This window comes from Malus domestica, chromosome 10 (assembly GCF_042453785.1).
Source record: "Malus domestica chromosome 10, GDT2T_hap1".
NCBI lineage: Eukaryota > Viridiplantae > Streptophyta > Magnoliopsida > Rosales > Rosaceae > Malus > Malus domestica.
Window position 1 is genome coordinate 12,486,830 of NC_091670.1, and position 72,089 is coordinate 12,558,918.

The 72,089-nt window shown below is 38.9% G+C and overlaps 2 protein-coding genes, 3 long non-coding RNA genes and 2 pseudogenes across 7 annotated transcripts in view; 6 read left to right on the forward strand and 1 right to left on the reverse strand.

The window, feature by feature from the left end:
* Positions 1–4,568: 4,568 nt before the first annotated feature.
* On the forward strand, positions 4,569–11,144 carry LOC139188956 (uncharacterized). Its single transcript, XR_011572392.1, has 2 exons — positions 4,569–4,785; positions 11,019–11,144. It is a non-coding gene; the product is annotated as an uncharacterized lncRNA (long non-coding RNA).
* A 233-nt stretch (positions 11,145–11,377) lies between these two features.
* LOC139188969 (uncharacterized) lies at positions 11,378–12,518 on the forward strand (annotated as a pseudogene).
* Positions 12,519–15,442: 2,924 nt separating this feature from the next.
* On the forward strand, positions 15,443–17,411 carry LOC139188966 (uncharacterized). Its single transcript, XR_011572413.1, has 2 exons — positions 15,443–15,576; positions 17,297–17,411. It is a non-coding gene; the product is annotated as an uncharacterized lncRNA (long non-coding RNA).
* Positions 17,412–26,894: 9,483 nt separating this feature from the next.
* LOC139189049 (uncharacterized) lies at positions 26,895–28,236 on the forward strand. The gene is made up of 3 exons (XR_011572529.1): positions 26,895–27,125; positions 27,556–27,770; positions 27,974–28,236. It is a non-coding gene; the product is annotated as an uncharacterized lncRNA (long non-coding RNA).
* Positions 28,237–32,244: 4,008 nt separating this feature from the next.
* On the reverse strand, positions 32,245–41,360 carry LOC103402275 (uncharacterized). Of its 3 annotated transcripts, XR_011572037.1 has the most exons (4): positions 40,937–41,360; positions 40,495–40,817; positions 33,168–33,237; positions 32,245–32,822 (listed from the first exon to the last, which is right to left on the reverse strand). XR_011572037.1 is itself a non-coding variant. In XM_070806523.1 (3 exons), exons 1-3 carry the CDS (start codon positions 41,194–41,196, stop codon positions 32,904–32,906), a joined length of 582 nt encoding a protein of 193 aa, XP_070662624.1. In that variant the 5' UTR covers positions 41,197–41,319; the 3' UTR covers positions 32,245–32,903. The 3 variants fall into 3 exon arrangements, 2 of the variants coding, with proteins under 2 accessions (XP_070662624.1, XP_008339235.2); XM_070806523.1 differs by lacking the exon at positions 33,168–33,237 and having other exon boundaries at positions 32,245–32,991; positions 40,584–40,817; positions 40,937–41,319; XM_008341013.4 differs by lacking the exon at positions 33,168–33,237 and having other exon boundaries at positions 40,584–40,817; positions 40,937–41,317.
* An 18,439-nt stretch (positions 41,361–59,799) lies between these two features.
* Positions 59,800–60,462, forward strand: LOC114827376 (OVARIAN TUMOR DOMAIN-containing deubiquitinating enzyme 3-like; annotated as a pseudogene).
* Positions 60,463–62,260: 1,798 nt separating this feature from the next.
* Positions 62,261–72,089, forward strand: part of LOC103425341 (protein DETOXIFICATION 19-like) — an 11,739-nt gene continuing 1,910 nt past the window's right edge. The window contains exon 1 of the mRNA XM_029109150.2: positions 62,261–62,681. Within this exon, the coding sequence (XP_028964983.1) occupies positions 62,361–62,681 (321 nt within the window). The 5' untranslated portion in view covers positions 62,261–62,360. The remainder of the gene's footprint in view (positions 62,682–72,089) is intronic.

Below are 72,089 nucleotides of genomic sequence, written 5' to 3' on the forward strand. Positions count from 1 at the left end.
TCACAAAGGTTGCTTAGGAGAAGTCTCAGCAGTCGGTAGAGCCCCAGAAAGAGAAGGCACCGGAGGGGGATCATTTGGAGCCTCAGTACTGGACAGAACCCTAGAAGGAGGAGGCATCAGAGGTTGATCATTTGGAGCTTCATTACGCGGTACAGCCCCAGAAGACGAAGGCAATAAATGCCTTTGGAACAAACCCACAAATCTCTGATGATCAAGTAAAACTTGACCATCAGTTTCCTTCATCTGGTCAAGCTTCCTCTTCATGTTTGTAGCATAGTCATGTGCGAGCCGGTGCAACTGTTTATTCTCATGCTTGAGCCCTCTAATCTCCTGTTTGAGACTCATCACTTCAGCCGCCAATGATTCAACTTGGCGGGTTCGAGCAAATAGGCGTTGGGCCATATTAGACACAGAACTTGCACACTGAACACTGAGAGCCAGCGAATCCTTAACAGCTAACTCATCAGACCGTTTGGAAAGTAGTCTGTTATCTTTGGGAGTGAGAAGGTTCCTGGCCACCACCGCAGCGGTCATATCATTCTTCATCACGGAATCACCAACGGTAAGAGGACCAGTAGGGGAGACGAAGGATGGGCGCCATATGTTGTCTGGAGAAGGCGGGGCTGCCTCTTCAACAAGGTTCAAGTCAAAACGACGGTCGGAGGGGCCAGACATTTTCAAAGGTGTTGAAGAGAGAAGAGGTCGGACAAATCAAGATCTTAGAAGTGCAAGAATGAAGCTTCTACTGGTGGAGATTCAAGTGTGCTTTGGAACTTAATGCCAGCCCTTATAAAAATCTGCACTCGACGGAGCCTCAGAAATCGAAGAGGCGCCTGCTCAGAAATCGAAGAGGCGTTTGCTTTCTCAAAAGCTGGGCTGCTTAGAGATCACGAGGGTTGATCTCAGAAATCGAAGAGGCGTTTGCTTTCTCAAAAGTTGGGCTGCTCAAAGACCACGAAGGCTGATCTCAGAAATCGAAGAGGCGCTCGCTTTCTCAAAAGCTGGGCTCCCTAGAGACCACGAGGGCCGATCTCAGAAATCGAAGAGGCACCTACTTTTCCAGCCTTGTCAGCACCTGTCACACGCACACTCAGCTTTGCAGAAATTATGGGCATTCTGTCGAAGACTTCTGGTGAAGTAGAAAGTACATGAATCTTACTGTTCAATCACCCACTTCCCACACGCAACAATAGCTCATGGGTACCGCAGATAACTTTGCCAAAGTTCTCTGCCAAAGTTGAGCACGTGAAGCTTGCAGCTCCCACTACATCGCTCTGACCAAGAAAGGTAAAAGAATAGCAAAGAAACAGCACTAACAAAGTTTAGACACATAAATTTTGAAGGTATTGCTACCATATTATTACCCACAAGGGTAAAGGAACAGTACCACTGCTGGATAATTGAAAAGTCCCTGTGTGTCAACCTCTGTGCTTCGTGGCAAGGTAGACTAGCAAACATGCCCAACCTTTACTCACATTTGAGAAAACACTCCCAACAAGATTGCTTGCTCCAAAATCGAAGAGGCACCGTCCTCCGAATCTCGAGAGCCAGACTCCCAACATGACTACTTTCTCAAAATCGAAGAGAGGGTAAAGGAACAGTACCATTGCTGGATAATTGGAAAGTCCCTGTGTGTCAACCTTTGTGCTTCGTGGCAAGGTAGACTAGCAAACATGCCCAACCTTTACTCACATTCGAGACAACACTCCCAACAAGATTGCTTGCTCCAAAATCGAAGAGGCACCGCCCTCCGAATCTCGAGAGCCAGACTCCCAACATGATTACTTCCTCAAAATCGAAGAGACACTGCTCTCCGAATCTCGAGAGCCAGACCCCCAGCATGATTGCTTTCTCAAAAATCGAAGAGGCATCGTTCTCCGAATCTCGAGAGCCAGATACCACAGACCACTTTTTCAAAGTGCTCTGACAGAGTTAAAACATGTGAAACTGGCAGCTCCCACTACCGTGCTATGACCAAGCAGGGTAAAGGAATAGCATTACTACTTGTTAGGGAGACTCCTATATATGTCGACCTCCATCCCCAACGGACAGGCAGACCTGCAAAAATGCTCAACCCTTCATCATATCTGAGAGGGCACTCCCAACGAAGCCTTTCGAAATATTCAGCTTTCTTTCCCCCCGATAATACCTCTGCAAACAAGCTATACTAGAGCAAGAATATCTCATATCATCAGGGTTAAAAGCAAGAGTATCCCATATCATGCTTTTTCCCTGTCTTTTCCTTTGGCCTTGTTTTTACCTGCAAGACAAGGAGAAAGAGAGCAATCAGTCAGCACTTGGAATCAAGCTTCCAGCCAGGAACTGACTGCCTGGAACCCCTTACCTGATTACTTACCTGGCATTGCTCTCGAGTACTCATCTTCAACATCTTATGTTTCCAGGGAAGATTCCGCATTTGCTTGAGGAACAGATAGGGCAAGTGCGAAGGATACAAGGAAGCATGTGGAGACAAGCGTAACAGCACACGTGCCGATACATCCATTACTCTGTCAAAAGCAAAAGTATCCCATATCAGCAGGGTGGAACGTACTCTAGATTTGATGGACTTGTTTTGACCCTCAAATTCTTCAGTCGGCCTTATACTCTGGAGGAAACCAGAAAACCCTCCAGCTCAGTTCAAGAATAAGCCTGTGGAAAGTTACTTCTTCAAAAGTAAAAGTATCTCATATCATCTCTTCTCATTTTTCTTCTCTTTATCCTTCATGCTGCTGCAAGATGGGGAGAAGGTGAACAATCAGTCGGAGCTCTGATTGCTTACCTTGTCTGTCACTTTTTTCAGCAGACCCCCTAGCTCGGCGACTTGGGGGACTCCTACTACATGGTTTGTATCGCGCTTGACCAAGCCTGAAACTACAAGTAAGCTTCAAGTGAAATTGATACATTACCTTGTGCATCTCCACCAGTTAAAGATACCACCCCTGGATGGAGGAATAGTACTTCCAGAGAAGATGCCACATCTACCTATGAGACAGATAAGGCAAGTCAAGACGACTCCACACTCTGATACTTAGAAGTTTCGTGATTACGAGATCATTCTCCCACAATATTTCCTAATGTCATTTGTACTAAATCATTCACTTGTACTCACTAAAGGAGAGCTTGAACCTATGTACTTGTGTAAACCCTTCACAATTAATGAGAACTCTTCTATTCCGTGGACGTAGCCAATATGGGTGAACCACGTACATCTTGTGTTTGCTTTCCTATCTCTATCCATTTATATACTTATCCACACTAATGACCGGAGCAATCTAGCGAAGATCACAAAAAGCGACCGTTTTCGCTACCTAGAATCTATCTTGCAAGAGAACGGAGAATTAGATGGAGATCTCAACCATAGAATACGAGCTGGATGGATGAAGTGTAAGAATGCATCCGGCATGTTGTGTGACCGTCGTAGGCCACTGAAGCTCAAGGGAAAATTTTATAGGACGGCAATAAGGCCAGCGATGTTGTATGGCACAGAATGTTGGGCGGTGAAGCATCAATACGTACACAAAATGGGTGTAGCGGAGATGAGGATGCTTCGTGGGATGTGTGGACACACGAGAAAGGATAAGATTGGGAATGAGGATATCCGAGGTAAAGTAGGAGTAGCCGAAATTGTAGGAAAGATGAGAGAAAATCGGCTCCGGTGATTTGGACATGTGCAAAGAAGGCCGAATGACGCTCCGGTTCGAAGATGTGACTACGAGACAGAGGTTCAGGGCCGAAGGGGTAGAGGAAGACCTAGGAAAACTTTGGAAGAGACTCTAAGAAAAGACTTAGAGTACTTGGATCTAACGGAGGACATGACACAAAACCGAGCGTAATGGCGTTATAGGATTCATATAGCCGACCCCACTTAGTGGGAAAAGGCTTTGTTGTTGTTGTTGTTGTTGTTAATAATGCTATTCTACAGTACTTCACCCCTCGTTTAAGAGTAATATTATTCATACCATATTTTTATACCACCTTAAGTGACATTTGATGTGGACAGCCACATCATTTGAAAAATTTGCAAAACCCAAGGAAAGAAAAGAGAAAGACTTCTCGTATACCACAATCATCATTTAATTAACTAGTTTTTCTTAATTATTAGTTTATTAAATAATGAACTAAATTTAAAAATATGATTAATTCAAATGATGTGGATGTCCACATAAAATGCCACCTAAGGTGGTATGAAAATGTGGTACAAAAACATGGTATGAATAACGTTACTCATCGTTTAAATACAAAGTTTACCCAACCCTAATTTTCAACCAACCTCTCTCACTCTCCCCTCCCTGCGCTGAACTCCTCGCCTTCTTGCTAACCCTAGCTCCCTAACCTTTCGATTGTAAAGCTTTCTGAACCCAGAAATTAAGGGGGTGTGGTCAAATTAGGATTTGGTAGGATTTTAATAGACTTTAAAATCTGAGTGTAGTCAATTAAAATTTTAAAAGGGGTTTTAAAGGACTTTGAAATCAGGATGTTGTCAAGTTAGGATTTAGCATGATCTTAAAGAATACATTCAAACCCATGGGTAGTCAATTACGTTTTAAAAAAGTCCATCCAAATCTAGGTGTAGTGAGAATAATAAAGATTTACTAAGATTTTAAGGAATGAAGGATTTTGATGGATTTGAAGGTGGGTAATATAAATACCAAATGCTATCAACAATACAATCTTCCCCCTTTGATTTCTTTCACGCCAGACAACAGAAGAGGAAGAGCCTCGCATACTGAAGATAGAGAAGGAGGGTGAAAGGGCATCTACATCATCCTGAATCCACACCTGCGAGTACGTTTTTCTTACCCATTTCTCATCTACTTGGATTATTCTTTGCATTCTGTTTGTTTGCCAAGAAAGTTCAGAAACCCATATAGATATTGAAATTTCAACAATAACAAGAAACCAATTGGAATTCAGCGCTAATAAAGCAAAAATTTCAATACCATGATCAAATTCAGTACCAAGGTATGTTAGCTTTCACTTCAGTTCACAAATTTTGGGGAGCTTTCGATTTCGGGTTGATGGATTTGCTGTTGCTGATAGGATCACTCTTCAGATATGGATGGGAGATAGTTTAGATAACTGGGAGGGGATCCGACCTCCAAATCGAACAGATAGACCCATTTAACCCTCCCAACTAATAACTCACAGTTGCTAGTTGGAGAATGAATGTGGGTTATGTAATTGGACTAATTGGGTATATTTTTTTTTCTCTTTGCATCGATTTTTTTTCGTTAACAAAATGATAATGTGAGTGAGATTTCGGGTAGTTTTCTGCTTGTGTAGTTACCGCTGTCTAATTACAAAAGTTTTGGTATTTGATTGCTCAAGACGTCCAAAGCGACGCTTCTATCATTTAGATTTGATTATTCATGACGAAGTTGGTATTGTAAAAAGCTGGAGAAAATGTGATTTGGGAATGCTATTGAATTGCTTTGTCTCGTAGAATATCAAACACTTTTTGTTCCTTCGTGAATATAGAGTATCAGTATTTATCAGTTCAGAATGAATTGTTTTCAATTAGAGGAACTTCTCGATGCTAAAACGGATAATGTATGTGTAGAAAATGTAGTGCAGAGATAAAGGAACTATTAGAGTTTGATTTCGGGTAGATTCAATGGAACAGTAAAATGCACACACAGAGAGCAGAGCTTTCTTCAAAGGTTTCAGTGTATTCGACTTGTTCACAAAACAAAGAGCTCAAAGAGCATGTTTTAACGTTGGAGGAGTGAGAAACAATTTCACCCTCTCACAACATTACAAATCCATCACAACCATTCATTTCAAAGTCATCATATAAGATGCTTGCACATGTCATGAGCTATGACTCATTCTAATCCAATCTAATCTAAATACCAATTGGAATATGATCCAAAGGTTTACATTAGATCCTACACTTTGTTTATAATGAAACTACCACAGCAAATACATTTATACTTCAATACTCCCTTCTAAATGTTTTGCTGATTTCACACCAAGAGCAGTTCTCAAGTATTCGAATCGATCCTTAGGAAGAGCCTTGGTAAAGATGTCTGCCAATTGCTCCTCTGTGCTGCAATAATGCAGTTCAATTGTCCCGTCTTGAATGGCATCTCTTATGAAATGATACCTCCGATTAATATGCCTGGTTTTATGATGAAACACTGGATTCTTAGACATGGCTATGGCAGAAGTGTTGTCACACAACAAAGGTGTAGCCTCCACTTGTTCTTCTCCAAAAATCAGATAAAACAAACCTCAACCACATTGCTTGTGTTGTAGCTTCTGCAGCACTTACATACTCGGCCTCTGCAGTAGATAAAGCCACACTGCATTGTTTAACAGAAGCCCAAGAAAACACTCCTGAACCTAAACTGAATGCATAGCCTGAGGTGCTCTTCATGTCATCCAAGCTTCCTGCCCAATCACTATCACAGTAGCCTATCAACACAGCAGCTTTTCCTTTCACATATTCGATTCCAAAATCCAATGTACCTTGCACATATCTCAAGACTCTTTTAGCTGTCCCCATGTGCTTTCTAGTAGGTTTGTGCATGAACCTTGCTAGCAAACATGATGCATACATTAGATCAGGTCTAGTAGCTGTCAAGTATAACAAACTACCAACCACTGTCCTGTACAAACTTTCATCAGCATCCTCACTTCCATCTTCCTTAGATAACTTGTCATCAACTGCAAGTGGTGTTTTTACTGCTTTGCATTCTTTCAATCCAAATTTCTCAAGTAGTGACTTGGCATATTTCTTCTGATGAATAAATATACTCTTATATGTTTGAACTATGCCTAGACCAAGGAAGTGATGTAACAATCCCAGATCTGACATCTCATATTGCTTCATCATATCCTTCTTAAATTCTTGAATCATTTCATCAGAATTCCCTGTGTAGATAATGTCATCTACATACAGAGATACAATAAGCACACCTGCATCACTGAACTTTGTATACAGAGTAGCTTCACTTTGGCTTTTCTCAAAACCAGATCGATTGAAATAATTGTCTATCTCATCATACCAAGCTCTAGGAGCTTGTTTCAGACCGTATAAAGCCTTTTTCAACTTGTAGACCTTATCTTCCTGTCCTTGAACTTCAAATCCCTGTGGTTGATCCACATATATTTCCTCATGCAGTGTACCATTTAGGAATGCAGATTTAACATCCAATTGAAACAACTTCCATTCCTTTTGAGCTGCCAAAGCAATGAGAGTTCTAATGGTATCAAGCCTTGCCACAGGTGCAAAGGTCTCGTTGAAGTCCACTCCGGGCTTTTGAGAATAACCCTTAGCCACTAGCCGTGCCTTGTTCTTCTGTACTGAACCATCCAGATTGAGTTTTGTTTTGTAAACCCATTTTACACCAATTACAGGTTTATCAAATGGTCTTTTGACCAACTCCCATGTATCATTCTTTTCGATCATCTCAATCTCTGTGGACATAGCTTTTCTCCAAGCCTCATCCCCTGATGCTTCTTCAAAACATTCAGGTTCTATCACACAGAAATTGCACCTTTCATAAATTTCATTCAAGCCTCTGAACCTTAATGGAGTATGATCATACATTTGTGAGCTGGTATGATCTATTTGCTCTTCTTGTCTTGAAGAAGAAGCAATAACTTGCTCATGTTGTTCCTGTAGTGATTCTGTGCATTCAAATATTGCATCATCTTCAACAGCTTCAGTCTCATTCTCTTTGCTTCCATCAACATCACTTGGAACTGAGATGGACATAGTCTTCTTATTACCAGATTTCCAATCCCAACAAGAGTTCTCATCAAATATTACATCTCTAGAGATAACAATCTTGTTAGTTTTAGGATTGAACAACCTGTAACCCTTTTCACACGTTCCATAGCCAAGGAATATGCACATTACACTTGTTGCATCCAGTTTCTGCCTCATTTGTGATGGAACCTGTGCATAACATAAAGATCCAAACACTTTTAAATGTTTTACTCCAGGCTTTCTTCCACTGTAAGCTTCAAATGGAGTCTTCTTATTCAAGACCTTGGTAGGACATCTATTGAGAATGTAGACTGCAGTATTCACTGCTTCTGCCCAAAATTCAAATGGAATCCCTTTCTCCAACATCATGCATTTAACCATTTCTACAATGGTCCTATTTCTTCTCTCAGCAACACCATTCTGTTGAGGAGAATAGGCCACTGTAAGTTGTCTTTCTAGACCAAGATTTTCACAATATTGAGAGAATTCCAGAGAAGTATACTCCCCTCCCATGTCACTCCTTAATTTCTTCACTTTGAATCCACTTTGTAATTCAACAGTTGCCTTGAACCTCTTAAATATGCCAAATGCATCAGATTTGTTTCTCAGAAAATAGACCCATCCCATTCTGGTACAATCATCTGTGAAAGTGATGAAATACTTGTTTCCAGCTTTGGTAAGTGTTTGCATTGGTCCACATATATCAGTATGTATTAACTCCAATGGTAGTGCAGCTCTCCAGTTTGTTTCTTTAGGAAAAGCATCTCTAGAATGCTTTCCAATAGCACATCCCTCACATACTGTGGAATTCACTCTGAGCTCAGGTAAACCAGTCACCATGTCATGCTCTTGAAGTTGCATGAGAGCCTTCATATTTAGATGCCCGAGTCTTCTATGCCATATCTCAGCAGCTTGTTTAACACCTGCCCTCATAGCCATTTGTATTCCTGGTTGCAACTTCAAAGGAAAGCTTCGATTTCCCTTCATAGGAATTTTAACAACCAGATTAGAGCATGTAAAATCTTCATAAATTCTGACTTCAATTCCCCCAAACACAAGGTAATATCCATGCTCCATCATTTGTCCCACACTCAATAGATTCTCCTTTAAACCAGGTACTAACATGATCTCCTTGATGTACCGTTTGCCTTGCTTAGTTGCAACCATTAACTCTCCTTTTCCAACTACATTAACCAACTCCCCTGTGCCCATCTCAACTTTGGCAGTAACACTTCTATCAATGTTCTCCAGTAAATCTTCTCTTCCTGTCATGTGATTACTGCAGCCACTATCAACATACCAAACATCTTCTCCCTTCTTCACTGCAGCAGCCATACACACATAGAACATAGTTGGATTGTTCTCCACTTGTTTGACATAATTTGCCTGTTGAGTAACCTTCTTTGACCTGCAATCCTTAACAAAATGCCCTGGCTTATCACAGTTATGGCACCTTGGTTTTCCCTTGAACCAACACTCTCCAAAATGAAGTTTATCACAGTACTTACATGCATTCTTGACATTATCAGAAGACCCAGTAAATTTTCCTTGATGGTGCACAAATTTGTTATCCCATTTCTTACTCTTTGTCTGCCAGTTCTTTGTGGGTTTAAAACTCTGATTGCCATTGTAATTGTTCTTCCTGGGAGCTATACTTAAACTAGCAAATGCCTTTTCATTTCTATCTTCAGAATGTCTATCAATTCGTTGTTCATACCCCTTTAGGGTAGCAACAACATCCTGCACATCAACACTCTCCAGATCCCTAGTGTTTTCTATCACAGCAACAATACTATCATAAGACTTAGGCAAACTTATCAATAGCTTCTGCACAATTCTTTGATTTCCTATATCTTCACCATAACTTTTCATTTGTGACATAAGATCAAATAATCGCACAACATACACAGAGAATGCTTCATTTTCACCCATACGAGTGTATTCAAAATCTCGCCTTAAACTTTGGAGTTTCACAAATCTCACCTGTTTATCCCCAATAAATTCTTGCTTCAGTGCATCCCAAGCCTCCTTTGCCGTCTCCAGTATGGCGATTCGTGGGAAAATTTCATCGGACACAGAACCTTGAATAATCCCGAGAGCCTTAGCATCCTTGATCATGTTCTCCTTTAGCTGCTTTAGTTCAGCGGCATTGAGTTCTTCATCTTCTTTCTTCACGGGAGGTTTATACCCCGTTTCAACCATATCCCACAGATCGTGAGATCTGAAAATAGTCTTCATCTTTATCTGCCAGAAATCAAAGTTTTCCCCATTGAAAATCGGTGCTCGAAGATCAGCACCACTCGATCCAGCCATATTAGACTTGTTATCGAGTTACCCAGTGATTTTCAGATTGATCTTCAATCGCAGCAAACTCGATTCTCTGTCGAGTTCCTTAGCTGCAACCCTTGTCACAGATTCACGCCCAGATTGAGATCCAACCTGGCTCTGAGGCCATATTAGAGTTAGATTTCGGGTAGATTCAATGGAACAGTAAAATGCACACACAGAGAGCAGAGCTTTCTTCAAAGGTTTCAGTGTATTCGACTTGTTCACAAAACAAAGAGCTCAAAGAGCATGTTTTAACGTTGGAGGAGTGAGAAACAATTTCACCCTCTCACAACATTACAAATCCATCACAACCATTCATTTCAAAGTCATCATATAAGATGCTTGCACATGTCATGAGCTATGACTCATTCTAATCCAATCTAATCTAAATACCAATTGGAATATGATCCAAAGGTTTACATTAGATCCTACACTTTGTTTATAATGAAACTACCACAGCAAATACATTTATACTTCAATAGGAACGATGTTATCAAAATGAGAATTTGTGGAAGACTTTCTTTCTTCACTGATATTCACGGTATATGTTGCATTGGCTATTTTGCCTCACAGAGAAAGTATGCCAGTTGACTGCTGAAGGTCCTTCGACGAATCTCCTTGTTTGGAGGTAAAAAGCCAAAGAGAAAGCCAGTTGCCTCCTGCCCATGGCTTAAGCCGATGCAGCAGAATACTCGTTAGAATAAAATGTTCGAAAATTAAAACCACTGATGATCGTAAACAAGGCGTGAATAAAATGTTCGAAAATTGGAAAATGTAGTTTTGCTAGATTACAAAGGATGAGTCCTAGACAAAGTGAAACATATCTAAACTGAATTATCTACAGTTACATTTAAATGCAAAGCTGTCAAGTAATTGATTTATCTATATTTCTTAATTTATCTTATAATTGATATTATATGTATGGTTTTCTGGTTGTTAACTTATTTGTGGTTTTGTTTATCTGATTGGGTAGTTTATGTAATGTCTCAAACAAGCATGGAAGTGGAAGGTGGGGAAGAAATGGAAGTGGATGAAGTGGACGAAGAAATGGAAGTGGAGCAAATGGTGGAAGAACACATTGAAGAAGAAGAAGAAGAAACTAATGAAGAAGAAATTGTGGAAGAACTTTATGAAACCATTAAATATTTATTGATGGCAATTCAAGCTGTAGTCCACGTGCTAAAAGAGTTTATAATTACATTTGGACAACCTATTGAACGTCCTTTAAATCAAAGATCAATTACTATGGAATGATTCAATTATATACATAAAGTATTGAAAGAGGACAGCCCAAAGGATTTCCGGCAATTATACACAATAGCACCGAAGATGATGGCCAAACATGGATTAGCAGTGCCATGTAAAATAAGGGAAAGTACGAGATTTTACCCTTACTTGAAGTAGGTATAGTTGTCTTTTTTTATTTTTTTTTATTTTGTATCGTTCTAATTTATTCCAAATGATAAACTTAACACTCTTTTAGGATTATATTGGAGCTATTCATGGCACACATATCCCAGCATCGGTGTTCGGATGCAATGTAAGCAATTATTGTAATCGTAAGGGTGTCATATCACAAAATGTATTAACTGCTTGTAACTTTGATTTGGAATTCATGTACGTCCTTAGTGGATGGGAAGGATCGGCTCATGATTCTAGAGTACTAAATAATGATTTGACAAGAAGGAATGGACTTAAAGTGCCACAAGGTATCAAATTATTATTTATCATTTTTTTATTATTTAATTTCTCATTATTCCATTGAGTTGCATACTAAAATATATATTATCAGGTAAATTTTTCATAGTAGATTGTGGATTTCCAAATTGACGTCAGTTCTTAGCTCCTTATTGAGGAATCCGATATCATCTCCAAGAGTATAGTGGTTAGGGTTGTGAGCCTAGAAACGAAAAAGTGTTGTTCAATCTTCGTAATGCTTCTTTAAGAAATGTCGTCGAGAGGATATTTGGTATTTTAAAATCACGATTCCCGATTTTAAGGATTGCACCTCCATTTTCATATGCAACACAAACATATGTAGTATTAGCTTGTGCATCAGTGCACAATTTTCTTCGCAAGGAGTGCAGATCAGATGAGTTTCCTGTTGAACTAGATAATGAATCTTCTTCGTCTCCACCATTATTAGTTTTTGAAGGGGATCTTTACCAAGATTTTCAAACACAAGAACAATAACGGAATATTGCTAATGAATGGATATATAATATAGCTTTGGACATGTGGAAAGATGCCCATAATGATAACAATGTGAATGGAGGATAATGAGTCACAAATAATTCTAGTGTGGTAGTGATGAATTTCTGATGATTTTCTTGTAATGTTAGGTTTTGTGGCTGCGTTCGAGAAAGCAAAAAAGAAAGAAGAAAATATTACTTGTAATGATGAATTTTTTATTAATATAAGGTTTTGTGGTAGTGTTTGAAACTTGGAATTTGGAATTTCATCTGATTGCTTAGCTATTGCGATTACATTATTATTCTGTGTATTTGAGTTCATGATTGTGCTTGCTAACACTACAAATTTATTGTTATGGATTTCCTTTGATTCAAAACATTTATGTTTCTTGTGCATTATTTCATTTTATGTTATAAGATTCAACTAATAAATGCTAAGAAATTCACAAAAGAAATCCATACAAATCCATAGAAATCTATAATAGAAATCCATATAAATCTATCAAAATCCATATAAAATTGAGAATATTTTAAAATCCTTTGAAATCTATTACTTAAAAAAAATTTATTAAAATCCCGTGAAATCCAAATTGACTGCAACCTTTCAAACCCATTTCATTTATCTTCAATTTTTTACGCCATCCGCCACTAATTCCCACTCTCTTAACATTTCAGGCTTAAGGGTGCGTTTGGTACGTGGGACGAGACGGGACAGAACGGGACGAGGCGTTCCGTCCCACGTTTGGTATGCCAAAAATGGGTGAAACGCGCTGTTCCACGGGACAGAAATTGGGTGTTTTTGCGTCCCGCCTCCCCTCCTGGAACGAGTTGTTCCACGTATGTGGAACACAAATATTCCACTGTCTACCCTCCCTGTCTCTCCCGTAGCCTCCCTCTCCCGTAGCTTCGTTACCCTCCCTCTCTCCTGTAGCCTCCTCCTCCTCCACCTCAAACCCAGCTGCATCTTCCTCGACCTCAACGCTCCCTCCACCACAGACTCACATTCTGAGGAGTTCGCGGGGGTTCATCTTCATCTTCGTCCCATCTTTAGTCATTCATTCATTGTTCAAGGAATGCAATCTTTAGTCATTCACTTTCTTTCTCTAAATTCTCTGCCATTGTTTTTCGTTTTGCTTCTTCTTCAATCTCCAAAAGCTAATCATGGTATTATTATGTGTTCAAATATGAACAAGTTCAAAAAAAAAAAAAATGTCTCGTCCCGTCCCATGCATAAATATTATACCAAACAACAAATAGAACATGAATAAGTTAGTCATTTAATCTTTTGGTTTCGTTCCGTCCAACGTGTACCAAACGCAGAACGGAACAACCGTCCCGTTCCGTCCTGCGCGTACCAAACATAACATGGAACCTTGTTCCGTTCCGTCCTGTCCCGTCCCGTTCCGTCCCATTCTGTTCCGTCCCGTCCCGTCTGCGTACCAAATGGTACCTAATAGTCCATCTCGAAAGCCAAATATATGTTGGCCAAAGGCAAGGCAGATTTCATCTCTGTTTCAGAGTAAAGTTTTTATATTTTTCACACAATCCTCCAAATTTTTAATTTTTTTCTAGCGCGAAACATATATCGCTGAACTCCTTGAATTCAATGTTTGTATGCACAGCAAACGTTTCGATTTTAGCTTGATTTCCTTTTTTTTTTATGGAATTTTAGTTGATTATTGTTATGAAATTTTAGTTGATTATTGAGTGAATTTCATTTTTTCTTGACAGTGCATTCTTACACCAAAACCCCTGCATACGAAACGTGAGCCTTTTGTTTCTCTGCTGTTTTTGGGTACTCCTGTTCGTTCATCTGGATGCTTAAAATGAATTTTTCTTACACCAATGGGATTCTGCAATTTGGGTACTGGTAGAGTTTTTGGAATTTTGTAATTTGAATTACTTATATCTTGATTTTTGTGGATGGGTTGGTACTTATGGGAGAAATCGACTCTGAATAGGTTTTTGATATATCTTCAAACAGTTTATCCATTAACTTTAGTTTTTAACCAAATATTATACAACTCTCATTCAAATATATATTGATAATTTGGTAGGAACCCAAATCCAAACCCAGAACTTCAAACACTCTTCCTTTCATCTCTCTCTACGGCCTCTGGGTATTCTCTCAATTGATGCTCTAGTATTTGTTAAAATTGTTAGATTTAGGGTTTGGATTTAAATTAATTTTAGGGATTTTGATTGTGGTTTAAGTGTTTTGGTATGTTCCCTGCACATTGCAAAATTCGGATACTATTTGGGAGTTTTGGTATTGCAAGTCCGGTGTTTGGCTTAGATGTGGTGTTTCAATCTGAATGCGGGTTCTGTATGTAAAATTTCAGCTAAGGTTTCTCTGTATTCATTATATAGAGAGATTTTCTTTTAATGTATTAATTTGAACTTATTTGGAGATTTTAAGGATTTTTGTGTGTATTTGTGCTTTTGTTCCCCAGTTTGAAATATATATACATGTATCAGGTTACCAAGAATTCCTCATTGGGGTCATTAAACCCTGTAGTTATTAGTTAAGTTCCTCAGTGCGGATTTCTACAAACTACACTTGAGAAAAATAATTATGTAGGGGCTCTATTTCGTCTTTTGAAAAACAAACCAAGGAAATGTAGATATTATTTTTACAATTTGGATACATCTGATCAATTGTACGAGTGTTACTGTAAAAATCAAAGCACACAATTTCTTTTTTCAAAGGATTCCTAATAGCGTGGTTTGGCAAGTGCTAGTCCGTATTAAATCAGTCGTCCTTATCAATAATAGTAGTAGTAATAATAATTTAACTTAGTCTTGTTATTTTTATTCCAGGTGTGTGGGCTTGAATTTAAAGTGATTGTTCTTGCTTATGAGGATGGTGGCGGTGAATTTTTTTTCAAGTATATCGTATAATTTTTCCCTTTATTATGTTTTCTTGTTGGTTGCTAACTTATTTGGCCCCTGTTGTGCAGAACACACTGAGCAAAGAGCTTTCTGCAAGTAAGTTTGATTATGCTGGGAATATATTGTACATTACCGGTTATTTTTGTGCCTTGTTTTAATTCTACAAGCATGGATGAAGTCATTTGCATTTTCTTGCATGTTGGAGTAGTTTGATGGTGTATAATGATAGACATGAGCAAGGAGCATTGTGCAACAAAGTTTGATTTCCCTACAATTTGCAAACTGTAGTCATTAATATAATATCAAGTTGTGAGAATTTTCTTAAGTTTCAGAATTTCTTTTGTATTCTTGAGGGTTACTAATAAATGTTGAATTGCTTGTTAATTATTATTTTGTTGGCATTTAGAATAGCTTTGGACCTTTTCCGCCACAAGAGGTTTCCTTGAGGTAATTAATTGTTTTGGCAAATTCATATTAAATTGTTGTTGGCCTCTAAAGGCCATCTCCAACCGAAGGGTCCAGAGGGCCAGAGGGTCGAAAATAGCCTGAAAACCGTCTCCAACCGAGGGCTAGGCCAAAGGGCTCTGGAATCTGGGAGGGTCCCACAGAATCGGAGAGGGTTGGAGGGCTGGCTGGTTGGCTTTTTTTTTTTAATGTTTTGTTATTTCTGTCGGTTATAACCGACATGATTTATTTTATTTTAGACATCGAAATTTCGGTAAATAAATGTTGACCGATAAATCAAAGTGTCAACGCTCATGTATTACATAAATTTTACACGTAGCGTGTGACTCAACGAAAATTGAAATGAGTTGGAAAAGTCATCAAATAGGACACGTGTCAACACCTGGCAGAAACGACTTATTTCATCTGGGATATTATATTCAAAATTAGGCCTTGGAAAATTCTATAAATACAAGCCCATTTCATTCATTTGAGAGGACCAATTCATATTACACCTTGAAGCTCTGAAGCTCTGAAACTCCGAAGCTCTCAAGCATCCAGGTTCCCGAAGAATCAAGAAAGCTCTCTTCGTTCTTCGTTCTTCGTTCATCGCTCTTTCAAGATCAAGCCCCGACGGCCCTTGAAGAAAGCACCATCGTTCATCATCCGTTCATCCAAGATCAAGCCCCAACGGCCCTTTGGATCAACAATCATCCACCTTCAAGATCAAGCCCCGACGACCCTTGAAGAAAGTGTTCTTCGTTCTTCGTTCTTCGTTCATCGTTCTTCCAAGATCAAGCCCCAACGGCCCTTTGGATCAACAAACGTCGACAAATCCACACATCCAACCGTCCTTCAAGATCAAGCCCAAAAGCCCTTGAAGATCCGTTCATCACTGTTCTTCAAGATCAAGCCCAAAAGCCCTTGAAGATCCGCTCAAATCCACCTTCAAAGATCAAGCCCACGGCCCTTTGAAGAAACTTCCAACTGTTCATCCAAGATCAAGCCTCGACGCCCCTTGGATCAACGAAACATCCACAAATCAACACCTTACGGAGATCGAATCAGATGATCAAAATTGAGAGAGATTGTAACCCAAAATCATCAAATACAAATATTTGTTTGTGCACGTTGTTCTTGTCTCTTTCGTTTCAGGAATTTTCCGTGTTCACACTTATATTTTTTCCTATAACTTCTATTTTACAAAATTTATTTCATATTTTTTTAAATTCCATTTTTTTCCTATAACTTCTATTTCACAAAATTTGTTTCATATTTTTTTTAAATTCTATTTTTTTTCCTATAACTTCCTAAGCCATTATACAACATCAAAAAAAAAAAATTATGTTTGGCCCTATGGCCCTTTGACCCTCGGTTGAAGATGGTTTTTTGTGAAATGGCTAAAACGAGCCCTTTGGCCCTCTGGTCCTCGGTTGGAGACGGAGGTAAAAATGACCCTGTACTGTTCATTAAAATATTAATATCTTGGAGAATCTTGGAGGGCCAAGGGGTTAAAACGAGCCATCTAGCCAGCCATCGGTTGGAGATGGCCTAAGTACCGACCCAAGTGAATGAGTGAAATTCAATTCTTATATAAGTAGATGATTTCTTGTTTAGGCATTCATGGTTTATTGCGATACTATGGTGTTATTGCAGTCCTTCCCCATTTTCTAACTTTTAACTGTTTGTTGTGTTCTAATGATGGTTTTTATTATTTTTGCAGGATATCGCTAAATCAATGTTGAAGAATGAGATTGGGATGGGATAATTTTATTGTATATTGAAATACTTTGTATAACCACTCTGCTTCTACATTTTATGATACCATTCATTGGAAAGAGACCCCATTTTGTATCAGTAATAGAGTATTATAAAAAAGATTATCTCTATACATCCAAATATATGTGCATGATAATGTCGAGAGTTCCATTCTTTTAATTTTTGGTACATATCAAGTCCAAAGTCTAGAAGGAACAGAAAAGACCTACAATGGGACATTCCTGGTTCAACTTATACCTCATTTATCATCACTCATCAGTCAAAAGATTAGGAATGCTAAGTGGGACAAGTCTCCATATATACATTGCATATCAAATTTAAGATGATTACTCTTATATATCCATCATATATACCAAATACAGATTTTTGAGAGTTTTTACTTTGCGAATATATTGGAGGATGTAAAGTTAAATTTTTAGATAAAAAAATTCGAGTAATCTTGTATGAGCGTAAAAAAAGTTGAACGATTCCTGCTATTGCTAATTGATTGAAGTGAAATACAAGCACTTCCACGTCCCCTTGGGGACATCCGAGAGTGGCTTCTACTTTCATGCGAGGAGGATTATTTCTAGTGGTAAAGGCAAAAGACCAAATCCACTGTTGCTTTGTAACGCATGCAGAGTAGCTCTAGGCATTCATGATTCATGATACCGATAACTCTAAGATTTAAAAGTAAAAATTATGATTAGATAGTATAAAACAATTTGCACCAGTATCCAACTCTTAATCCGAAATACAACTACGAGTGGCGACCGGCGAGAAGAAAAACTACAAGGCTAGCTAAAGCTCACCACTTAAATTACCCTACTATTAATATAGCTTCAAACTGATGCCTTCTGGATAATGCGAACCTTCATCTCGTTGCTGCTCAAAAGCTCAAATATGCAAGTATCGCCGATACCAATTTGGTTAGAAGATGCGAACCGAGACCACCCGGCAGAAAAGGAGTGTGATGTGTTCAAATGGACAACGTTCACGGCCCATGTTTTTTCCTCTGCATTTTTCATGAAAATCTTGAAATGTTTTTGTTTAGAAAAATGCTTCCTAGAGAAGGCGGCAGGGACGTACTGCAAGATTGACATCAAACAAGACTTCAAAAGAAATTACATTTGACATGTAGAGGGAGGGAGGGAGGGAGGGAGGGAGGGAGAGAGAGAGAGAGAGAGAGAGAGAGAGAGAGAGAGAGAGAACAACACTGCCCAACATAATTGAAAGAAATAAACATTCAAGAGATTTTTATTCTAGCTTTCTATTTGCACACATGAAACATTCAAATTGATATTTCTCAAACATACTTATAACAAATGTATCAACTAGCATATGCAACTCCGTATAGCTGATTTAGTATTTTCCTCAAGCATAATTCCTAGAAAATCTAGCTGATTTTTACCATGACCTATTATAAATGGCCAATTGCCCACCCATAATCATCTTCCTCACATTTTATCAAACTTTTGTGGCAGAAAATTTGATGAAATGTTGGAAACACGACAATAAGGGGGAAATTGTCTATTAATGACAGTTCAAAAGAAAAATTGGCCAAAATAAGAATTCAAGAAAAATTTAGCTCAAATGAAAAATCGATAATAATACTCTAATTTTTATGTATCTTTGACCGTTTGGATACAATGAATAAATCATGATGATGCTTTTTGTTATAATATTGGAATTGTGATGCTGGCTTGAGCAGTTATAAATTTGGTTATAGCTTCTTAACATGTTAACATATATAGTACTAGAAATATATCTGTTGCCAAAGGAATTGCAAGAACAACCTTGATTTACGTGAAAGCCGCTCGATGTTCTTCACGCCACTCAAACTTATCTGAGTCCTTAAGTTTCAAAAGCGTAGAGAATTCCATCATTTTGCTAGTGAAATTAGCTATGAAGCAGCAAAGAATATTTATTTTTCCGAGCAAAGACTGGAGTTGTTTTTTGGTCGTCGGGGGTGGGGCGTCAATAATCGCACGAGCTTTATTCTAGTCTACCTCGATGCCGCGATGGTGGACAAGAAAACCTAAGAAATTACCAGCCGACACACCAAAAGCGCATTTGGCCGGGTTCATCTTAAGGTTATGTCGACGCATGCGAAGGAACGCTTGTCGAAAATCATCAATATGCGTTCTGTGACTTTTCGATTTGACCACGACGTCATCAATATACACTTCTATGGTTGTGCCGATCAGGTCATGAAAAATAGTTTTCATCGCGCGTTGATATGTGGCACCAGCGTTTTTGAGACCAAATGGCATAACTACCCACTCGTAGGTTCCAAGTGACCCCGGGCAGCAGAAAGCAGTTTTATAAACATCGGCCTCGGCAATAAATATCTGGTTATAACCAGCATGTCATGATTAGCTGCGGCGTCGATTAGCAAATCTGAAATTGGCATGGGATATGTATCCTTGGGTGTTGCCAGATTCAAATTTCGAAAATTAATGCAGATGCGTAGGGCCCCATTTTTCTTTAGCACTGGTATGATATTCGCCAACCATTCGACGTATCGAGCAGTTTGGATAAACCCGGCATTTAAAAGTTGAACAATTTCATCTTTTATGCCAAGCTATACTTTGGTTGAGAACCGTCGAGGAGGTTGTCCAAAAGGCTTGCATCCAAGTTTGATACGTAATTCATGCTCGATAAGGGTTCGGTCAAGGCCAGGCATCTCATGATAGCTCCAAGCAAAATAGTCTTTAAACTCGTCGAGTAATTTACAAAGTTCAGATCTGATAGAACGAGGCAAGAAAACACTAATAAATAGTGGGCGAGGGTCATTAACCGTCCCAACATTTATTTCCTCCAATGGATCTTTGACTTGAGGCCGATTGTCTTCAAGAGATAAAACAGGACCATTGTCTCCTTCGGCGAGGAACTCTACGAGGTTAACGCCCGAATTCGGCTGTTTAGAAATCACATACCAATGAGCTAGAAATCGTTCCATGGTCGATGAAACTGGCGCTTAGCGTTTGGTCTGACGGTGTCAGACATCAGGATTGGAAATGAAGCTAGCCAACCCGAGTCTCGCCGAATCCTGGTGAACAGTTTCAGCGCTAACCTCAATGGCCTTCTGAACAGATAACTAAGTCGGTATTCCTTCCTCATTGAAACCTTGTAAGGTGATGTAGCTGACGTGGTCATCATAATATCGTGCTTGAATCATGTTAGCTTCGAAGGGCTGAGCATTGACCGGATGAACAACAACCGATTTACAGTCCCAAAAGATGAGAACTTGATACAATGATGAGGGAATATAGCTTGTTTGATGAATCCAATCTCGACCGAGCAGTGCATTATACTCGGTCTTGGAGTCAACGATGAAAAATGCGGTTATGTGATTACGATCGGCGACGTTCACTTCTAGTGGAAGCACCCTTTTGGTTTGGGATTTATCCCAGACGAAGCTGCTCATGGTTATCCCTGATGGAATAAGTTCGTCGTTAGAGTGACGTAACGCCTTCATGATGGTTACAAGCATGATATTAACAGTTGTTCCACAGTCAACTAAAATTTTAGAGATAGGGTATTCTTCGATATGAGCTGTTACATACAACAGCTTTAGATAATGGAGATTGGTCGACGATGATCGAGGAAATAATTCGGTCAGAGCTGCCTTGAGGTTGTCATCTTTCGTTGTTGACTCAGCTTCGGTAACAGTTACAAAGTCAACGTGAATAGCTTCCTCAGTAACTACGTCGCCATCCAAGAAATTCGGTTGGAATGTGCTCGGTTGAAAGTCAGCCGACAAAACATGTACCATATTGATTTCCATGTTATCAAGGACCGAATGACCCATCAGGTTATGATCTTCTTCTTCGGGTTCCTCTTCTTCCTGGCCACCTTCTATGGAACCTCATTCCGTTGGATTTGTATTGAGAGTATCGTCTTTTCCTATTTCAATGGTATGTTCCCGTGATGTCTATTCGAAAGCCTTATCGTTATGTTTATTGGCCCCAAGTGCGCCTGGAACCAGAATTGAACCTGGGACTCATAGCGGGAGATGAGCTTGCTCCTGGTACATGATGCGGGCATCCCTAGTGTCAAGATATGCATCCAATTGTGTGACACGTTCCATTTCATCGGCCGTAAGGCCGAAAAGAGAAACGAAAAAAAAAACTTCGAAGTGGTATCGTAAATACCAAAGGTCATCGAACGAGAAGGGAAGGTATACCGCGTCGATATCAGTGTATGGGTCCACTTCAAAGCCGAGGACTTGAGCTTCGCGTATATGCTGGAACCTAGCTTTCAACCCTGGATCTGAGGTCTTTTGAATAATTCATTCAGCATCTGGACAAGTTAGAACTAGATCAATTGTATCTTGACATGCTTTCAGCAAACTGTATAAATCGTTAGCCAAATGCTTTTTATGGAACTCTCACATGTATTCCAAGGCCTCCCCAAGGAAAGGTGGATGTAAATTCCATCGAATTTTTATTAAAGGTTCTTGTGCGGTTAGCGGGGAAAGTTTGCTTTCAACTTCCTCCTTGAAGTGCTTAAGGCGTGCCTTCATTTCCCTAGGCCGAAGAAGAAGTTTGATCCGCTTGTCGGCCTCCTCAAATGTAGTTTCAAAATCATGATTGACCTGCTGTTTTCCTTGAACCAACTCTGTCATAATGGTTGGGGATGGTCGTTCATCATCGTTACTAATTTTTTCTTTCGGTCGCCACTTAGAGACTGAAATTTCCTGGACTGCTCGTCAGCGGGCCATGCAGTCTATTCTTTGGTGCCGACGCTTTTGGGATTAGGACAGTGCAGTGTATACACCTTTAGAAGAGTGATAAGTATACCAATGCTGACCTCGAGGTTCGGGAGGTTTGAAAGTTTTCTGGCTACGTGAAGAACCCGAGCTACTAGAATTACGTGCGTAATAGTCCTCGTTATAAAATGGTGCATTGAAGTCGAGGCGCTGTCTGACTGAAGGTTTCTCTTCAAATCGTGCTTTAGGGCCGAGCCTATCAAAGACCCTTTGATGTTGACCTGCATCGAGCATCTTTTGATGTGTTGCGGCCATAGGTTGCTGTATCATAACCTGAGATAACTTTTCCTTTGGCTCGGTGTTGACATTTGCTTTACACTATCTGCATAAAACCGCCAACCCATCCTTTTCATTGGTGCTGGAGTTTGTCATGGGCTTGACAATAGCTGATCCCAAAAGAGCTGTGGGTGGCTTGTTTGAACAAAAATCAATGTTGAACTATGGCCGAAAATTCTGCTTCAGAATACGTTGCATTGTAACGAACTCGACTTTCCCTTTTCCTTTGTCCCTGGGTAGGCAAGAATCTACCATATTTACTGTTGTCGTGGGAAATGGGTTGGTATCAACACCCATTTTCTTTTCCAGAAATTTGAGTTTACCGTTATCAATCCAGCTTTGGATAGCATCTCGAAACACGACACAGTTATTTGTCGTATGCTTGTTCGAGTTATGGTACTTGCAATATATCTTCCCTTTCAGTTCTTTAGCCTTAGGGATGTTATGTCCTGGCCGAAGTTTGATAATCCTCGCAAGCAACAATTGGTTGAAAATTGCATCGGCCTTGGTGATATCAAAAGTATAAATTTTTGATGTTTTGATTGTGGTTTCTTCAGAGGTCGAATGACTTTTGGGATCTGTGGAGTTAGGATGAACTAATGCCTTGCGTATATACGGTTTATCTATGACAATTTCGGCCGCATCTATTCTAGCATATTGGGAATCTTCTCCTTCGGTCGATGCGTAACTGACCAAAGGGTTCTTGTAGATTGTTCCTCGGGTTGGAGACTTTGACATCTTTTCTTCTCTAAGTAGATAATCATATTGCTCGATGTGTTGAGCCAATTCATACATATCCCGAAAATTTACCCCCAAGAATTTCTTTTTATATTCTACATCCAACCCGTTCAAGGCAAGCCTGACAAACTCGACCTCCGGGAGAGGTACTCGGCACCAATTTCGGGCTGACTTGAACTGTGTGAGGTAATCCATGGGCGACTCATCGGTCGTTTGAGCCATTCTGGCTAATGAGGAAACTGACATTTCTATTCCTGGTCGATAGAACTGTTCATGGAATTTTTCGACTAGCTCCTCCCAACTTTGGATGGAGCTAGAAGGGAGATTAATATACCACGCGAATGCCGAGCCTGTCAATGAGAAGTTAAATAGCCGCAACTTATGAAAATCACTATTAACATCTCGGCATTATGCTGTAAATCGAGCGACATGCTCTAATGACGACAAGGATGATTCTCTCGCAAAAAGGCTAAAATCCGAAATTTGAAACCTTTGGGATACTCAAATTTCTCCACGTAGGCCGGGTATGGATGAATGAATTTTGGGAATTTCGGCCCTTTTTTCAAGGCCGAATCGATCATCCTTTGGACCTCTATTATATCAACAGATGTTTCGATCCTTTGGTCGGATCCGTCTGATATACTGCTTGATCCTCCTATTTTTTTCTAAGTCAATTAGTTTGAGCCGAGCAAGGATTGGCTCGGCCTGTACTATTGGTAACAAATTATTTCTTGGTGGCAATTACAGGGAAAAATCGAAGGACCTGTCGTCGTAAACCTTGCTAACCAGTATTTCAAGCAATCTAGTTTGTGTCTCCTGGTACTGCGTATCACATCATGCAGTTTATCGATTCCTCGACTAAATGTCTGTTCAACCGTCTGATACTGTTCGTCAAGTCGTCTTCGAAGAAACGATCTTATTGGTGGATCAGAGCCTTCACCACCATCCTCAACACAATCCTCCATTATCCCTTCATTGAGAACGTATGTGTTTTTGTTAGGGATTTCTAGACTGCGAAGCTTGCCGCCGAGACCAACTTCCTTTTCTTGGCGAGTCGCGCTTGTGGACTCAAGTGTCACGGTGCTAAGGGGATTCTGTGCTTGTGGTACATTTTGTCCTATGTTCTGAATTGACAAATCGATTGTTGATTTTCCCATAGTTGTTTTATTTTTAACCGATCGTGTCTCAATTGGCATGAACTTCGTAGTTTTAGCACTGGGTCCTACTGGGCGTGCTAAAATGTTGACTTTAAAAACTACCAAGTCTACATGACGCGCAGACTGAGTAATCTATAAGCTAACTACGTCATTCGATTGAATGCGGGCGTGCCAACTCGACGGTCGAGCTCGGCCGATGAGTAAAATGTGTTGACGTTGCGTTGAGCGTGCAGCTGACTTCGTCTTGTGATTACGACCGAGGAAGGAACACGTCTCGGCCTCTTGGGTTCTGAACCTGAAGACAAGGCTACTATTGTTACGAAGTTCACAAATCGTCGTCGTTAGATTCGGTCACAGTGATGGTATTCGTTATAGTAAACTCACTCCGAATCGACACCAAAGTGTAAGGGCACAAATACTCAAAGCGGATATAAGTCTTAACAGTAAACGTGGTTCAGCCGTCGGAATGCCGAACTCTAAATCCCACTTTTGAGTATCCAATCATAAAATAACTCGACGTGCAATGTGCCGAGCCCAGTAAACGGTAACACCTCACTTCGTCGAGAAGGCTGATGAGATGACCTCGACCAATAAGGATTCGAAAATCCTTCTCGACCGAGATTTGGATAGATAAACAGTCGCCCTCGTTGCAGTGCTATTTATGTCAACTAAAGATGCTGCGAGATCGACTGATTCTACGACGACAGTGTTGTTTATGCCAACTGAAGATATCACCGGTTGCCTTCACAATGCTGTTTATCCAAATTGGAGGTATGTCGGTGAAAATAAAAGACAAAATCTCAAGGTTGTTGAGAGAATTTGCGCAGGGTAGTTGTGTGTTGAATTGGAGGGGCTTGTTTCGATGTCTTCCCTCCCTATTTATAGCAGCCAACCTGTATTGAATCCCAATCACTCCGGGATTAGAACTCTTTCTCATGATCCAACTTTATCTCGCCCAATCCTATTCCTACTAGGACTTCGAACATAATTTGTTATCAGACTGTATTCAATCTCAGCATCCTAATCCCGTCGAGACCCCACCTCTTAACAGGATTCGTCCACATTCCAATTTCCGATAGGATATGGCCAACTTCGACCGCACGGCCCATGGGCTGAATATCTCTTAATGACACCTATTTACGACTTTTGGGCCGATGATGAATCTAAACCCGGCATGTCCAACACTGGGCCAAAAAAGATCTAACTCGGCCCAAAACAATATTTTTGGGCCCAAACAGTAGCAAAAACACAATTACAACAGAGATGACATTAATCTTCTTCAGCTGTATTACATAACGAACATAACCTATCAATATTTTTAACAAAATGACTTAAGCGTTTTCTAGTTTGCAATCTTTCCTGAATGATAAGCCAAGCAAACATTTTAACCTTAGGAGGAATAGTTAGCTTCCACATTTTCTTTAACAATGTAAGGCGATTACCAGAGTGATTATTCCGATTTTGTAGCCAGGTAGCAGACTTAATGGAAAAGTTCCCATTATTGGTTAAACCCCAAATTAACTTGTCCTTTAACTCCTGTAGAGGGAGAGGAATGCAACAAATTTTTCTAATGATGTCATCATCAACTACAATAGCTAATTTAATGTTATCCCAACTATTATGAACTATAAAGTTGCTTACTTTAATATTCCAATCAATATTATTCCTATCATTCACGGGAATTAAATGAAAAATGGGGTAAGGAAAAACTCATTGAGTGGTCCAGAAGAGTATGTCTTCACCATTACCCACAATCTATCTCATTCCCTCATGGATGATGTTTCTATAAGAAATAATACATTTCCAAGCAAGTGAGTAGTTTCGTTAAGTACTATTTATATTTAATTTTAAATTTTAAATTTTGAAATGATTTCTTATAGAACGATGTACGATGAAGGTCGCGATCATGGAATCCCTAGGATCTCCAGAAAAATGATCCAACGAAGATCCTTTTCCCAATTTAAGGATACAACGTGAATTTCCTTAAAGAAATATTTAAATAAGCATGTGACAACTTTTTGAATGTCCACCTTAGCTAGCACGCGACCTATATGTATAGGAAGAGGCATTATGTTGAAATGTGAATAAAATAACAAAATCAATCAATTGAATTGGTTGGTCTGGTTTGGAGCTGTTTTTTTTTTATTAGTACTAAAACTGTATGAAATAAAAAAAAAATTAGTCTTCAACTTCGATTGTAACCGACTTGACCGTATAATATACAAAAAAATATTCATGTGGTTTAATGTAAATGATCGTTTAGATTATACAGTGATTCTATATTATTCCTAAAATAATTATTGTTAGCATATTCGACAATGTGTCATTTTCAACCAAAAAGCAAATCTCTACCAATAGAATGCCAGAAGCCTATTTTAATGTCTAAGGCTTCACCAAAAACCAAGTGGACTACAAAGTTCCTGAAACAAAAAAAAATTAAAACTAACCGAAAATAATACATAACATATTGCAGGGGCAATTTTGTGAAACAAATATGAAAATTTTACATTTTTTTACACGAAAAAATTAAACGGAAAATGTAAAAACTAAATAGAAAAAACCAAGAACCGCTTCTCCCACGACGGCACGCTCTTTGTTCCTCCTACAAAACTTCAACCACGTTCTTCGTTCCTCCCACAAAACTTCACCACGTTCAATCTCCGTGGAAAATAAAGCAGGGTTCTTCGATAATCTTAAGTATTTAACTTCCTCAGCCCTAATTTATTTGTGGGATATCTGAGAAAAACCTATTGAGACTTGAGAAGGGTCGAAACAACCACTCACTGCTCATCTCTCCATCTCGCATGGCAATTGCAGCAGCTGCTTCTCATCAACCACGGTCATCTCAGGTATTCAACCTATTTTTCCATGTTTTTTTTTTTGGGCAGTTTCAGTCTCCTTATCAAAGAACTAAAATAGTTTCTTTCTCTATTGGACTTCTTTTCATTATGTTTTTATTCTTAGTTACTTAAATTGATCTTCTCATGGCAGGATAACGAATTTGCAAACTTTGATTTTATATTAGGGTTTTCTCCATATATCGTCAATTTTAATATGAACATTTTCTATACATGTTATATTAGCCTCTCCTTTCCCAAACTGTTCAGTTATCAACTTGGATTTCCTTTGAAGTTTTTGTTGTTGTTGTTGTGTAATCCGTAACAGTTTGTAATTACAGTTCAGATATGCATGCCTTCATTCATTTGATTAGATTTCACTTTTGTTGTTGAATTTATATGCTTTTTATAACTAAATTTACTATGTCCTAAATATTTGTAGCTTTGAGTTTCAAACAAATAGGATGGAATGGCTTTTGGAGAGAGTCGATGTGAGGCACTGCTGCTACTGCGTCAAAAACAGAAAAGGCTACTTTCCCTGCCAGAGATGAAATAGAAAGGGATGACAAGAATGGTGGTCATCCATTAGGCCCTCTGGAAGGCAATGCAACCGTTGGCCTTTTAAAAACTAAGAGAAAGAGAGAAAAAAAAAAAAAGGTATTTTCCTTTTGCCTTATGATTTATGGTTCAACTATATATAATGGATGTAAACTACATTTTTCTTCTTTTTTATTTTTATTCTTTTGTCTTATGTCACCTTTTGGTTTGCCTTATCAATTAGTTGATGTATTGATGTTTTAAGTTCATACAATGTACTCTATATTAACAAAGTTTATGTACATTTTGTATCTTTGTTGCAGATTAATTAATCGTATAGGTCCGCATGACGAAGTCCGATTGACACATACAAATGTTTTGCTTTTTTAAAAGTCAAACCAAAAGCATCGTAGGAGCAATGCGTTTACCTATTTACACTACATGCTTCATTATATAAGGATCGCAAACACAACATGGGATTGCAAGAAATGTTGTACATACAAATATTTTGTTTCCATCTAAGTTATGATGTAATTTTTAAAAAATTTAGTACTTAATGTCACATAAAGATCTCCACCCTTCTAAATTTGTGATTTGTCTTATGAATGTCATTTTTTTCCTATTTTGGGTCAATGCGTCAAAACTTAACATTATTTAGTTTTGGCACCTTCAAAAACTTTATCCCATGTTCTTCAATGTAACATTAAGAGCACTTCCAGCGTCCTCCTTTGCCATGTGGACCAACTCCATTTCCAATCCAACCCCCTGCCAAAGTGGCGCCAGTCCATTCGAGCAATTGGGCTGAGGGGGAACCCGTGGGAGAACTCAACCACGTTATAAATTTTTTTGCGTCAGGCGCATGCATAACACCCCTGCGTGGGGAGCGCTTTACCGACAAGATTTCACGCAGTGGAACTCGCATGGCAGCCCACTTAGTAGCCGTTGAATCTATACCGTTTGATTTTCAGATCAATGGTCCCGGTTTTTTGCTTTAAAAATTAAAAAAATAAGAAAAATGAGGAAAAAAAAACATAAATGTTAAGGTGGGCCACATGTCACAATCTGGACTGTTGGATTTCAAATTTTTTTTGTAATCCAATGGTTCAAATTAATTAAGTTAATAAAAAAATTCAAAATCAAAAAAAAATTCAAAATTAAAATTTTTTTTTTCTATAAATACCTTACCATTTTCTCCCGCCTTACACCACATTTCAATATTATCAACGATTCTAAACATGGAAGGACACGTCACGCGACGGAATTGGTTAAAATTTTTATCGAAATCTATCCACAAAAATTGTACTTTCAGATCATGACACTTGATGTGACGAGATTGTTTAAAAATCCTATCCAAAATTCAAAAATAAAATTATTTTTTTATTATTTTAGAAAATAAAAAATACTAATATTTATTGCCTATTGCCATGACTATTCAGTTTACTATTAGGGGTAGAGATGTAAAAGGCAATTATTGTTCGTTAAAGGCAGTTACTATTCACTTGAGGGGATCGAATTGCCTATTGCCAAGGGAGCCTTTACACACTAGAAGTGCTCTAACGTCATTTTCGTTTACTCATTAATCAAACATATCTAAAAAATTAAATCTTTAAAGGCACATAGCGCCCGTTATGTAAAAAAGACCTTTCGCACGCACATAAGCGTGTGTAGAAAGGCTAGTCTATATATAAAGCCAACACAAAAGGTGAATAGTGATTTTGGTGTCACCAAGCTTCAACAAAAATGCCTCCAAGACAAAAAACTTCAAAGGCATCTGTTTGGACCCAAATTTACACTATCGGCCCGTGTAATCAAGGCCGTTAGGTAAACATAGTTCTCAACCGTCGGATGGAAAAGTGAAAATATTTTTTGTTATTGTTAAAGGATAATATTATGGTTTTGCCATATTATTTATCCTTTAATTATCCGATCAGTATATCTTCAAACATGGACAGTTCGAGTGAACTTGGGTTTCCTTCTATCAGATTCAAGGTGCATGGATGGGATACCAAGACACGGAATGAATCCAGGTGGGTTTGAGTAAAACACAATTAAAAATTAATTTAATACTCATGTGGTCAGGATGCATGCAACATTTTTGGGAAATGATGGTCTTGGATAATGATGACAAGCCTAGGTGGACTAGGCAATGATGATAAGAAGACTTATTTGAATATGTTTTTATGAGGTTTAGAAAATCACGAAAGTATCTGAAAGATATCCTTTGGTCTCTGAGGATTAATTTGGGTTCCGCAAAGTATGAATTGCAGTGGGACTCTACAAGTTATCAGGCCGTGCCAGGGAAATATGGATGCTATAAATACAGAGTCGCAAGCAACATTCAGGGGGACAAAAATCAATACAAAATTGCCCTGCGCAAACTCTCACAACTTGAGATCTTTTTCTTTTCCTTTTTCGCTGACACATCTTCCGTTGGCATCAACAGCACTGTGGAAGCAACCGGTGATATCTTAAGTCGGCATAGATAGCTCTGTCACCGTAGAGTCGGTCGGTCTCGCAGTATCTTCCGTTGGCATCAACAGCACTGCGGCGAGAACGGTCGATTGCCTATCCAAGTCTCGGTCGAGAAGGGTTTTCGAATCCTTGTTGGTCGAGGTCATCTCATTAGCCTTCTCGGTGAGGTAAGGTGTTACAGTTATTACATTCGGCACATTGTAAGCCGAATTCGGTTCGTGAACTTTGTAAGAAATAGCAGCCTTGTCTTCAGGCTCGAGAACCCAAGAGGCCGAGACGCGTTCCTTTCTCGGCCGCAATCGCAAGACGCAGAAGTCAGTAGCGCGACCCAACGCAGCATCATCAAATTTACTCCTCGGCCGAGCCTCGGCTGACGAGTTGGCACGCCCCGCAATCACCGAAGGACGTAGTTAGCTTAGAATATATTCGGCCTGCGCGCCACGTAGGCTTTGTAATTTCTAGGGTCAACAGCATCACAAAATAATGTATCCAATAAGGCATGGGCATTTTCGTCATTTTAATAGTGTTTTTTTAATAATTACTTTTTTGGTACAGTTTTTTTTATTTTTAATTAGTGCCTCACAATAGACTAGTAATAATGTGATTCAATTTCTCTATTTTGAAACACGTTCAAAACATCTTAAGAGGTGTGTAATGCAAGCTATAAAAAAGGTCTTTCGCACGAGGATAATAATGTGATTAAATAAGTTGTCAAATAATTTTTTTTTAACAAACGATATTATCTACATTAAGGGGGAATGGGTGGACTTAGCCTCACAATGGGCTAGCAATAATGTGATTCAATCAGTTGTTTATTAAATATTATTTTCTCTGTTTTTAAATACGTTCAAAACTTCTTAAGAGGCATGTAATGCGGATTATAAAAAAAGTCTTTCGCACGCGGATAATAATGTGATTAAATTAATTGTCAAATGATTGTTTTTTTTTTTTTTAACAAACGATATTATCTACACTAAGGAGGAGGGGCTGGACTCAACCTCACAATGAGTTAGCAATAATGTGATTCAATCAATTGTTTATCAAATATTATTTTCTCTATTCTTAATGTAAATTCTATAAAAACCGATTTTATTATATGAATTCAGCTACTTTAATTGGTTTATGAGGAGTTTTTTCTAGCATAATCTGAAATGATTCATTTACTTTAAATATTTGACTTTCTTTTTGTCAATTTACGCATATACATACATTAAAACGTGTAAGTCGCACGTAGCATGCAGTAATTCAAAAAATACCTTCTACACTCTCGTGAGTGCATGCATGAAGGCTAGTTTAATTTCATTATGTCCACTATTAATATCTTGTCAAATTTTATAACTAACGTTGTCATTGTTGTCCTTATTTGACACATTTTAAAAAGTTTAGGGACCAACTTAGAACAAAAAAAAGAGTTTGAGGACCAAGGTTAAACAACCACTAAAATTTAAGAACCATGTTTGTAAAAAACTCTTAAAACTTGAAAATTTTATAGTGTTTTCATATTTGAGTCCTTCATACACTTCATTTAAAACCACAAAAAAAAAAAAAAAAAAAAAACAATTTCGAATTCAAACTTAATAAAAACAAAAAATAAACAAAAAATAAAGGGTACCTATATCGGCACCCAATTTTTAGTAAGCTCACCTAATTTTTAATAAAGCTTGCATTTTTTGTTATAACTTTGAACAAAATGACCAAAAAGGACAGACATTAATTAAAGCTAAAGAAAACTCACATTTGATTTTGTTACTGAACCCAACTCCCACACCCACCCATAGTTCCTCCTTAATCTCACTTCCCAATTCCTCCAAAAACCTTAGCAATAGTCCTAATACAACAATAACAAAAAAACAATTATGCCACTAAGTGGTGTCTCACCTATAGAAATCGTAAAACACCACTGCACTCAGCTGTATAAATCTTAAGGCTGGTGGGTACATGGTAGCGAAAAATGCAAAAAATGCAAGGGTCTTGTAACCGGGATGCAACACTTTTTATTTGTTACTACTAAGCAACAATGGACATAATGAAAATGTCAATATTTTCTCCATGCCTTGTTAATTTTGTTAAGAATCCTTCATCTGCATACGAATCCACCGCATTGACTACAAAAGCAGGCAAGTAGAAGACTACATACGACTACATATTTCATTTGCAATACCAGTAGTAGTCTGGCTGATTCATGTTTCTAAACACCACAATTCTCATCCTACCACATATAAAGCAAAAGAAGTTCAAGGAAACTATTCCCCGGCAAAATCATAACTCCACAAAAAACCTATAGCTGCACTAGATTAGTCTTCCTGCTAACAAAAGAGAAATATATGTGCTTGAAAAGCATTTGGTGTGTCCCAACCTTACACGAGTTGATGCGGGACTAGATTGTATTAAGAGCAGGCTATAATCTGCAAAAGTTTAATCCTTGCTCAGCCTTGTATTCCTTCTCAGCTTTTTCTTTGCCTTGCCGTCAACAGCATCACCAGCAGCAACAGCATCTACGTTGCCCACATCATTGTCATCAACATGCTCACTAGTATCAAGGCCATTGCCTGATCCTGAAGATTCATCATGTGAAGAGGGTTCCACTGAAGGAGTTGATCCCTCTGCTACAACTTCTTCACCTGCGGTCTCTGAGTTTGTTGGGGAACGGTGGGTTTGGATAAGATAGTGTGCCACAGATTTGTAACCCAGTTTTATGACCTGATACATGTACAAAACTTAGCCATTGGTTCCTCATGTTAATTTGTTGCCTTGGTCTTTCTTTTCCATTATGTACGAAAATCACAGTGCCCAGACATGTATTGAACAATTGTATGTAGATGTATATGCATTTAAGTGTATGTGGGTGTGTGAGTTTGTGTGTTTGTGCCTGTGTTCTATTCTATTGCACGCTTTTCTCTTGATGGGAGTAGCCTATTAAGTCCGGCATGCAGGGACCAAAGAGTATCAACTGGGAAACTGCAGGAAACATGCTTGGAGAAGAATATAACACGAAATTATGCATAAACCATACATGAATGTATGCATAAGGTTGGTAAGGTTCACCTTTCTATACAGATTACCGGTGGGTTCCCACCCCAGTTGCAGATGCCCCAGAAGGAAGAAGTGGTTGTAGCTTTGAAGAAGATGAAGCATAAAAAAGCAATAGGCCCAGACGATATACCAATCGAAGTGTGGAAACTTTTAGGAGAGACAGGTATAACATGGCTCACTGACCTTTTCAATAGGATTTTGAAAACGAAGAAGATGCCAAATGAGTGGCGAACGAGCACTTTGGTGCCTATCTACAAGAATAAGGGCGACGTACAAAATTGCATGAACTATAGGGGTATTAAGCTAATGAGTCATACAATGAAGCTCTGGGAGAGAGTCATTGAGCATAGATTGAGGCAAGAGACACGGGTTTCGGACAACCAATTCGGGTTCATGCCAGGGCGCTCAACCATGGAGGCAATCTATCTCTTACGAAGATTGATGGAAAGATATAGAGATGGGAAAAAGGATTTACACATGGTCTTTATAGATTTGGAAAAAGCGTATGATAGGGTCCCAAGAGACATTCTTTGGAGGATTTTAGAGAAGAAAGGAGTACGAGTAGCATATATCCAAGCTATAAAGGATATGTATGAAGGAGCAAAGACTGCCGTAAGAACTCATGAAGGACAAACCGAAAGCTTTCCCATAACTGTAGGATTACATCAAGGCTCATCCTTAAGTCCTTACCTTTTTGCGTTGGTAATGGATGAGTTAACAGGACATATTCAAGATGATATTCCTTGGTGTATGCTTTTCGCAGACGATATAGTGTTGATAGATGAAACTCAGGAAGGGGTAAATGCAAAGCTTAACCTTTGGAGAGAAGTGTTGGAATCTAAAGGTCTTCGCCTAAGCCGATCAAAGACAGAATATATGGAGTGCAAGTTCAGTGCAAATGGAGGCCAAAACGAGTTAGGGGTGAGGATCGGAGATCAAGAAATACCAAAGAGCGACCGTTTTCGTTACCTAGGATCTATCTTGCAAAAGAACGGAGAATTAGATGGAGATCTCAACCATAGAATACAAGCTGGATGGATGAAGTGGAAGAGTGCATCCGGCGTGTTGTGTGACCGCCGTATGCCACTGAAGCTCAAGGGAAAATTTTATAGGACGGCAATAAGGCCGGCGATGCTGTATGGCACAGAATGTTGGGCGGTGAAACATCAACACGTACACAAAATGGGTGTAGCGGAGATGAGGATGCTTCGTTGGATGTGTGGGCACACGAGAAAGGATAAGATTAGGAATGAGGATATCCGGGGTAAAGTAGGAGTAGCCGAAATTGAAGGAAAGATGAGAGAAAATCGGTTACGGTGGTTTGGACATGTGCAAAGAAGGCCTACTGACGTTCCGATTAGAAGATGCGACTATGGGACAGAGGTTCAGGGCCGAAGGGGTAGAGGAAGACCTAGGAAAACTTTGGAAGAGACTCTAAGAAAAGACTTAGAGTACCTGGATCTAACGAAGGACATGACACAGGATCGAGCACAATGGCGTTCTAAGATTCATATAGCCGATCCCACTCAGTGACTTGGATTTTCCAAGTCTCCAACCGAGAAGTTTTCCTCACTCGGGAAATTAAGGGAACACTACCCCATCCTACATGCTCCACTCAGAAAGCTTCAACATACAAGCTTTAACAAAAGAAAATTCAAAGAACTTAGCGAAGAAGGCTTTGGTGTATTTAACACAATACGTTGAAATGAAGGAAAGCTTATTTATTGATATCCCCGATAAGCTACAAATATGTACATATACATGAGTCAAAATAAGCACACAAGAGGGAGCCTTCACAAAGGTTGCTTAGGAGAAGTCTCAGCAGTCGGTAGAGCCCTAGAAAGAGAAGGCACCGGAGGGGGATCATTTGGAGCCTCAGTACTGGACAGAACCCTAGAAGGAGGAGGCATCAGAGGTTGATCATTTGGAGCTTCATTACGCGGTACAGCCCCAGAAGACGAAGGCAATAAATGCCTTTGGAACAAACCCACAAATCTCTGATGATCAAGTAAAACCTGACCATCAGTTTCCTTCATCTGGTCAAGCTTCCTCTTCATGTTTGTAGCATAGTCATGTGCGAGCCGGTGCAACTGTTTATTCTCATGCTTGAGCCCTCTAATCTCCTGTTTGAGACTCATCACTTCAGCCGCCAATGATTCAACTTGGCGGGTTCGAGCAAATAGGCGTTGGGCCATATTAGACACAGAACCTGCACACTGAACACTGAGAGCCAGCGAATCCTTAACAGCTAACTCATCAGACCGTTTGGAAAGTAGTCTGTTATCTTTGGGAGTGAGAAGGTTCCTGGCCACCACCGCAGCGGTCATATCATTCTTCATCACGGAATCCCCAACGGTAAGAGGACCAGTAGGGGAGACGAAGGATGGGCGCCATATGTTGTCTGGAGAAGGCGGGGCTGCCTCTTCAACAAGGTTCAAGTCAAAACGACGGTCGGAGGGGCCAGACATTTTCAAAGGTGTTGAAGAGAGAAGAGGTCGGACAAATCAAGATCTTAGAAGTGCAAGAATGAAGCTTCTACTGGTGGAGATTCAAGTGTGCTTTGGAACTTAATGCCAGCCCCTATAAAAATCTGCACTCGACGAAGCTTCAGAAATCGAAGAGGCGCCTGCTCAGAAATCGAAGAGGCGTTTGCTTTCTCAAAAGCTGGGCTGCTTAGAGATCACGAGGGTTGATCTCAGAAATCGAAGAGGCGTTTGCTTTCTCAAAAGTTGGGCTGCTCAAATACCACGAAGGCCGATCTCAAAAATCGAAGAGGCGCTCGCTTTCTCAAAAGCTGGGCTCCCCAGAGACCACGAGGGCCGATCTTAGAAATCGAAGAGGCACCTACTTTTCCAGCCTTTTCCAGCCTTGTCAGCACCTGTCACACGCACACTCAGTTTTGCGGAAATTATGGGCATTCTGTCAAAGACTTCTGGGGAAGTAGAAAACACATGAATCTTACTGTTCAATCACCCACTTCCCATACGCAACAATAGCTCATGGGTACCACAAATAACTTTGCCAAAGTTCTCTGCCAAAGTTGAGCACGTGAAGCTTGCAGCTCCCACTACATCGCTCTGACCAAGAAGGGTAAAAGAATAGCAAAGAAACAGCACTAACAAAGTTTAGACCCATAAATTTTGACGGTCTAGCTACCATATTATTACCCACAAGGGTAAAGGAACAGTACCACTGCTGGATAATTGGAAAGTCCCTGTGTGTCAACCTCTGTGCTTCGTGGCAAGGTAGACTAGCAAACATGCCCAACCTTTACTCACATTCGAGAAAACACTCCCAATAAGATTGCTTGCTCCAAAATCGAAGAGGCACCGTCCTCCGAATCTCGAGAGCCAGACTCCCAACATGACTACTTTCTTAAAAATCGAAGAGAGGGTAAAGGAACAGTACCATTGCTGGATAATTGGAAAGTCCCTGTGTGTCAACCTCTGTGCTTCGTGGCAAGGTAGACTAGCAAACATGCCCAACCTTTACTCACATTCGAGAAAACACTCCCAACAAGATTGCTTGCTCCAAAATCGAAGAGGCACCGCCTTCCGAATCTCGAGAGCCAGACTCCCAACATGATTACTTTCTCAAAAATCGAAGAGACACTGCTCCCCGAATCTCGAGAGCCAGACCCCCAGCATGATTGCTTTCTCAAAAATCGATGAGGCATCGTTCTCCGAATCAATCGAAGAGGCGCTCGCTTTCTCAAAAGCTGGGCTGCTCAGAGACCACGAGGGCCGATCTCAGAAATCGAAGAGGCACCTACTTTTCTAGCCTTGTCAGCACCTGTCACACGCACACTCAGCTTTGCAGAAATTATGGGCATTCTGTCGAAGACTTCTGGTGAAGTAGAAAGCACATGAATCTTACTGTTCAATCACCCACTTCCCACACGCAACAATAGCTCATGGGTACCACAAATAACTTTGCCAAAGTTCTCTGCCAAAGTTGAGCACGTGAAGCTTGCAGCTCCCACTACATCGCTCTGACCAAGAAAGGTAAAAGAATAGCAAAGAAACAGCACTAACAAAAGTTTAGACACATAAATTTTGAAGGTCTAGCTACCATATTATTACCCACAACTGTAAAGGAACAGTACCACTGATGGATAATTGGAAAGTCCCTGTGTGTCAACCTCTGTGCTTCGTGGCAAGGTAGACTAGCAAACATGCCCAACCTTTACTCACATTCGAGAAAACACTCCCAATAAGATTGCTTGCTCCAAAATCGAAGAGGCACCGTCCTCCGAATCTCGAGAGCCAGACTCCCAACATGACTACTTTCTCAAAATCGAAGAGAGGGTAAAGGAACAGTACCATTGCTGGATAATTGGAAAGTCCCTGTGTGTCAACCTTTGTGCTTCGTGGCAAGATAGACTAGCAAACATGCCCAACCTTTACTCACATTCGAGACAACACTCCCAACAAGATTGCTTGCTCCAAAATCGAAGAGGCACCGTCCTCCGAATCTCGAGAGCCAGACTCCCAACATGATTACTTCCTCAAAAATCGAAGAGACACTGCTCTCCGAATCTCGAGAGTCATACCCCCATCATGATTGCTTTCTCAAAAATCGAAGAGGCATCGTTCTCCGAATCTCGAGAGGCAGATACTACAGACCACTTTTTCAAAGTGCTCTGACAGAGTTAAAACATGTGAAACAGGCAGCTCCCACTACCGTGCTATGACCAAGCAGGGTAAAGGAATAGCATTACTACTTGTTGTTAGGGAGACTCCTATATATGTCGACCTCCATCCCCAACGGACAGGCAGACCTGCAAAAATGCTCAACCCTTCATCATATCTGAGAGGGCACTCCCAACGAAGCCTTTCGAAATATTCAGCTTTCTTTCCCCCCGATAATACCTCTGCAAACAAGCTATACTAGAGCAAGAATATCTCATATCATCAGGGTTAAAAGCAAGAGTATCCCATATCATGCTTTTTCCCTGTCTTTTCTTTTGGCCTTGTTTTTACCTGCAAGACAAGGAGAAAGAGAGCAATCAGTCAGCACTTGGAATCAAGCTTCCAGCCAGGAACTGACTGCCTGGAACCCCTTACCTGATTACTTACCTGGCATTGCTCTCGAGTACTCATCTTCAACATCTTATGTTTCCAGGGAAGATTCCGCATCTGCTTGAGGAACAGATAGGGCAAGTGCGAAGGATACAAGGAAGCATGTGGAGACAAGCGTAACAGCACACGTGCCGATACATTCATTACTCTGTCAAAAGCAAAAGTATCCCATATCAGCAGGGTGGAACGTACTCTAGATTTGATGGACTTGTTTTGACCCTCAAATTCTTCAGTCGGCCTTATACTCTGGAGGAAACCAGAAAACCCTCCAGCTCAGTTCAAGAATAAGCCTGTGGAAAGTTACTTCTTCAAAAGCAAAAGTATCTCATATCATCTCTTCTCATTTTTCTTCTCTTTATCCTTCATGCTGCTGCAAGATGGGGAGAAGGTGAACAATCAGTCGGAGCTCTGATTGCTTACCTTGTCTGTCACCTCTTTCAGCAGACCCTCTAGCTCGGCGACTTGGGGGACTCCTACTACATGGTTTGTATCGCGCTTGACCAAGCCTGAAACTACAAGTAAGCTTCAAGTGAAATTGATACATTACCTTGTGCATCTCCACCAGTTAAAGATACCACCCCTGGATGGAGGAAGAGTACTTCCAGAGAAGATGCCACATCTACCTATGAGACAGATAAGGCAAGTCAAGACGACACCACACTCCGATACTTAGAAGTTTCGTGATTACGAGATCATTCTCCCACAATATTTCCTAATGTCATTTGTACTAAATCATTCACTTGTACTCACTAAATGAGAGCTTGAACCTATGTACTTGTGTAAACCCTTCACAATTAATGAGAACTCTTCTATTCCGTGGACGTAGCCAATCTGGGTGAACCACGTACATCTTGTGTTTGCTTTCCTATCTCTATCCATTTATATACTTATCCACACTAATGACCGGAGCAATCTAGCGAAGATCACAAAAAGCGATCGTTTTCGCTACCTAGGATCTATCTTGCAAGAGAACGGAGAATTAGATGGAGATCTCAACCATAGAATACGAGCTGGATGGAAAGAGTGCATCCGGCGTGTTGTGTGACCGTCGTAGGCCACTGAAGCTCAAGGGAAAATTTTATAGGACGGCAATAAGGCTAGCGATGTTGTATGGCACAGAATGTTGGGTGGTGAAGCATCAACACGTACACAAAATGGGTGTAGCGGAGATGAGGATGCTTCGTGGGATGTGTGGGCACACGAGAAAGGATAAGATTGGGAATGAGGATATCCGAGGTAAAGTAGGAGTAGCCGAAATTGTAGGAAATATGAGAGAAAATCGGCTCCGGTGATTTTGAACATGTGCAAAGAAGGCCGACTGACGCTCCGGTTCGAAGATGTGACTACGGGACAAAGGTTCAGGGCCGAAGGGGTAGAGGAAGACCTAGGACAACTTTGGAAGAGACTCTAAGAAAAGACTTAGAGTACTTGGATCTAACGGAGGACATGACACAAAACCGAGCGCAATGGCGTTCTAGGATTCATATAGCCGACCCCACTTAGTGGGAAAAGGCTTTGTTGTTGTTGTTGTTGTTGTTGCTATACCTTGAGAAGATGACTTCTTCAGTTGGGTTATTAGTCATATGTATAAGCTTTCTCGATCACCAACGGTCCTTAAATTCTTGTTTCCATTTTAGATCAGAAAAAGAAGAGACTACTTACAAGTATAAAAGAATCGTACATGAATGAATAATCAGAAAGAGCATTTGATTAAAAAATTTCAATTGGAAGCATAATTTGTGTGGCAATGACAAGACTCCTTAAGTGCTACATTTTCATCTATCCATAGAAGCAATCTGTTGAAATGAAAGCCTAAACCCGAAACAGGCAACATACTTGTAATGTTTCTAACTTCTAAAGTAGTCGTGGAGTAAAAGGACAGAAAAATGGAAAACATAAAATAAATGTAAAGCTTAAGACATTCACAAAAAAAAAAAAAAAACAAAAAAACAAAAAAATATAAGAAGACGGCTAATAAGACGAGATGAACATCAGTTTGAGATTCTCGTAAGAATCAGACCTGAAATCCGCCAGGCGCTCAGGCAATCCTTTAACGGAAATGACTCAAATGACAAACAAGCCAATGGACAGAACTCTGTCAGTCTATTTAACATGACTAACTAGGCTCGCAGATTTGCACATAAAATTGTTACTAAAATATTGGATTCTTATACAAAATTCGATCTTATAATTACGAACATCATTACCAGCTATTCAATTAAGTTTGCTCAAGTAAAATAAACATCCGAAATAAACACCTGAAAATCTATTACAAAAATAAAAATAAACATCCAAAATAGTATTTTTCGATGGAATTTAGAAACCCATCAAATGCATGATGACCTACCTGCATTGATGGCAAGTTTCTCCATTAACCGGATCGTAAATGCGCTTCCGATCCTCACCATAGCCATCAACGCCTAGCTCCCAGCTTTCGACACAATCCCCCAACAGCTTCTCATGTTCCTCTGTATAAATCTCAGGCTTTGAACCTTCCTTTATAAAAATTTCAACACTCTTTCTCTTTGAGCTCTCGTTTTTTGTCTTTTCCACATAATCTACTGGAGCCACACTCTTCAACCTAACAAAAACCCAAAAACAAAAAACTCCGTTTAAAAAAAAAAAAAAAATCAAAACCCTTCAAAGATGTAAACTTTCCCACATTTTCCCGGAATCCAAACAAGATAGAAAGTGGGTTACCTGGAAGAGCGCCTGGGGGACCCGGGATTAGGAAGTGGGTTGTGGGTTTTGGGTCGGTAGGGACGTTTTGGGGCGGCAGTTTCGGTCTTGAGCTTCTTGGCAAGGTCCAAAACTCCCAGCTTCTGCAATCTCTCCTTGTTCTCTCTGATCTTTTGGTCCCTGAAGTGCTCGTACCCTGAAACCCCCGCACTTCCATTCTCTACGGCTGCTCCGCTGCCCTCTTCGGAGTCGCCTCCGCGTCGATTTCTCCGAACCACCATTGGAAATGGTGGACTGTGGAGCCGAAAGCACCTCTTGTAAACGAAAGTGGCGAAACCTCGGTACGCGCAAGTCTGAATGAGGGGGAGGGGAGGGAGGAAGGGGGAATTTTGAAAAAAGGTTGAAATTCTTTTTTTGGTTTTTGCGGGAAGTTAAAATTCAGTTTCGTGTATCATTTACTACTATGATCTAGTAGTATTTTTTTTGTATTTGTAAGTGAGAGCATTAAGTTCGAAGGTGAATTTAAACAATATTCTTGCTAATCTATTATGAAGCTTAGTTCACTTTTCTATTTTTTTATGTAAATAATATTGTTTGTTAAAAAAAAAAAATTAGTTTCATCCCTGCCAGAAATTTCTGCTGACCTATTGGAAAAGATTGTTTTGTGTCGGTTGATTAGAGAAATATTATATACTCGATATACAACTGAATGTAACTTTTGAATTTTTATTAATTAATGTGACGAACTGAATGTAACCTTTGAATTTTTATTTATTAATGTGACGAGATGATCACATATTTTTTATGTTTATAATTTTGCTTCATAACGGAAAACTGTAATGAAATAAAAAAAAACAAACAATCAATATCTGTAAATACATTTAAAAAATGTACATCGTGATAAGAGAAAAAATATTTTGCGCGTGCAAAGAATCTAGCAATTTCTCGTTCTTTGTTATTATTGGACAAGACATGCACCATCCAGCCTTAATAGGCTCTATCTTTTCTTTTTTTAACTATCACTCTACACAAAGTAAAAACAAAAAATACGACAATACGTTCATGATAAAGAAAGGTTGGTGCCACTCCTTATTAGTTTATGCCATTTGATCTGAAATCAAAAATTAAGAAATGCGCGAAAGGTAAAAATGGTAGACAGATAGCATCACCGTAAAGAAAATGTCTTTTGCTTGAATATACTAAGAATACCTCTTAAAAATTATAATGGAAAGCAAGTAAAAAAAAAATGTCGTACCCAGTGTACAAGGCTCCCACTTTACGCAGGGTTTAGGAAAGGTGAATGTCGGCTAGTCTTACCCCCATTTATGGAGAGGCTACTCCCAAGTCTCGAACCCGAAACCTACCACCAGGGCCGGTCTAGAGATTTTTTAGGCCCGGGGCGACGCTAAAAAATATGCCTTAACTTCACATAAGAAAATTATTTATTTTCACATAAAAGACATCGATAAAATTATACTTAGAAAAACATTTCAAACTCAATAATTTTGAAACACAGAAAGACTAATTTATTTTGTATCAAGATGAGGAAACCAAAAAACTCCTGGCTTACAAGTAGATAAATGAGTTTTTTTTTCCATGTGAACTTTTAAAGTGTTTTTGTATAAATTGTGAGATGTTTTTTCTTATTTACTAACCTTGTCAATATGGGACTAAAAACATAATAATGTTTTCGAGTCTTTAATTGATATGTATAAGTAATGAATGGGCACTGAATTAAACCTTATGATGACACGTCATATGATTTGTAAATTTGCTCTAAAACTTTGGGCACTGAATTAAACCTTACTTGAATTGGAACAAATATTTAAAAATAGTAACCCATATAGCTACTAGCTAGTAACTAAAAATAAATTAACAACCAAATAAAATTTTGTTAAAATTGAAAAGAATAAACACGCACATAGCATTTCAAACTTAGGACCTCTCGTTAATTTTAAACAACAAAAATCATTGCTTTTAATTAAACTTCTTGAGTATTTAACCAAATTTTATAAATTTATACTCTTATGAAAAAAAAATTGTAAAAATTGGAAAGTAAATAAGCACACGTGGTGTCTTGAACCCAAGACCTTCTCATTAATTTCAAATTACAAAACCACCACTTCTAGTTAAATTCCTTTGTAATTAAACCAACTTTTTTAAATTTATACTCTTATAAAAACATATATAAATATACCACCCGAATAATTTTGGTGCCCCCAATTTTTTTGGGCCCTGGACGGTCGCCCTGCTTGCACTGGGCCTGGGCCGGCCCTGCCTACCACTCATGGGCTAAGGCACTTGCCATCGCACCAAGTACAACCTCCATAATGAAAAGCAAGTAACACAATATATTTTCAAGAGCACGTAACGCTCATGATTAAAAAAAAAAAACTTCTCGCATGCACGTGAGTGTGTGCAAAGAGACTAGTATAATGTAAAGATGGGAACACGACCCAAGAACACTCTGACAACCAAAATTACTTGTTGTTTTGACAATTGCATGGATAACATATAAGTCATTATTCTAGTTAAAGTAAAAACAAAAAACATGACAAATGTTTGAGACGTGCTTGTAGGGCCGTCGGCCGGAAGAGGCGGCTGCCATTTTTTACTTAATAGATATATGTTATATAATAAATATAAAAAAAATATTATAAGCAGTGCAGAGGAAAACACACAAGCTACTTTCTCAAAGTTCTTATTTCGAACTCATGGGTGTGCGCTGTTTTTATGTATTGTATTTAGTTTTAGTTTTCTAGTTTGAAAAATGGGCTCAAACCATGTACATTTAAGAAGGGCCCATACCACTAAAAGTTTTTTTTTTTTTAATCAAGATAAACAAAAATTAGACTCCTAACAACAAAGGAGAACATATTTCACGTGTAGTTATTTTACGCTGGCTTTTACTCCAAAGAAAGTATGAATGTAATTATTTTTTCACCATCATTTCTCTTCAATTCTCTTTCTCTCACTTCCTCTCCATCTCTTTATTTTTCAAATTCTAAGCAATTTTATACAAGTGAAGGGGCAACTCAAAATATATCATTAAGTAAACTATGAATTTATTTTTTAGGATAAATTATTAAAAACTACCTCAACTATTGGTCTGACGACACTTTCATATCTCATCTTTTAAAAATTACAATGTCATACCTCATCTTACGAATTTGTGCCAATGTCAAACCTCTGTCAGTTTTTATGTTAAATGCTGACGTGGCCAGAGATGGGACCCACTCACTAATCCAACTGGATTAAAAAATAATAATGATTATTTTTAATAATTAAATATTCAAAAATTAAAACAAAATTAAAAATTTAAAAACTAAAAAAAAATAAAAAATTGGCCTAAGGGATCCAGTCTTCCCTTCCACCCACACCCACCCTTTTTCTTCTTCTCTTCGACAGCCACCAAACCCTTCCCCGTCCCCCCAACCTTCCTCCACCACCTTCTCTCTCTCTTCTCTCTCTCCTCTCTCTGGGATGCGGTCTCCCTCCTCCGTCCCTCTCCCCACTCGCACTCGTCCTTCCCTCACCACCACCTCCAAACCCGACCCGACCCTCCCATAGTCCCTCTATACCCAACCTTCCTTCACCACCCCACCGCCATCTCTATTCTTCCATCTTTACCACCCACTGAAGAAACCAAAAAAACCAAGCCCACACCAAAAAAAAAAAAAAAAAAAAAAAAACAACCAAACCAAACCCACACCCAAATCCCCTTCCCCTCTTACACACTCATCACCCTCCTACCTTCTCTCCACCCAGTCCATCATCCGACCCCTCTTCCGTTTGATTCACCGTTGACCACACACCTCCTCTGACCTCTCGCTTTCCTCCTCCTCTCAACCGTCAAAACCCTCATCTCCTTCCCACCTCTGCTGTCTTTGCCTTCAGACCCTTCTTCTCCTCCCTCTCTTCGCTGCTATCCTCCTCGGCGCCGGTGGTTGCAGAGAGAAAAGGGAGTTAGAGTGGGAGAGAGATACAAGAGAAGATAAAGAAAAGAGAGAGAGAAGGGTTGGTGCAGGTGGAAGAAATGAAAGCCCGCATCCCTAGGCCTTTTTTATTTGTTTAGTTTTTTAGTTTTTAATTTTTTTTTAATTTTTGAATATTTAATTATTAAAAAAAAAAATATATATATATATTTTTTTTTATCCAGTTGGATTAGTGAGTGGGTCTCATCTCTGGCCACGTCAGCATTTAACAGAAAAAGTAACAGAAAAACTGACGGAAGTCTGACGTTGGCACAAATTCGTAAGATGAGGTATGACATTGTAATTTTTAAAAGATGAGGTATAAAAGTGTCGTCAGACCAATAGTTGAGGTAGTTGTTTGTCATTTACCCTATTTTTTATTATTGTATATTTTGTTTGGTGTGTTAATTTTTTGTTCCAATCTAAATGTTCATAAGTGATGATATGATAAATATTTACGAATTAACTATTAAAAAGACAAATTATATGATCATTATTCATTAAAATACCTATCAACTGAAGGGCCTCCTAACTGTGGCTCACCCAGGGCCCTAAAATCTCAAGGTCAACCTTGCATGCGTGATAAAGAAAAAGTCTTTTGCTTGCACAAAACATTATAACTTTTAAGTAATATCTCTTAAAAATTATAATGAAAAGCAACTAATGCATTACATCTTTAGAGGTGCATAGTGCTCACAAAGATCTCTCACACACTCGTGCATGGAAAGAGGCTAGTTTGCAATAAAAGATATTGGAGTGCTCATAAATTAATAAAATTATTAAGTTAGCTAATTCATGAGTATTTTGGACATTTCACTTCTTCCACATATGTGACTTTGTTGCACTTGACAACACGTTAACTGACATAAAAAGATAATAAAACAAAAAAGGAAAGATGAAAGAAAAATCAACATATGTGCTAACAATTAGTAGAGCATATAGTATTTCACATAAAGTTGTGAGAGGTTTCACATAGGGCGTTTATTTGTGTATTGAGTTAAGTTGTGAGAGGTATCGCATAGGGCATTGATTTGTGTAATTGAGTTGAATGTCCTCTCTAAGTTGCAAATTTCCTTGTATTTATAGACACAAATTTCCTAATACTCAAGTGGTAAAGTTGTAGAGTTTGATAGTTTTGCAATCTGAAATTGGGTACCAGGCATAATATCTTGTAAATAAAAATTTAACTTTGCATTGTAGACTAGTGAAATGAGCTAGTCAACTAGTTACAAGTTAGTCAATGATATAAAGTGTTGATGCAAGAACATATCTTAACTGATCAATATGTTCAACTAATCAGAGTTTGTCCAGATTAGTTTCACAACTATAATTCCTAAACTTGAACACGATTGCATATCAGTTCATTATGCAAACAATAACAAAGCAATTATGAATTAAAGTATGCTGGATTGACTAGTCAAGCTCACCAATCAACTAAGTACAGATTCGTCAGTTGATCAAACGCAAATCTACGAATAAAACTTGGTTCACTACAAGTTATCATAGTCAACAACAATTCGATTCATTGCTCATAATATGCAATGTAAACTTAGTCTCTAACACATATCAAATAACAATTCATAGGATGCATAACACATATGCAAGTAAATAAGATATGTGGACAAGTTTAAGAGACAAAGAACTCAAGAAGTTTTTTGCCATAAAAACCCACCTCTAGGTTAAAAAATTGGGGACTCTCCACTAAGTCAAATTCACTAGTGTAAACAAGATTCTTACAAAGTACCACGCAAAGCTCAATTCCTAGAGCTAGCTAGTCTATGGAGCCGCTTTACCTTTGTGCAACCTTGCCTTACACGAGACGAATTCCTTTAATCTTCACGAAGTGGCAACTCTTCCTGAGCTCTTCACCTTGTGGCACCAAGATCGAATCAACTTATGCAAATGAGGTTATGATTAGGCCTATAAACGGGTCGGGTTTATTGGGTTTAGGTCGGGTTTAACCCGACCCGTTAAGCTAACGGATCACCCAAACCCAACCCGTTAAGCTAACCGGTCACCTATTACTGTTATTATTATTATTTTTTTTTTTACACATTTCATCTAGTCAATATGTTTTCCTCACATTTCTTCAACTATCACAAATTCAATATCAGTTAAAAAAATAAATATTACTAAATAAATAACTGCTACATGGAAAGTCAACTCATGTGTGCAAAACTTATTTTGAGTATATGCTACTATATTTTACCACCACACGCTAAAAACAAGGGGTTCCCTAATGCTGAGTACTAAACACATATGAGCAAGAGGCATTTTAACAAACAACTCCTCTGTGATCATACAGAATCTGGACTTCTGCAAAACTCAAATAGAAGAAGCACTGCATTTTAACTATTAGATTATGGGTCCATTCCAAACCGACCAACTAGAGAACAAGTGCATGGCATGGTAAATACTTACATGACTGGGAGGGATGTGTTTTCCTCACCCAGACAATGTACGTGCGGCAATCATTTACAGCGTATTCATCAAAGGTCAGATGAGGATTGAACTCACAACAAACAACTTAGAGGCCTCATAATTATATCCTGATTACAAGTACACTCCCATTGATAAGTTCCTTGATATCTGCTTGGTTGATCCTCCCAAGCCAAAGTTAGCAGCATTCTAATTAGCAAACTTGGTAGATCCTACAATGTACTTTGCTACCATTTTCCAATGCTGAATGAGAATAGCCATTTTCCAACTACACTTCACTCATCACCTATATAGCCTTTAGCACACTGTGCCTTAGCTTAACAAGATAGTATTACATGCAGATTACGTAGAAAAAATGTCTTTAAAAGAACAAGTTAAAAAACATACCATACTTAATCAAGACTAATACTACTGGAGCATTGTCCCGAGTTTTCGTTAAGGCTCATATCAAAAATTTCTTCAGTAAGTTCTTCCAAGCCAGCACCCTCTTTCTCTAAAGCTAAACATAAAAAGAAAAAAGGAAATACAATTATAACCTATTATATAAGCAAAAAAAAAAAAATACAAAGAAATATGAAATTTACCTTCTTTGCCAAAAACAAAATAGAAACAAAGATCAACGTACAATAAAAAGATGCATATAAAAAGTATAAAAAGAGGAATAACAAATATAAATATTACCTCAAAAAGTTTGTCTCCAACTTTTATTTGAGTAGGAGTTTGATTAACTGGGTTGGATACAAGAAGATGAGAGAACTTGTCCATGTAACCACCAAAGAGTGCAAACAATGTGTCACTAACATCCTTCAACTCTCTCGACTCCTTACCATAAAACTTGTCATAACCCCACTCTACAAATTGCAATTTATAGCGAGGATCAAGAATCACTGCAATGGCAAGGATCAAACTATACTCTGACCAATACTTTTCAAACTTCAAATTCATATAACTCCCCATCCGTCTCATGAAATCATCACAATCTTCCATAGCATCTTGAATACAATAATGGACACTTTTGGGAAGAACAAGTTTGATGTAGGGTAATTTGTTCCGGAAAATAAGCAAGTAACTTCATAAAAATACCCCAAGAAATTGGAAATCTTCTCTATTTTATCCCACTCTTCCAAGGAAGGACATGAACTAAAATTAGAATCAACAAGTGCCAAATTGAGAAAAGCACGACGATAGAAAATGGCACTATCAAGCATTGTATATGTCGAATTCCATCTAGTAGGCACATCTTGTCTCAACCCTCTTTTACTACCTGTCAACCCTACTTGTGCAACACAAGCAAAAAACTTATTTTTTCTCCCTGTTGAACACTTTATATATTTGATGCACTCATGAACTTTCGTCACTAATCCATCAATTTCCTCTAGTCCATCTTAGACTATCAAGTTTAGAATGTGAGCACAACAACGAAAATTGAAGAACTTTCCATCCATTAATAGCAAACCTCTAAAATTTAATTGTTTCTTCAATAACTCAACAGAACAATCGTTTGCAGAGGCATTATCCAAAGTAATGGAAAACGGTTTCTTTTCAATCCCCCACTCAACTAATAAGGTGTTAATTTTTTCAGACAAAGCAGCCCCGATATGTGGAGGAGGCATACGACAAAAATTTAAAATTCTTTTGTGCATTTTCCATTCTTTGTCAACAAAGTGAGCTGTGAGTGTGAGATATCCATCAGTTGTAGCAGAAGACCATAGGTCAGATGTCAAACAAATTCTTCCCTCAACTGTATTTAACCAATCTCGAAGTCTTATCTTTTCATCTTCAAACATCTCAACACATGTTTCTTAACCGTATTTCTACAGGGCAGTTTGATATCAGGAGATATGTATTTAAACAAATTCTAATGCCCTCATATTCAACAAACCTAAAAGGCAAATCATGCTTAACTATAGCCTCAATCAATAGCTCACAAAAACAAATATGGTTAAACTGAGGAGAACGCAATCCAACTTGAGATTTTTTCATATCAATGTGATGTTTTTTACTACATGTATCCATATGATTCAATAGGTTTTTCATCCCACAATTACTATCACATACGTAAACTATCCCACAGTTTTTACACTTCGCATGTTGTTTATTATCAAGACTAACAAGCAATTCTTCAAACAAAGTCCAAACACGGGATCTCTTTTGACGTATCTTACCTACTCGCATACCTTTAGCCTTTCTCTTTGAAGGACTTGGTGCACTTATTGTACTTTGCGTATCACTTAGATTGAATGTTGACATTTCCATAGCCTCGGTGTTCTCTTCATCAATATCCATCTGCACTAACCATAAATGAAAAGACGTGAATGGAAGATGCAGTTTAATTTCTACAAAACATTTATGTCTGACACACGCTTAACACTCAATAGCATCAACTGCAACCACTTTATCTCTCTTTTTACCAATGTGTATGACATTAGCAGCAAATATTCAATCTGTATATTAAGAATTCTGACCATATCCTGTATCTGCTTGGAAAGAAAGCCAATACATTGGTCATTTAAAGCTTACTTTTCTAACATGAAAACCATAAGAATCACCATTCACCTTGTGATTGACATGTAATGATAGGAATCATCGTTGAAACATCACATAAGGCAAACAAAACTGGTTTGGTGAGATGACCCCTCCCTTATATTTGATGTTCGCGCCAACAAACTCCAGACTAAATTTTAATAAGGGATCAGAAATGCTAAACGTTTGGAGTCTCGAAACATCTTCTATCTCCAACCAATTTAATCTCATAGCAAAAAAAATTCCTCTTTTTAGCAGCGCCTAGGTGACTATTTAGTCCTCCGTTAAACATAATCGGTTCTCTAAAATTTATCAATGAAAGGAAAAATATATATATATTCACTATCAGAGTGAGTGAACAAAGTATGTGTGAAAACCTTTCATGCTCCTGATCTTCCTAGATTCCTACTCTCGTTGGATTACTCTCTTGGTTATATTTCTATTACATATTCATATGCACAAACAAGCAAGGAAACAATATCCCTCTTAAATCTTATTGACACTTAACTTCCAAACTCAACATTGAAAAGAACTCCTTAAATTACATTTCAATCTAAACAGGAACCCAGATATTAGATATGGACATTAACTCAAATATTATATTAGTTTGGGTTCCAAAAAATAAGCAAATATTAGCTCAAATATTTGGCCTGTTTAAAAGTGAAGTGCTTTTGTTCAGTATTCGTAAGTGATCAAGGCCACCAGTGGTGGTTTTTCTGATAAAATGCAAAAACAACAGCATCATATATCAACTGTTGGATTTACCCAAAAAATGCAAAGACCTAATCAATGCAAAAGCAGAGACCTAATCAATCCAAGAAAGTCCTACGATTTACCCAAAAATGCAGAGACCTAATCAATGCAAAAGCAACAGACATAATGCAAAAACAACAACCCAATTCCAATCCAAAAACCAACCAAAACACAACAAACTCAATACTTTTAATTTCATGGGGGTGAATTAACAACTCCAATTTACCCAAAAATGGAAATTTTAATTGGAGAATATACAAATGAACAAATTTTACACAAAACCCATGAACAAAAAGCAAAACCCAATATCCAAAACACAATAAAAAATAATAAAAAAACCCGAAAAGGGTCGAATCTAATCTGCAGAGACCACCTAAAATCAAGCTCAAGTAAAATCTGAGAAAAAATAGATGAATCTAATCTGCAGAAATGAAAAGTAATCGAAATGAAAGAAAAGGTGGAAGGGAATCAGAGCTTACCAGAGAGAGTGGTGGAGTTCAATAAAAAATTTGAGGGAATAAGATGAGGGAGATAACCGGAGCACAACGATATCTCAGTCTTAGAGAGCTAACGAACGGCGTGCGAGGCAGTTTGAGGGAAGAAGATGAGGGAGATAACCAGAGCACAGCGATCTCTCAGTCTCAGAGAGCTAACGAACGGCGTGCGAGGCAGCGACTAGCAACTAGCGAGAGAGCTAGGAACCTAAGGGTTTTGTAAACTATTGAAATTATACATAAGTCCTTACTAACGGGTTTTAATAGGTGGTTAATGGGTTTCGCGGGTTCACCCAAACTGACCCATTATTTAACGGGTGATTAACGGATTGACCTATTAACCACCCGACCCGTTTATCACCCACCCGAATACTAATTTTAACGGGTTGGGTCGGGTTGGGTTGAAAATGCCAGCCCTAGTTATGATGAAATTGATGCAAATTTGGATTCAATGTCTAGTTAGTTTCTCCAGTCAAACACTTGAAAGATGAAACTGACGCGAATAAAAAAAGAGGTCAGTTCAAAGATTTGAAACTTAGAAAAACTTGGCCTAAAACATAAACAAAAATAACAAAAACAATGCAAACCTAATATGCAATTATGTGGGTATTTAGTACTTAAGTGTCATTTTGTGGCTAGGGTTTTCAAGTAAGAACATAAAAGGTAGCTCAAAGCTAAACCAACTATTTTCTAAAAAATGTAAATCTCCTAACCCAAACAAATGAGCATATAAAGAGATTTAAGCAAGCAAAATCAAAGATAGATTTATAAATATTCAAAGAAGAATATTACCCATAAAATATGTTTGATGCTCCTAGGGGATCTGAGATAGAGAAGAAAAAGTAAAGCTCTCAAATTTTCCAATCTCAGTCCCAAAAAGGACACGTGTCATGTGCAAAAGCAATATGAAAGATCTAAGGTTGAAAATCCATTTTCAAGAAAAAGCTGTCAAATGGCCCATGTGGGTTGTCTTAAAGTGTGTGTCTAGTGGTTATGTCTCGTGAAAGCAGCGAGAAGTTTTGACGAGACATAACCACTAGACAAAATGTAATGGAAATAATGAAATGAAGTGCATATATATGAACAAACCTTTGATGCGAGAAGTTAAGCTCTTAAGATAAAAATTTCTAGCAACATGATCCCAGAGAAGCATTTTAACCCTAAATCTAAATAGAGCATGGTGGTACAATTTACAACATTGACAAGAGAAGCCAAACAATAAATCTAGACTTCACACAATTTCTTGTCCATCGCCACCTAGTCTAACTCAAACTAGGATTCTGAATCTAATTGTATTATGTGGCGAATTCAAGCTTTATCCAGAAACCAATCATAATCCTTAGGCAAGTAATTCAAATCTTATCAAAAACCTGTTTTAATCCTTAGACAGTCTTTCTTTACCTAGGACTCGACCATGCCAAAAACCAGTTCCTGATTATTAAGCAATCCTACTTCACCTAGGATTCAACCGAGCCACCAACACTACATTACTAGGCCGAAATACACCGCTTCTTTCTAGTTCACATTTACTAACTTCGGTCCAAACATTAATTTGGTCGAAATGTGGATTTTAGCCCCAAACAATTGTCTAAGGCCATCTCCAACCGAAAGACTAAAACATTGTCCCGTCCATAATTATAGCCTCGCAAAAAATAATTTTTAAATAAACAGTGTCAGACCATATTCATATACCATCTCTAACCGAAGGAGCTAAATATAGCCCCTAAATAATTTATTAGTTTTAAGTTTATACTTTGATTTTATTGGCTAATTTAGTTAAACTGATGCTGGATGTTTTCAAATATAACCATTGGATTTGAATTAATTATTGCGATTGAGGAGCTGGGCCCCGAAAAAAAAGGTAAAATGAGGGCTATATTTGACTAGCCTGATGCCACTTTGCCCAAATAATAGTCTAGTGGGCTCCATAAAATTATAGCCCAACCATCGGTTGAAGATGAGTTTTTGAACAAAGCAGACCCTTTTTTGGCTTTTGGACCTTTAGCCCTCTTCGTTGGAGATGGCCTAATAAAGAAATTGATAGAGTAACGGAGATGGCCTAATATAGAAATTGATAAAGTAACGGAGATGGCCTAATAAAGAAATTGATAGAGTATCTTGATTATATGGACGAAACAAAACCCAGAGATTTCTTGTGGTTCAACGAATTCCCCACCATTGATGTGCCTGCTCCTGAGGCAAAAAGGTACTTCTTTTGTTTTCCATTCATCTTCAGAAAATTTATACGTTTGTTAATTTTTTATCAAGTGGGTGGACAACTATCGACACAAGAAAGCAAGCAGAGAGTGGGCAAGTGGTTATTAGGCACAACAGATATGCATTCTTGACTAGTCGAACAAAGTCAAATTATAGGACTTTTAGTACCTGTGCAAATATGGTTAAAATCATTTAAAATACTTACAAGAGTACAAGACAATTGTAGTATAATCGCTCATGCAAGGTCGTTCTCCATAAGGATTGAATGAATAATTTGTAATTAAACTAGCTTAATTAATTAATTAAAACATATTTTAGAAAAGACAAGCAGGTATACCCTTGCGCGTTGCTGCGGGGTTTGAAAAATTATTAACAGTGTAGAAAGTGTGGAAAATATGTGTTAAAGAGTAGAGTTTGTATACCTATATTACATTCGCTTGTTCTATTGTTCCTTACAAATATATATATGAATATAAATATTCATGACATTGCATTTAAAATATTTATATTAATCGTAACATTGCATACTCCAGATTTTCTTATTCCAAGGGCAAAACCTCCACTTGATCTTTTGTAACCACGTCACACCTCCTGTATTGCCATGACTAAGAGAAAAACTGATAAAAACGAATAGCCCTTGGAATGAGAAAGCCATGTAGATTAAAGACAAATAGCATAAAAAGCCATGTAGATTAAATGCGGCATAATTTGAGAGAAACAAAAGGAACTCACCCAACCCAACTACTCCACACCCTGCTCCAAGTTTAATCAGACGATTTCATTTCACTTTTATATGAGCATTCTTTTTCTGCATTTATTTTCCTGAAAAAAAAACCACATGCATATTTATAAACATAAAAACTAATTGTGCTGTTATGTTTGTACATTAAAAATTCACTAATAAAGATTATATTATACATATTGATTTTTTTTTTCACATTATATTAGTCTGTACATCAAAATCTGATATGAATATAATTTAATTCTGTTAGTAAAAGTTAGTATTTAATAGAAGATTAGTTCATGAAGATCAATCAATTTGATAGAAATTAAACTATTAATGTAACCAATAAAGTAATAGATTACTATGATGTATTAGCAAAGGGAAATATTTGTAAGGGATTTGTTCATAATGGGTATAAATCCACCTTTCATTTAAATGTTCTCGCACCTTAATGCATATATTTTACATATTTATTCATTTCAGTAAATATGGTTGTAAACTTGTAATTATATGCAAAAATTTTACTCATCAAACAAATCACTCAAAAAATTTGCATAATCTATTTACACCTATTTGCATAATCTATCTGCAACTCAAAAAATAAAAGGAGAGAGAAATTATTATCTGCAACTTAAAAATAAAAAGAGAGATAGAAACTTGCTGGAAAAACGAAAACCCTCGCCGGAACCGAAACTAATCGAGGCATGCAACGGGTTTTTTTTTTTTTTACTTCTGAGATGAAGGGAAGACGATTGGTGGCAAATGGGAGGTCCAATTCGCCGGCGTTCGGCAAGAAACAACTCGCCGGACTTGGGGCACCAAAACTTCAACTGCTTAATAATATAAAATGGCCTAATAGTTTGTAGAAATCGATTTGAGAGTCAAATTGGGTGTGAGGAAAAGGTTTGTTTTAGGTTGGTTTGGCCATCCATCTTAGCAGCTGACTCGCGGAGAGAAATTGTGAGGGAAGAGAGAAAACGGGGAAGGAAGAAAATACAAAAATAAAAAGAAACGAATCCAATATTTATAATTTGTAAAACAGTGGCAGACCTGTAATAAAACAAATTGAGCAAGGGTAAAAAAGAGCGTACACTGTGCTTATGAACAGTGTTTCAAGCCAAAATGGGTTTTAGTATATATTATTATATTCAATTTGAGATTTTGAAATTTAAAAGATTAAAATAAACATTAAACTAATCTGAAAGCTTGCCGAAAACAATAACAAAGCAAGAAAAAATGTTTTTTTTTTTTTTAAAGAGAACAATTATGAAAAACACTAGGGTTTAGCCGTAAACATTAACAATCCTATGCAATTTTAATAATCACCTATGAATTTCCACATACATGCTTTGAATGTTAGGTTTTCCTAATGCATATTTTCCTCATGATGTTCAAGCGAAAATGTATATCTTACATGCAACTCGTATGTGATGTTCATATCAAATATAGATATGCAAGACTCATTAAGTTTTGTGAAAACCTTTTGAAAAACCATGTAACTCTTAAAAGCGTGATGTTCGCGTTAAGTAAACTTACAATTACTAATCACAAGAAGCTCTCCTCAATTTTAGGTGATGTTCCAACAAAAATTGCATCAGATTATTTGTCTAATTACCCTAATCGTAGCTAAGCATTAAGCCAATTAGATTGTTTAAACTCGGTGATTAATAATTCAAGGCAAGCATGCATCCATTCATAAGCAATTAAAAAAAATCACATATTCATACTAAAGCTAATGGCCTCGCCCTACCAAAACGAATTAGTTACGCATACTCGTAATAAAAACCAAGGAAAATATCATTAAGTAGAAAAAGATTGAAAACACTTGTAGGTAAAAAGTTTGAAATTCGCCAAAACATTGTCAAGTTCTCTCAATGCCGTGTAAAGAATCCTAATGGCTAAATTGCCTTATTTGTACTACTACAAATTAAAATTCTTCCTAGAAAAAGTTCTTCTGAAAACTAGGAAACAAAATAATAAAAAGATAACTTACAATCACAAGCCAAATTAAGATAGGGAATCTGCTTAGCAGAGAAATTCCCATGTTTCTGAATCTTCAAGGTTCTAAAACAGGCCCAAAATAACTTGAATCAAAGATTATGACCTCTCTTTCAAGTTCCAAGAAGAGCCCAAGTCCAAAATCCGTCATCTTCCAGTCCAAAAGTCACAAATAAGCTTTGCAGCCCAATTTGCCAACATTGCACGCTGGACATAAATTAAATCACCATGACCAGATGCTTCAGGATGAAATTCTGAAATGTTGATACATTCTTGTTGATAGACTCATGAACCTGCTTCACTCAAAAATTCCACCATTTGACTACTTTATGCTAAAAAAAGATTCGCATGTCCTACATTTAAAATACATAATAAAGCATCATATCATCTCACCAAAATAATCATCAAAACATACTAAGAATAAGTGAAAGGGAAATTTTATTTGGACCCAAAGTTTTTATTTCTACACCCAACTAATATTTTCTCTCCATTAAACTTTCAAATTTGTCCTTAAAAAAATGAAAATAAATAAAATTGAAGTCTAATTTGGATCTCTACACCCAATAAACCCCACCACCACCACTGCACGCCTACATAATTTTGATGAACCCAACCTAAACTCCAACAACACTTAAATCAACAAATTAAGAGTGGATAGCAGGGAACAGGATCATATCTGGATCCTCTTTGTGAGGATCCTAGGGATCAGTTCATCTATCTGTTCATCAGTTATCATATGTTTAGAAATCATTATATTTTTTATTTAAAATTGACCACAAATAGTATCTAACGAAAGCTGATTACACGATGTAGGCTGAACGGCTATAATGAATTGATCCCTATGATCCTCACATTCGAAAAGGATCCTTGTAAAAATGATTTGAAAGAAATCTTATCCGGAGAACATATGGTCAAGGAGTCCCAATGAGAGGCTTAAAGCAAACTTAAGCTAAAAAAGTCATTCTTTCTTTCAATCATCGTAAGAACCTTGGACTAAGAACATAAGAAACCTTAGGGTTTAGTGGTCCTTTCGCACCATATGCGTAAGCACCTTTTTCTTCATATATTGATTTACGAAAAGGAAATTAATACTAGGGTAAATTACATAGTAGTCCCTCAAGTTTGAGGTCTATTACAATCACATACAACAACTTCAAAACATTTCACTTTCATACCTCAACTACTATTTTATTTCAATATAGTACCTCTGTTACATTTTTCATCCATTAATCCGTTAAATGCTGACGTGGCTACCACATATATGCCATGTGGCTGCCAAATGTCTACCACGTCGCAAATAAAATAATTTTTTAATTTAAAAAAAAAAAACCAGAATCTTCTCAAAAAAAAACCAGAATCTTCTCAAAAAAAAAAATTGAAACCCATATCCCTCATCCCTTACCCACCCCCCAGTGAAGAAGAAGAAGGAAAAAAAAAAAGGATACCCATATCTCTCACCCCCCCCCCCAGCAACCTCCCCAGAAACCTGCAACAAGAAGAAGAAGAAGAGGGGAGAAAAAAAAGAAAAAAAAAAGCTGAAGAAGAAAAAGGGAAAAAAAAGGGGATACCCATATCCCTTACCCCCTAGCAACCTCCCCAGAAACCTGCAACAACAAGAAGAAGAAAATGGGAGAAAAAAAAGAAAAAAAAAGCCCCAGTCCGTCCCACCCGAGCCACCCTTTTCTCCCATTGCCCATCATTTTTCCCAAAAATCCCCCACCCCCAAAAATTGCACCCGAGATTAGGTGGATCTACTACAAAACCAGTCCAAAAATCATCTCAAACTCAAAGTATTTTCAAAACTCACCCACATTGAAAATCACGAGATCTTGGAGTCGGGGGGGGGGGGGTGGTCGCCAGAAGGTAGCTGGGGGGAAGAAAGGATCTGGCGGCGCGGGGGGGGGGGTTGTGGTCGCCGGAAGGTAGCTCGGGGGAGGAAGGGAGGTGGGTCGCAGGTCGTGGCGGGGCCGGGGGGAGGGAAAGGTTCTGGGCTTTTCTTATTCTTCTTCTAGGGAGGAAGGGATCTGGCGGCGCGGGGGGGGGGGGGGTGTGGTTGCCGGAAGGTAGCCCGGATGAGGAAGGGAGGTGGGTCGTGGGTCACGGCGGGGCGGGGGGGAGGGAAGGATTCTGGCCTTTTCTTTTTCTTCTTCTCTCTTCTCTTCTTCTTCTGTTTCAATTTTTGTTTTAGGTTTCTGAGGAGGTCGTTGGGGGGTGGGTGAGGGATGAGGGATATGGGTTTCTTTATTTTTTTTTTAGAGAATTCAGGTTTTTTTTTTAAATTAAAAAATTATTTTATTTGCCACATGGCAGGCATTTGGCAGTCAAGTGACATATATGTGGCAGCCACATCAACATTTAACGGATTAATGGATGGAAAATGTAACGGATGTACTATATTGAAATAAAATAGTAGTTGAGGTATGAAAGTGAAATGTTTTGAAGTTGTTGTATGCGATTGTAATAGACTTCAAACTTAAGGGGTTACTATGTAATTTACCCTTAATACTATTATTCTCATGAAAAGTGGGAAAGCCAAGGAAAGAGATCATCTCCACCCGGCTCCTTTTTATTTTCTGATTAGTTAGATCACAAGAAAGAGTCAATGGTCGTGGTACTTGGATTGGGTTCACCGGAAAAAATGGAGGTGCAGTGGCGATGTGAGTTTAGGGTTATTGGTGTAAAGTTTAGTGGAAAAAATTTGTTAGTTAGGCATGTTTGTACCATACTTGACCAATCCCGAATCTATTGAGCACCGGTCAACATTATACCGTCAAGGACCCAGAAGAGTTTCCCTCTAACTAGGAGGTCAATCACAGCGCAACACGTGTCGACATCAGAAGCCAATCATAGCGCGACACGTGTCAACATCAGAAGCCAATCACAACACGACACATGTCAATATCAAAACAAAGCTAGAAACTCTCTTCTATAAAAAGAGATCATTCTCCCACAATATTTCCAAATGTCATTTGTACTAAATCATTCACTAGTACTCACTAAAGGAGAGCTTGAACATATGTACTTGTGTAAACCCTTCACAATTAATGAGAACTCCTTTACTCCGTGGACGTAGCCAATCTAGGTGAACCACGTGCATCTTGTGTTTGCTTCCCTGTCTCTATCCATTTACATACTTATCCACATTAGTGACCAGAGCAATCTAGTGAAGGTCACAAACTTGACACTTTTTGTTGTACCAAAGTCCCCACTGATTTTGTGCTTCAACATTTGGCGCTGTCCGTGGAAAACGACACGAAACGCTATGTCGGTTCTCTCTCAATTTTTCATCTCACCACCGTTAAACCTTACCACTGTCCACCGTGGATCTGCAAAACCAAGAGATGCCCAACTCTCTCTCTAGAAATCCAGAAAACAACAAGCTTTGAATGCGAATGCACCTTGAACGAGTCAATGACCGAGTTAGGAAGACCCTGTCGTGTCAGAGACCAAGGGTGGCGGTAGGAAAGAAGTGGGTGGGCAGAGAAAATATCTCTCCCTGCGAGCTGGTAACCTCGACCTCACCCAGGCCTTTTTCAAGCCCAATTCCCAATTCCTGCATCCAAATAGGCCCAAATGTTTCCTCTTCCCAAACTGCCCTCGTTCCCCCTGTTTCTCCAGTAAAGTCCAAGTTCTGCAATATGTCTGTCTGCCTCCTGCCGGCGCAATTACAACACCATCACTTCTCTATCTCTCTCTCTCTCATAAAATTTGGTCTCAGCCTTCACGTCCATCCACGGTCGTCGTTCCCGAGCAGCTTACGCCATGGCAGAGTCAATCCTCGAGCAGCTAAGGAACGGAACTGCTTGATTCGAGCTCACCGCCTCCCCCGTCTTTTCAATTTCAGCTTCCAATTCTCTGGTGAACCCAACAACGTTGTTCGGGGACCACGGCCACCGGTTCTTCGCTAGAATTAAACCGCCACTAGGCAGAAGATCGTCGACGATGAAGAAAGTTGAACGTTTTTCGGTTCAGAAAGTTACTAACGACGGATGTTGTTTATTTCGTGCTCTGGTGAAAGGAATGGTTTTGAATAAAGAGGTTCCTCTTAGCCCAAGGTAAGAGAAGGATGATGCAGACGAACTACGGATGACCGTGAAAGAGGTTATATGCGAAGATGAGGAAGAGCGCCTTAAGTATGAACCTGCTTTGGTTGCAATCACCATCGATGAGTCCTTAAAACGTTACTGCTAGTGCATCAATATACCAAATTTTTGGGGAGGAGAGTCCGAGCTGCTGGTGCTGTCAAAGTTATGTGGGTATCCAATCACTATTTACATACCGAAGCATGAGCGGAGCTACAACGATTCCCGCACGCAGCGAAAGCCGATGGGTCTATCAGCTTTTTGGTTCTGGGGGATTGGAGAAGAAGAGGAAGACGATGATGTCGTCATGACCAAGGGACTGTTTCTGATCACTGGAGGCTAGCCCTAGAATGAGGGTGTCGACCACTGGAAGAAGATAAAGAACTTTATTATCTTTATTATCAGGACCGATGGCTTTTGTCGACCACCAAAGAAGATGCCCACCAATAATGAAACTTTCATCATGAAAGGGAGTGCATGTTCCTTGCCCATTTTCTGAAAAAGTCACGGGAAAAGCAATGAAGGAGATAAGTGTTCTCCAAATTCATTAATTATTTTACTATTTAACATTTCATTATTATTTTGTGGTGGTCCTATTACTGGAAACCACATCATCACATCATTATTGGAAAGTGACAGCAGTTACTTTACAGTATGCATAATGAGGCCACGTCATTTCTATCACACCTATATAGTGTGTTCCCGGTTTGATTTGCTTTACAATGTGCATATGCTTTACAAACGCTTGTCTGCAATCTTCCTTACAATTATTTTATTAATTAATATTTTATTATTGCATCTTTAATCATCCCTGACTTCATTATTTAAAGTGGTAGGGTAAAAACTTTATTATACAATATTTATTGGCCTAGAGTATTGTGACTGCCATTAAACTATGTCACTTATACAACATGTGATTTACCACACGACTAAATAAATTATTTATTTATAGGAGGCACATGGTACAGTATTTTGCCTTGACAAACTTTGTCAATTTGATTTATTCATTATACGGTCATACTTATACTGTCGTTTATTGTCAGGAATTATTAAGCAACTAGATCCACTGATCGACATTGTTGCTGATTAAAGAAGCCTACCGACACTATTGATCAACCTATGGATCACTGAGCCACATGCTTATGGTGACAAATATTTAGTCCGAACAATGATCTCTTGTTTAACCCGACAAGCGGACTCGAGTCATGTCGAGAATCAACTCATATTGAGTGCATGTCGACATAAAGTAGATACTTGCAATGAGGAATACCACAAGCCGAGCCACCTCGTAGCGAGCATAGCCTCTAGCCGAGCAGCCTCGCAACGAGTATCGCCTCCAGCCGAGCAATCGCTTCGCTGCGAGCATAGCCTCTAGCCGAGCAACCTCGCAACGAGCAGTCTCGTAACGTGTGATACCTCTAGCTTAGTATTGCTTTATGTTGAGCATTGCCTTGTGTTGAGTATTGGTTCAAGATATCTAGCCATTCCGCCCGTACATGGATTGGATTTGAAAACCCCAGCAAAAAAACTCTCTTGACTGATGACTTGGGGGACTCCTGTTGGTACCATATATATAAGGCCTCGTCTTTGGGCCTCATCCCTAAACCCATGATTTATGTAAAAGGGGAGGGAGCCCTTATTCTATAAAAGGGACTCTCCCTCACCCTCATTAGGGGGAGCCTCACATCCATAGGAAAACAAAGGGTCTCAGATCCTCACACATCCAGACAGAGGGCAATACCCTCTCAGCCAAATAGAGAGCAAAATGTTAAGGGCTGCATCCACATAGAGCTCCCTTGCCGATCTATTGTAATCCATACATTCATACAGTAAATGGAATCAACATCAGTGTGGACGTAGCCCAAATATTGGGGTGAACCACGATACATCTTTGTGTTCTTGTGCGTTTGTGTGATTCGCGGCCGGATTTACGTTGGTTCAAGATCCTCCGGATTTTGTGCATCAACAAGGCGTAAATATAAAAAAGTTGGGTTCAAATAAAATTTTCCCGACTCATTACAAACAAACAAATAAACCCTACACCAGGGTTTGTCAGTTGCCACCGCCGCGGCTGCAGAGACTCATCGCCTCCAGAGCATCTCTGCGGTGCCTTAAACCCTGAATTTTCCTGTACACTTTCTCGTAGTTTCTTACATTCCAAACACATTTTTTCCTCCCTGTTGTTGGACTCCGAACCTCCCAAGCCCCTCCACTTCCTCACCGATCAACACATTTTTCATCATGACTGACTCTATCACTGCCGCGACTCCGCAGTCCTCCCCTCCCGCAGCTTCGATAGGAATCGAAATCTCTCCGAACCCTGTTCCGATTGCTTCTGTTACAATTCAAGAACGGAACAAAGGAGGGTGGTGGAATGAATTGCTGGACAGGGAGGAGGCCAAGAAGCAGGTCGTGCTTTCGCTGCCATTGATTCTTACTAACGTTTGCTATTACCTGATCCCGGTGGTGTCCGTCATGTTTGCCGGTCACCTTGGGGAGCTGGAGCTTGCTGCTGCAAATCTTGCCAATTCATGGGCCACCGTTACTGGCTTCGCTTTCATGGTATGGCAAAACCCTCACAATCACTATACGTACCCTTATATCATGCACTGTCTATTATAATATTATTATTAAGCAATGCAAGTATACACGAGCCAACAATCCCAATATGTCTATTTTGTCGATTTCCCTAGTGATAAGTCGAGTTGTCATCGAACCGTCCGAACCGCCTAACCTGGCAGTTCCGAACCGTTGTGGGCGTTTCGGTTTGATTTTGGTGCTCAAAAACTCGAACGGTCTCAGAACAGAGTCAATAGTTTGTGGTTCTCGCTTTTATTTTTGTTGGTACAATGAAATTTTTTTTTTCTGTGTGCACTAATTATATTATTATGTTTGGTATACCTAGTTGTATGCACGACACCATAAAAAATCTCTTGATACAATGAATAGTAAGAACGAAGGTTATGCAAAACTCAATGGAACAAAAGATGCATCTAAAACACATAAAAATGGACCACAGTTTTCGTATCTTATAAATTGCTTCAAATTGGATTGCCCCGTAACTTTCTTATTTATTCTTTTTCTACACATTTCATCTTTTATTTGTATTTCTTTACGATTTTTTTTATGTGTTGCAAACTTTGGATTTTAATAACTAAACTTAGATGGTTTTGTAGTTTATTTGTATTTACATGCATACGTATGGTTGTATGTGAGAAGTGATAACATTGAAGTCTTAATTACTTTGTTATTTGATGACATGATTATTTCATAATAACTCCAAAAATCTCATACTACACTCCTCACAAGTATAATTTTCTTTCTAATTATAGATAGTTTGGAATGCAAAATGAGATTTTTGGAGTGTCAATAACAATTTCTAATATTAAAACCTATTTAGTTTTCATTTTTGTTTCAAAATGGCATCTGAACTGTATGCCTTGTTACAAATGCTACCTGAAAAACAATTGGAAGAAATGTGCCCTCTCAAATCTCAATTTAAAAGTTGTCGCAATGTTCCTTCGGTCCAAAAAGTTGGATTTCTTTCGCACTTGATCCTCAAAAAAAAAAAAAGTTCTATTGATATTCAAACATCATAACACCCTTCGAACGGTCACCTTCTTGACAAATTTTTGGATCTAAAAAAATAGATCGAGTTGGATTAAAAGTGACAGGACATTGCAAACAATTTTGAATTGATGTTACGTATTGCTTGAATTTCTTTTTAGATGGCATTGGTACAATGAAAGGGAATCAAATCCTTGACCTCACCACTTAGGCGAACCCGAGGGGCTTAGGAACTTCTATTATTTATTTATACATGCTTACAACAACAAAAACCAAACCTTATTTCACTAAACGGAGTTGATTGTATAAATCATAAAACGTCACAGCGCTCCGTTTTGCGTCAAGTCTTCCGTTAGATCTAAATACTTAATGTATTTTCTTAAAGTTTCTTTCAAAGTCTTCCTAGGTCTTCCTCTACTCTTTTTGCCTTGACCGTACGTCTCATAGGCCTTCGGCTCACATGTATAAACCACCTTAACCGATTTTCTTTCATCTTATCTTCAATTGTGGTCACTCCTACTTTACTTCGGATATCATCGTTCTTAATCTTGTTTTTTCTCGTGTGCCCACACATCAAACGAAGCATTCTCATCTCCGTTACACTCATTTTTTGCATGTGTTGCTTTTTGACCACCCAACATTCTATGTCATAAAGCATTGTTGACCTTATTGCCGTCCTTTAAAATTTTTCCTTGAGCTTTAGTTGCATACGATAGTCGCACAACACCCGATGCACTTTTCCACTTCATCCACCCAGTTTGTATTTTATGGTTGAGACCTCCATCTAATTTTTCATTCTTTTGCAAGATAGATTCAAGATACCGAAAGTGTTCACTCTTTGTATTTCCTAATCTCCAATCCTCACCCATATCTCATTTTGATCCCATTCTCACTGAACTTGCACACTATATAATATGTCTTTGTCTACTTAGGCGAAGACCTTTATATTCCAACACTTCCTGCCAAAGGTTAAGCTTCAGATTTACTCCCTCCTGTGTCTCATCTATCAGCACTATATCATTTGCAAAGAGCATACACTAAGGGATATCATCTTAAGTATGTCTCATTAACTTGTCCATTACTAATGCGAAATGGTAAGGACTTGAAGCTGAGCCTTAGTATACCCTTATAGTTATGAGAAAGCTTTCAGTTTGTCTTTCATAAGTTACTGTAGCCTTGCTTTATCATACATATTCTTTATTGCTTGGATATACACTACTTGTACTTCTTTTTTCTCTAGAATCCTACAAAGAATTTCTCTTGGGACCCTATCATACACTTTTTCCAAATCTATAAAAATTATGTGCAAATCCTTTTGTATATCTCTATATCGTTTAATTGATCTTTGTTAGAGATAGATTGCCTCTGTTGATGCACAAAACCGGAAGTCTTGGAACAACGTAAATCTGATCGTGAATCTGCAAGAAAGTAAATAATACAAGATGTATCGTGGTTCATCCCAATGTTTAGGCTACGTCCACACTGATTATTGTATTTCTCTGACATGTTGAAGAGGGAGAGAGAAAGCTTCTCTGTGAGGATGAAAGCTCCGAGAGGGTGAGGGTATGGCCTAAGAATTGGCCTCCCCTAATAAGGAGAGTGAGGGGTCCTTTTATAGAATAAGGGCTTCTCACTTATTACATATTTGCCCCTACCTTTATTACATAATTACATTTGAGTCATCCGAGTATTTATACGAGATCTAAATACAGAGACCCTAAGTATGGTACAAACAGTAGTCCCCCAAGTCTTCAGTCAAGAGAGTCTTTTGGTTGAAGACTTGAAATTCAGTCCATGTGTTGGCCGAAGTAACTAGATGTCGTGTTGAACTGATACTCGATATGAGGCGGTGCCCAATTTGAAATGATGCTCAACCAGAAGTAGCAAATGTTGCGAGGCTGCTCTGCTTATGGCTTATGTTGCCTTGGTTGGCTCGGCTTGTGGCGTTTGAAGGTGAGGGGGTCATTTTTATAGAATAAGGGTTCGCTCCTCAATACATAAATGATAGGCTAGAGTTGATGCTCGCAGTGAGGCAGTTGCTCAGTAGGCGGCGATGCTCTCTAATGATGGTGAGGGAGTCATTTTTATAGAATAAGGGTTTGCTCTTCAATACATAAATGATGGGTTAGGAGTGATGTTTGCGGCGAGGCGGTTGCTCAGCTGGCGGCGATGTTCTCTAATGAAGGTGAGGGAGTTCCTTTTATAAAATAAGGACTCGCTCCTCAGTACATGAATAATGGGTGTTCTCTAATGAAAGTGAGGGAGTCCCTTTTATAAAATAAGGGATCGCTCCTCAATACATAAATAATGGGCTGAGTCCCCCAAGTAATTTTCATGAGGCCCAGTTGAGGCCCAATATATGGTACATAATGTAGTCCCCTAAGTCTTCGGTCAATAAAGTATGTTGGCTGGAGACTTCAAATCGAATCCATGTATGGGCCGAAATGGCGGTTGTTCGGAGGCGGTATTTGTATATCTTGCACTGAAGCTTTGTAGGTGAAGCTTAGCAAGTGAAGCTTTTGAATCTAGAGTGACATGAGTGATGCTCATGAATGTTTATGTTGATTGACATGAGTGATGCTCATGGATGTTGACATGAGTGATGCTCATGAATGTTGACATGAGTGATGCTCATGAATGTTGACATGAATGATGGTCATGAATGTTTATGTATGATTGTCATGAGTGATGCTCATGAATGTTTATGTATGAATGACATGAGTGATGCTCATGTATAATTTTAGAGTACTGGGCGTACTTTTGATCACCTAGTAGGTGATAATAGTGGCAGGTTGCCAAATAATTTTGGAGTATTGGGCGTACTTTTGATCACCGGTTGGTGATAATAGCGGCAGGTTGCCAAATAATTTGGAGTACTGGGTGTACTTTTGATCACCTGGTTGGTGATAATAGCGACAAGCTGCCGAATAATTTTTTGTAGTACTGGACGTACTTTTGATTACCTGGTTGGTGATAATAGAGGGCCTGGCTCTTTTGGGCATATAGGCATTCGCCTTCCACATAACACTCCAGCCCATTATTTTGGGCTTGCCATTTTTTTTTAGTTACCCTCTAATGGGGTTTATACAGATGTCTCCGAAAGATAAGAAAAATAAATCACATCATTCAAAAACAAGAAAAGTAAATCACATCATTCTGGTAGGGTGTTTATTCCTTGCTTTTGCAGTGTGGGTGTTTATTCCTTGCTTTTGCTTTTCTCTTTTCCACCGCACCTTTCTTTTGCTTTTGTGTTTTTTCTACAACTTTGAAACTTGCCTTGCTTGAAACGATGAATAGGGATGACAGCTTGCACCTCATTCTTTTTCTTTTGTCGTTCTCTTTTCACTTTCTCAGAAAATAATTTCACATGGCATTATCCTTTTGCTTTCTCACGTCCATGAAACCGCAAGCACAACTTTCTCCTTCTGCTTTCTTTAATTTTTCAGTTAACCACTTTCCCCTCACACAGTCCATTTCCAGATCTCTACTTTCATAATTGGTTTTTCTTGATTGATGTTCCTCTGCATATTTTGAGCTTGAGATCCACTGAGCACATAGAGGGCAACCACACAGTCACCAGGCTGACCCATCTGGACCAGAGCCCACGTCAGCAGCTCTCTGCTGTTCGAGTCTAGCTTCTGCTTCTTATGAGGAGGTAGGCGAGGAAGGAACGGAGACCCTCATAAACTTGACAAATCTAGCAATGACTGAACTCATTTTCTCTGCTGAAAAACTCAGTTAGTGCAGGGAAATCGAATTGGGAAGGAGTGTGGATGGTTCAAGGAAGGTTTAGGTGTCAGGAGGCGAGACCGAACTGCTTGCGAAAGAGAATGGCGAACGTTGCTCAAGCCTCGGCGGCTGGAGAGAACTGGAGAAGGTGAGCGAGTTTGAGGCAGAGCGCGGCGAGTCGGACGGCGACGACATCTCCCTCTTTAGCGCTCACAAAATCTGGATCGACCACTACCCCTTCTCGTTCTGCGCTTGACGAATTTCATAACTCGATTCCGAACGCCAGTCATCTATCAATAACCTCTCCTCGATATGATGAATATAGAACTAATGATCGGCAAAACTTGTGAAAATTTATGCTTCGCCCACCGGAGGCACCACTTCTGAGCAAGACAAGTCACAGTGTCGATCTTAGGGCTTCGATGGAGTTGGGGAAGATGGCGGTTTCAAATATAGATACAACATTGGTCAATGAAAGCCATAACTCTAGAACGAATGAGCCAAGATGCTGGTGACGATATCGTTTAACTTTGGTGTGGCGCTGGTGCAACGTATGCCGCGGTGCAGACGCGGTACATCCACATGGTGAATAACGACTTCACGTCTGATCTCCGTTAAGTGGTAGGAGATGCGGTTCGGTGTCTGCAACTGCACCACACTTGATGCTGCTCAAGCTAATCTTTCTGGAAGGACCGAAGGATCTGAGATGGGTTGGTGAGGAGAGAGAAGAAACTGTGGTTGAGTTTAGGTGTTTTTGCAGATTCAAGGTGGAGTGTGGTGAGGTCTCACGGTGGTGAGATGAAAAAAATGAAAGAGAACCGACATAGTTTTTTGTGTCGATTCCCACAGACGGCGCCAAATGTTGATGCACAAAACCGGAGGTCTTGGAACAACGTAAATCCGACCGTGAATCTGCAAGAAAGTAAATAACACAAGATGTATCGTGGTTTACCCCAATGTTTGGGCTATGTCCACATTGATTATTATATTTCTCTGAGATGTTGAAGAGGGAGAGAAAGAGCTTCTCTATGAGAATGAAAGCTCCGAGAAGGTGAGGGTATGGCCTAAGAATTGGCCTCCCCTAATGAGGAGAGTGAGGGGTCCTTTTATAGAATAAGGGTTCCTCACTTATTACATATTTGCCCCTACCTTTATTACATAATTACATTTGAGTCCTCCGAGTATTTATACAAGATCTAAATACGGAGGCCCTAAGTATGGTACAAACAGCCTCTATAGTCAAGTGCCTTGGCATGATCCCAAATTGATTCTCTGTGTCATGTGTCTCTTGTCTTAGTCTATGCTCAATTACTCTCTCCTAAAGCTTCATGGTATAACTCATTAACTTAATACCCTTATAGCTCATGCAATTTTGTACGTCGCCCTTATTCCTCTAGATAGGCACCAAAATACGTTTTTGTTGACATCTTCTTTGTTGTCAAAATCTTATTGAAAAGGTTTGTGATTCATGCTATACCCATCTCTCCCAAGACCTTCAACACATAGACAGTATATTTTCGGGACCCATTGCTTTTCTATGCTTTATGCTTCATCTTTTTCAATGCTACATCCACTTCCTCTTTCTTGATTTGATGGCAGAAATAATAATTTCTACAATCTTCCAAGTTATTCAACGCACTCCTTTCGTGCTTTTCATTGAAGAGATTATAAACATAAACTCTCCATTTGTCTTTAACCGTGTTCTCATAGCTAGAACATTTTCATTCTCATCCTTGATGCACCTTACTTGGTTCAAATCTCTTGTCTTCCTTTTCCTTGCTCTAGCCAGTTTATAGATATCCAACTCTCCTTCTTTGGTATATAATCGCTTATACATGTCGTCAAAAGCCACTAGCTTAGCTTTTCTCTCAAATTTCCTTGCCTTCTTCTTTGTTATCTTACCTCTCACAATTTTCATTAGTTTTGTTCTTGTGTAAGGCTTTACAACATTCCTTCTCAGCCTTAACCTTTTTTTGTACCTCCTCCTTCCACCACCAAGATTCCTTTCTATGTGGAGCAAAACCCTTAGGCTCTTGTAATACCCCTTTTACAACTATTCGAATACAACTAGTCATGGAATCTCACATTTGGCTAGCATTCCCCTCTATTTCCCAAACGGATTGGGTGAGTACTTTCTCTATGAAAGTGACTTGTTTTTCCTTTTAGATTTCACCATCTAGTTCTTGGACACTTCAAGTTCTTGTTCTTCCTTTTATCTTTTTTTATTGTACATCCATTACCAACAGTCAGCGTTGGTTAGCAAGCTCTCCCACGGTATAAATTTGCAATTCTTGCAAGTTATACAATTCCCCTTCCTTAGTAAAAAGAATCCATTTTTGTCTTTGATGACCCATTCTTGTAAGTGATCACATGCTTCTCTTTTCTTGAAGAAAGTAATGGCTAGATAGAGATCGTATGTGTAGCAAAATCCAAAATGGCTTCCCCCTCCTTGATTCTCTCCCCAAAACCTTAGCCACCATGAAAACTTTTATAGTTGCTGAACTAAAAATATTTACACCATACATATATTTGCGTCTGTATAGTTGCCTGTCTAGTATGTATGCTTCAAAAAGACAAATGAATAGTACTCCTTGTTCGCGTCAGGAATTTCCGTCGGGAATGTTTCCTGGCCGACGAGCACACAGCTCCCCTGGAGGTTGGCGCCGATTGAGGGCTGCTGTCGGGCTTCTGCTTCGCTGTCGGGCGTTGTCGGGCAAGTCTTGTCGGGCAAGACTCTTTGGGCAAGACTCTTCGGGCAAGGCTGAAAGAGAAGGACATCGTTAACTTTGAGAGGTGCCTTTGTGGGGCCTTAGGTGTAGGCCTTGAGGCTCACAATCAAGGTTAACATTTAAGTGCTCAGGCGTGCCACTGCCATCTTTAGCATGGCAAATGTAAAATGGTTGTCGTGCTTTAGTTGTATATATGTATGTATCCAAGAAACCGTGTTAGTTATAACAGGTGCATTTGTGGGGCCTTAGGTGTAGGCCTTGAGGCTTACCATAAATAACTAAACCAGTGCTCGAACACATCATATTTGTTCTCGTGATTGTAGGAGTTTTCTAACTATTATACTTCTGATTACCCGAATCCAAGAAGTAGAATGAACCCAAATAGGTGCCTTTGTGGGGCCTTAGGTGTAGGCCTTGAGGCTTCCCATCAAAGTTCATTCTTATACTTAGACTTTTTAGATCGCTGAACGGAATGAATCTAAATGGATGCCTTTGTGGGGCCTTAGGTGTAGGCCTTGAGGCTTTCCATTAGAATCCATTCCATGCTCAAGCGTTCTATGGTAATCATGATATAATAGAAAGAAAACTAGAAGGTAGGTTGATTACTTGCGCCCTAAGTAACTTCGGACTTCTCGTTTATCAAGGACTGTCGTGGATGGGTTAAGTCCACATAAGGTTCTTTTTTATGCCTTGAGGCCAAGGACTTTTAACTGATCAGATTTACATGCCCGAGGGCTTAGGACTTGGATCTGGTTTGAACACTGACGATATATTCAAATCGGATTCAAGTACTGAGAAAGCCTTTTAATAGTCATGTTGATAGAAATAACTTGCATATAACTGGAAGTATACAACATATTGAAAAGACAAAACCAAAGCAAAGAAGGTCGGGCAAGGTTAAACCTTATCGGGTAAGGTTGCTCGTCTTGCAGGTTCCTATCTTTATAGTTTTGTCAAAGGTCTGAAAGCTTAGAGGGGTAGAGAGAGAGAGATTACAAAAAATGAATCGATACTACAGCAAGGTTGAACAAGGTAGCAGAGCTATTACAAAGGGTTGAAGAGAGGGTTATCCCGAGAGGGATGAAGGTTTGTCCCGAAAGGGATGAAGGCTGACTACAGCTTTGTTTTGAAGGCAAATCTGGTTTGAGCAGAGTTTGTGCTTGCATTTGTTTGTTTGATTGAGTGTCCTTAATCCTGGATTTTCTTTCTTCTTATATAGACAACTCGGCTTGGCCTTTGGTAGCAGCAGCTTTGCCCGAATGCGGTTTGAGGGTGATGACTCATCAGCTATTTTACATGTAATGCCACCATAAAGTGCTTTATGGGCTGTGTAGCTGATCAGTCTACACCACTTGGCCTTTGGGTAGGTAAGCAAGTGGTCTTCATGAGCTGCACCAGGTCAGAAAAGGCCTTTCCCTGCCTTCTGGGCTTCGACTGGGCTTCGGCTATCTTCCCTTTCGGGCCTCCTTTTGGGCCAACTCCTTTCTTGAGCCCAAAGTCAACTTTTAATCCAAACACTCCTACAAGACTTAGATCTGCTCTTGGTATTAGTTGGTAAGAGCTTTGGCAACCTAATCGAAAACCCAAGTAGTAGCTCAATTTGGTTGTAATGAAAGTGCATGAACTTCATATCTACTCCCTTTATCAATTTGTTGTCACATGTTTTCGTATTGAGATTCAGTTCCGCCAAGAAATATATTTCATTACTGTTCTCAGGACTTTGTATTACTTAATTTTGATTCCCCGAATTGCTTCTCTTGCTTTTAAAACGATGTTGATTCAAGTTGCATATTGTGAAGCCATGTACAAGAATTGTGTCTCTAGCAAGCAGTCTGTCCTCAGGAGGAGATGATAATCTGCATTTGGACGTACATTTACCTTGTCCTTATGTTTTAACATTATAGTAGCTGGGAAATTTGAAACTATATGTTCAGAATTGTAATCG

Excerpts from the sequence above, each read along its gene's own strand:
- LOC103402275 (XM_070806523.1), bottom strand. The coding sequence starts at position 41,196 with ATGGTGGTTCGGAGAAATCGACGCGGAGGCGACTCCGAAGAGGGCAGC. Across the intron at positions 40,818-40,936 it reads TCCCCCAGGCGCTCTTCCAG|GTTGAAGAGTGTGGCTCCAG; the intron begins GTAACCCACTTT and ends GGTTTTTGTTAG. Across the intron at positions 32,992-40,583 it reads GAAACTTGCCATCAATGCAG|GCACAAACACACAAACTCAC; the intron begins GTAGGTCATCAT and ends AATAGAACACAG.